We start from the raw sequence: 72089 nt of genomic DNA, 5'->3' as shown, positions 1-72089 counted from the left end.
CTGATGTAGCCCCTGCCAGCTATGTCACCTTTGCTTCCTTCTTCCTGAAAGGACCCGCAGCTCAATGGTGGGATAGCCACAGGCGTACTCTGCCAGCTGGAACAATCATCACCTGGCCAGACTTCCAAGCTGCCTTCCGTGCTCGCTTCATCCCTCAGGGAGTTATGGACCGGAAGAAGCGTGAGTTCCGCAACCTCACCCAAGGCAACAAAACTGTGGAAGCTTATCAGCGGGAGTTTCTGGACTTGTCCCGCTATGCTGAAGAGGACATTGCAACTGATACACGCAGACAGGAGAAGTTCCGGGATGGCCTTCAAGCTGACATCAAACTCGCACTTCTAGTGCATGACTTTGCTGATTTCGCCACTCTGGTGAACAAAGCCATCAATGTCGAAACTGGTCTGCAGGAATACCAGAGCTCTCACAAGCGCAGCCGTGACACGGGCTCATCTTCGGGCCCGTCCTCGCAGAAGCGCAAGATATGGATTCCCAACAGCATGTACCAGCCGAATGCACCTGCCCCAAGGCAGTCCTATGCTGCACCTCGTCTGCCTACGGCTCCAACTAGGCAGCCAAGGCTTCCAGCTCCACCACCCCAAGCTCCTGTTCCTACTCCCAAGAATGGTTTGTGCTTCAGGTGTGGACAACCAGGGCACCGTGCTAGGGAATGCAACCAGAAATAGAATCAACTAGCCCTTCCAGCAACTGGCCGTGGAAACAACCAGCCCCGCAACAACAATGCCAAGACTTATGGTCACATTCATGCCAACCATGTTGATCTGAACGAAGCCCAAGACCAGCCTGCTACCGTGATGGGCACACTCCTCGTAAACTCAGTACCTGCATCTGTTTTATTTGATTCAGGGGCATCGCATTCATTCATGTCAGAAGATTTTGCATACAAGCATGACGTTAAATGTGAGGAGATGAACACTTCGGTATTGGTAAAAAACCCCGTGGGACAATGTCAAACCTCACTGGTTGGCATCGATGTCCCCGTGGAAATCGAAGGGCTGGAATTCTATGCCTCTCCCATTATCCTGAAGTCGTCTAACATCGACCTCATTCTGGGAATGGATTGGTTGAAAGCGCATACTGCTTCTATAGTTTGCGCCACTAAGGTCGTCCATCTGCTACACCCTTCTGACCTATGGGTCCATAGTTAGTAGCTAGATGGCTTCTTCTCTCTTTTTGGATCTCAATAAAATGTTCTCCCCCTCTTTTGTGGAGATTTATTCGATGTAATCTTCTTTTTGCTGTGTGTTTGTTGAGACCGATAAATTGTGGATTTATGATCAAGTCTATCCATGAATAATATTTGAATCTTCTCTGAATTCTTTTATGCATGATTGGTTATCTTTGCAAGTCTCTTCGAAATATCAGTTTGGTTTGGCCTACTAGATTGATATTTCTTGCAATGGGAGAAGTGCTTAGCTTTGGGTTCAATCTTGCGGTGTCCTTTCCCAGTGACAGTAGGGGCAGCAAGGCACGTATTGTATTGTTGACATCGAGGATAACAAGATGGGGTTTTCATCATACTGCATGAGTTTATCCCTCTACATCATGTCATCTTGCTTAAGGCGTTACTCTGTTTCCATGAACTTAATACTCTAGATGCATGCTGGACAGTGGTCGATGAGTGGAGTAATAGTAGTAGATGCAGCCAGGAGTCGGTCTACTTGTCTCGGACGTGATGCATATATACATGATCATACCTAGATATTCTCATAACTATGCTCAATTCTGTCAATTGCTCAGCAGTAATTCGTTCACCCATTGTAGAATACTTATGCTCTCGAGAGAAGCCACTAGTGAAACCTATGGCCCCCGGGTCTATCTTCATCATATTAATCTTCCAATACTTAGTTATTTCCTTTGCTTTTTTACTTTGCTTTTATTTTACTTTGCATCTTTATCATAAAAATACCAAAAATATTATCTTATCATATCTATCAGATCTCACTCTCGTAAGTGGCCGTGTAGGGATTGACAACCCCTTATCGCGTTGGTTGCGAAGATTTATTTGTTTTGTGCAGGTGCGAGGGACTCGCGCGTAGCCTCCTACTGGATTGATACACTGGTTCTCAAAAACTGAGGGAAATACTTACGCTACTTTGCTGCATCATCCCTTCCTCTTCGGGGAAAACCAACGCGGTGCTTAAGAGGTAGCAAGAAGGATTTCTGGCACCGTTGCAGGGGAGGCCAACGCAAAAGTCAATATACCAAGTACCCATCACATACCCTTATCTCCCGCATTACATTATTTGTCATTTGCCTCTCGTTTTTCTCTCCCCCACTTCATCCTTGCTGTTTTATTCGCCCTCTCTCTCTATCCCCCTCTCTTTCCTGTTTGCCTCTTTTGCTCGTTTCTTGCTTGCTCGTATGGTTGGAATAGTTGTTTATTTATTACTAAACAGAGAACCTAAGACCTATGGATCCTCATCCGCTTGCTAATCTTTTTAAGAGATCCAATTATGATGAACCAATTGCTAGTGAGTTTTGTGCACTAGATTATCTTTATGAGGTTTTGCTTGAAATTTGTGAATCTGAAAAGTGTGAAGAATTACTTTATGAAGCGATTCATGATAGATCTTTGAATAAAAAGCATGATTGCAATGATTTTACTATAAACTCTCTTGATTTCAATTGTGCTAATAATATGCAAAACCCTAAGCTTGGGGATGCTAGTTTTGCTATGTCCTCTACTTGTTGCAATGATCATGATTGGGGTGATTATTCTTATGATATTGAAAAATTATTTAAGCCCCATGATGAATATGCGATTGATAATAGTGTTTGCAATATTATTGAAAGTGGGTTTGGAAGAGTGTCAACTTTAGATCCCACATATTTGGAGAATGTTCAATCTTATGAAATTTTTGATAAAAGTGGGTCTGGAAAGGTCATGACTTTAGTTAATGTTAATCCCACTATTTTGGAAGAGTGTCAACTTTGCATGCATGTGGATCGTGTTGAAAATATTTTATGTGATAGATATTTTGTTGAATTTGCTTATGATCCTACATATAACTGTTATGAGAGAGGAAAATATGGTGGTAGAAATTTTCATGTTACTAAATTACCTCTCGTTATGTTGAGATTGCCATTGTTTCTTTTCGCTTCCTCGCATATGCTAGTTTTTTCTTGCCTTGATAATTTGTTTGCCTATAAGATGCCTATGCATAGGAAGTATGTTAGACTTAGATGTGTTTGTCACGTGTTTTATGATGCTCTCTTTGTGTTTCAATTCTTGTCTTTCATGTGAGCATCATTGAAATATTATGCCTAGCTATAAGGCCTTAAAGAAAAGCGCCTGTTGGGAGACAACCCAATATTTATCCTTGCTGTTATTCAATAAATAATTTATCTAGCCTCTATTTTGGTTGTGTTTTTTGTGTTTAATTAGTGTTTGTGCCAAGTAGAACCGTTGGGAAGACTTGGGGAAAGTCTTGTTGAACTTGCTGTAAAAAACAGAAACTTTAGCGCTCACGATAACTGCTGCCATTTTTATTTGGAAAGTGCTATTTAGTTAATTATTTTTGAAGATGATTAATAGATAAATTCCTCACGTCCAGCAATTTATTTTATAATTTTTGGGGTTCCAGATCTTGCGCTAGCTACAGATTACTACAGACTGTTCTGTTTTTGACAGATTCTGTTTTCCGTGTGTTGTTTGCTTATTTTGATAAATCTATGGCTAGTAAAATAGTTTATAAACCATAGAGAAGTTGGAATACAGTAGGTTTAACACCAATATAAATAAAGAATGAGTTCATTACAGTACCTTGAAGTGGTCTTTTGTTTTCTTTCGCTAACGGAGCTCACGAGTTTTTCTACTTTGAGTTTTGTGTTGTGAAGTTTTCAAGTTTTGGGTAAAGATTTGATGGATTATGGAACAAGGAGTGGCAAGAGCATAAGCTTGGGGATTCCCATGGCACCCCCAAGATAATCTAAGGACACCTAAAAGCCAAAGCTTGGGGATGCCCCGGAAGGCATCCCTTCTTTCATCTGCTTCTATCGGTAACTTTACTTGGAGCTATATTTTTATTCACCACATGATATGTGTTTTGCTTGGAGCGTCTTGTATGATTTGAGTCTTTGATTTTTATTTTACCACAATCATCCTTGCTGTACACACCTTTTGAGAGAGCCATACATGATTTAGAATTTGTTAGAATACTCTATGTGCTTCGCTTATATCTTTTGAGTTATATAGCTTTGCTCTAGTACTTCATTTATATCTTTTAGAGCACGGTGGTGGATTTGTTTTATAGAAATTATTGATCTCTCATGCTTCACTTAGATTATTTTGAGAGTCTTAAATAGCATGGTAATTTTCTTAAAATCCTAATACGCTAGGTATTCAAGATCAGTAAAATTTTCTTATGAGTGTTTTGAATACTAAGAGAAGTTTGATGCTTGATGATTGTTTTGAGATATGGAGGTAATAATATCAAAGTCGTACTAGTTGAGTAGTTGTGAAATTGAGAAATGCTTGTGTTGAAGTTTGCAAGTCCCGTAGCATGCACGTATGGTAAACATTATGTAAATTTTTTGAAACATGAGGTGTTATTTGATTGTCCTCCTTATGAGTGGCGGTCGGGGACGAGCGATGGTTTTTTCCTACCAATCTATCCCCCTAGGAGCATGCGCGTAGTGTCGAGGTTTTTGACGACTTGTAGATTTTTGCAATAAGTATGTGAGTTATTTATGACTAATGTTGAGTCCATGGATTATATGCACTCTCACCCTTCCATCCTTGCTAGCCTCTTCGGTACCATGCATTGCCCTTTCTCACATTGAGAGTTGGCGCAAACTTTGCCGGTGCATCCAAACCCCGTGATATGATACACTCTTTCACACATAAACCTCCTTATATCTTCCTCAAAACAGCCATCATACCTACCTATTATGGCATTTCCATAGTCATTCCGAAATATATTGCCATGCAACTTTCCACCATTCCATTTATCATGACACATTCATCATTTTCATATTGCTTAGCATGATCATGTAGTTGACATAGTATTTGTGGCAAAGCCACCGTTCATAATTCTTTCATACATGTCACTCTTGGTCCATTGCATATCCGGTACACCGCCGGAGGCATTCATATAGAGTCATCTTTTATTCTAGCATCGAGTTGTAATCATTGAGTTGTAAATAACTAGAAGTGTGATGATCATCATTTTCTAGAGCATTGTCCCAAGTGAGGAATTATAAAGAGAGAGAGAGAGAGAGAAAGGACATATATAAAAAAAGAGAGAAAGGCCAAATAAGAAGAAAAAAATATGAGAGAAAAAGAGAGAAGGGACAATGTTACTATACTTTGCCACACTTGTGCTTCAAAGTAGCACCGTAATCTTCATGATAGAGAGTCTCTTGTTTTGTCACTTTCATATACTAGTGGGAATTTTTCATTATAGAACTTGGCTTGTATATTCCAACAATGGGTCTCCTCAAGTGCCCTAGGTCTTCGTGAGCAAGCAAGTTGGATGCACACCCACTTAGTTTGTTTTGTTAAGCTTTCATACATTTTTAGCACTAGTGCATCCGTTGCATGGCAATCCCTACTCCTTGCATTAACATCAATCGGTGGGCATCTCCATAGCCCATTGATTAGCCTCGTTGATGTGAGACTTTCTCCCTTTTGTCTTCTCCACATAACCCCCTCATTATATTCTATTCCACCCATAGTGCTATGTCCATGGCTTGCGCTCATATATTGCGTGAAAGTTTATAGGTTTGAGATTACTAAAGTATGAAACAATTGCTTGGCTTGTCATCGGGGTTGTGCATGATGAGAGCATTCTTGTGTGACGAAAATGGAGCATGACTAAACTATATGATTTTGTAGGGATGAACTTTCTTTGGCCATGTTATTTTGAGAAGACATAATTGCTTAGTTAGTATGCTTGAAGTATTATTATTTTTATGTCAATATGAACTTTTGTCTTGAATCTTTCGGATCTGAATATTCATACCACAATTAAGAAGAATTACATTAAAATTATGCCAAGTAGCACTCCGCATCAAAAATTCTATTTTTATCATTTACGTACTCGAGGACGAGCAGGAATTCAGCTTGGGGATGCTTGATACGTCTCCAATGTATCTATAATTTTTGATTGCTCCATGCTATATTATCTACTGTTTTGGACATTATTGGGCTTTATTATCCACTTTTATATTATTTTTGGGACTAACCTATTAACCGGATGCCCAGCCCAGAATTGCTGTTTTTTTTGCCTATTTCAGGGTTTCGAAGAAAAGGAATATCAAACGGAGTCCAAACGGAATGAAACCTTCGGGAACGTGATTTTCTCACCGAACATGATCCAGGGGACTTGGACCCTACGTCAAGAAACAAAAGAGGAGGCCACGAGGTAGGGGGCGCGCCCTCCACCCTCGTGGGCCCCCTGTTGCTCCACCGACGTACTCCTTCGTCCTATATATACCTACGTACCCCCAAACGATCAGATACGGAGGCAAAACCCTAATTCCACCGCCGCAACTTTCTGTATCCACGAGATCCAATCTTGGGGCCTGTTCCGGAGCTCCGCCGGAGGGGGTATCCATCACGGAGGGCTTCTACATGAACACCATAGCCCCTCCGATGAAGTGTGAGTAGTTCACCTCAGACCTACGGGTCCATAGTTAGTAGCTAGATGGCTTCTTCTCTCTTTTTGGATCTCAATACAATGTTCTCCCCCTCTCTTGTGGAGATCTATTCGATGTAATCTTCTTTTTGCGGTGTGTTTGTTGAGACCGATGAATTGTGGGTTTATGATCAAGTCTATCTATGAATAATATTTGAATCTTCTCTGAATTCTTTTATGTATGATTGGTTATCTTTGCAAGTCTCTTCGAATTATCAGTTTGGTTTGGCCTACTAGATTGATCTTTCTTGCAATGGCAGAAGTGCTTAGCTTTGGGTTCAATCTTGCGGTGTCCTTTCCCAGTGACAGTAGGGGCAGCAAGGCACGTATTGTATTGTTGCCATCGAGGATAACAAGATGGGGTTTTCATCATATTGCATGAGTTTATCCCTCTACATCATGTCATCTTGCTTAAGGCGTTACTCTATTTCCATGAACTTAATACTCTAGATGCATGCTGGACAACAGTCGATGAGTGGAGTAATAGTAGTAGATGCAGGCAGGAGTCGGTCTACTTGTCTCGGACGTGATGCCTATATACATGATCATACCTAGATATTCTCATAACTATGCTCAATTCTGTCAATTGCTCAACAGTAATTCGTTCACCCACCATAGAATACTTATGCTCTCGAGAGAAGCCACTAGTGAAACCTATGGCCCCCGGGTCTATCTTCATCATATTAATCTTCCAATACTTAGTTATTTCCTTTGTTTTTTTACTTTGCTTTTATTTTACTTTGCATCTTCATCATAAAAATACCAAAAATATTATCTTATCACATCTATCAGATCTCACTCTCGTAAGTGGCCGTGTAGGGATTGACAACCCCTTATCGCGTTGGTTGCGAGGATTTATTTGTCTTGTGCAGGTGCGAGGGACTCGCGCGTAGCCTCCTACTGGATTGATACCTTGGTTCTCAAAAACTGAGGGAAATACTTACGCTACTTTGCTGCATCATCCCTTCCTCTTCGGGGAAAACCAACGCAGTGCTCAAGAGGTAGCATAGGTCTCCGGCGGAGCAATTCCGCAGGGGACACTTCCCTCTGGGAGGGAGAAATCGAAGCCATCAACATCACCAACAACCCTCTCATCGCGGGAGGATCGATCTTCATCAACATCTTCACGAGCACCATCTCATCTCAAACTCTATTTCCTTTACATTAAGAGCTTGCACATCCTAAAATAAAAAGCGCATGATAACCTTTGCTTCCCTTTGCGAAGGGCCTATTTTTACTTTTTGTATTTATTTTCTATGCAAAAGTCAATAGTGTTCTTCTCTATTACTTTTTTCATTTTTCTCTTTGCAAGAATCATGTGGTTGGGAAAGATCCAGGCACATATATCCAGTTGGATATTAGTAATCATGAGTTATTATTGTTGACATTACGCTTGAGGTAAATAAGTTGGGAGGTGAAACTATAAGCCCTTATCTTTAGTTGTGTCTGATTGAAACTCTTCCTCCATATATATGTCATGAGTGTCAGCAATCATAGAAGACTAAATGATAGTTGAGTATGTGGACTTGCTAAACAAAAAGCTCTCACATGAGACCCTTCCTGAGAATATGATGAATTGTAATTGTTTCATTGACTAAAAACATAGTTTGTTGGTTTTCACAAAAGTTTATGCTTTATACTTCGTTATTGTGATGAATTGTTACTTAATCATGAGAAGTTTTATGAATATATTGAAGGAAATGTGCCCTAGAGGCAATAATAAAGTTGTTATTTTATATTTCCTTATTCATGATAAATGTTTATTATTCATGCTAGAATTGTATTGATCGGAAACCTAAATACATGTGTGAATACATAGACAAACATTGTGTCCCTAGTGAGCCTCTACTTGACTAGCTCATTGGTCAAAGATGCTTAAGGTTTCGTGACCATGGACATGAGTTGTCATTTCATAACAAGATCACATCATTAGGAGAATGATGTGATGGACAAGACCCATCCGTTAGCTTAGCATATTGATCGTCCAGTTTTATTGTTATTGCTTTCTTCATGTCAAATATATATTCCTTTGACTATGAGATTATGCAACTCCAGAATACTGTAGGAATGCCTTGTGTGCTATCAAACGTCACAACGTAACTGGGTGATTATAAAGGTGTTCTACAGGTATCTCTGAAGGTGTTTGTTGAGTTGGCATAGATCGAGATTAGGATTTGTCACTCTAAGTATCATAGAGGTATCTTTGGGCCCTCTCGGTAATACACATCATAAGCTTGCAAGCAAACGAATAAGTAGTTGGTCACGAGGTGATGTATTACAGAACGAGTAAAGAGACTTGCCGGTAACGAGATTGAACTAGGTATGAAGATACCGACGATCGAATCTCGGGCAAGTAACATACCGATAGACAAAGGGAATAACATATGTTGTCATAATGGTTCGACCGATAAAGATCTTCGTAGAATATGTAGGAGCCAATATGAGCATCCAGGTTCCGCTATTGGTTATTGACCGGAGAGGTGTCTCAGTCATGTCTACATAGTTCTCGAACCCGTAGGGCCCGCACGCTTAACATTCGATGACGATATTGTATTATATGAGTTATGTGATTTGGTGACCGAATGTTGTTCTGAGTCCCGGATGAGATCACAGACATGACGAGGAGTCTCGAAATGGCCGAGAGGTAAACATTGATATATAGGACTATAGTATTCGGACACCGGAAGTGTTCCGGAATGTATCGAGTATTTATCGGAGTACCGGGGGGTTACCAGAACCCCCGGGGGAAATACATGGGCCATATGGGCCATGAGAGGGGAGCACACCAGCCCACAAGGGGTGGTCCCCCCCTATGGCAGGTGGCTGAATAGGAGAAGGAGAAGAGGGGGTTCGCCCCCCTTCCTTCTCTTCTTCTCCCTTCATTTCTTCTTCGATGGAAAAATGAAAGGGGGCGACACTTGGGGAAACCCCAAGTAGGATTCGGATCCTACTTGGGGCGCCCCCTGGCTGCCTTTCCTTCCCTCCCACCTATATATATGTGGGGAGGGGGCGCCTAGAACATACAACATCTATTGTTAGCCGTGTGCGGCGCGCCCCTCCACAGTTTACACCCCCGGTCATTTTTTCGCGGTGCTTAGGCGAAGCCGTGCGAAGATCACTTCACCATCACCGTCACCATGCCGTCGTGCTGACGGAACTCATCTACTACCTCGACAACTTGCTGGATCAAGAAGGCGAGGGACGTCACCAAGCTGAACGTGTGCAGAACTCGGAGGTGTCGTACGTTCGGTACTTGATTGGTCGGATCTAGAAGTAGTTCGTCTACATCAATCGCGTTGTCAAACGCTTCCGCTTACAGTCTACGAGGGTACATAGACAAACTCTCCCCCTCATTGCTATGCATCTCCATGGATAGATCATTACGTGTGCGTAGATTTTTTTTGTTTTCCATGCAACGTTTCCCAACATATATATTACTTCTATGATAATGTTCATGATGCTACTATGTTTGTATTTGGTTTTTATCGACACCTCTCTCTCTCTCTAAACAAGTGGTCATGATTATCGATTTTGGCTTTCGCTTGAGGACAAGCGAGGCCTAAGCTTGGGGTCCATTTTGCATCATGTTTTCCTACTAATATTTATAATTTATTGATCAATATAACACTTTGTGATGCAATTCTAATGCCTTTTCTCTCTTAATTCGCAAGATCTACATGAAGAGGGAGATTGCCGGCAGCTGGAATTCTCGACCTGAAAAAGCTGCATCAAAGATACCTATTCTGCAGAACTCCAAATGACCTGAAATTTTTACAGAGAATTTGTATGGAATATATAAAAAATACTGGAGCAAAGAAGTACCAAGGGGGCCCACCAGTTGCCCGTAAGGCAACAGGGTGCAACCACCCCCTGGGCACGCCCTGATGCCTTGTGGGGCCCCTGGCAGGCCTCCGACTCCCATCTTCTGCTATATGAAGGGTTTTGACCTAGAAAAAATCAAGAGAAGACTTTCGGGATGAAGCTCCGCCGTCTCAAGGTGGAACCCGAGCAGGAGCACTTTAGCTCTCTGGCAGAGCGATTCCGCCGGGTAAACTTCCCTCCAGGAGGGGGAAATCTGTTGGGGAACACAGTATTTAAAAAAATTCCCTACAATCACGCAAGATCTAACTATGCATAGCAATGAGAGGGGAGTGTGTGTCCACGTACCCTTGTAGACCGAAAGCGGAAGCGTTTAGTAATGCGGTTGATGTAGTCGAACGTCTTCGCGATCCAACCGATCCTAGCACCGAACGTACGGCACCCCCCTGTTCAGCACACGTTCAGCACGATGACGTCCCTCGAGCTCTTGATCCAGTTGAGGACGAGGGAGAGTTCCGTCAGCACGACGGCGTGGCGACAGTGATGATGAAGTTACCGGCGCAGGGCTTTGCCTAAGCACTACGACGATATGACCGAGGTGTGTAACTGTGGAGGGGGGCACAGCACACGGCTAAGACAATTGATCTTGTGTGTCTTTGGGGTGCCCCCTCCCACGTATATAAAGGATGGGGGAAGAGGTGGCCGGCCCAAGGGGGGCGCGCCAAGGGGGGAGTACTACTTGGACTCCCGATCCAAGTAGGATTCGCCCCCCCCCCCCCGCCCTTTCCTATTCCAACTAGGAGAAGGAGGGAAGGAGGAAGACGAGAGAAGGAAAGAGGGGGGCGCCGCCCCCTCCTAGTCCAATTCGGACCAGCCCATTGGGGGGGGGCACCCCTTGAGGCCCTTCTCTCCTTTCCACTAAAGCCCATTAAGTCCCATTACTTCCCCGGGGGTTCCGGTAACCTCCCGGTACTCCAGAAAATACCCGAAACACTTCGGAACCATTCCAGTCTCCGAATATAACCTTCCAATATATCGATCTTTACCTCTCAACCATTTCGAGACTCCTCGGTATGTCCATGATCACATACGGGACTCCAAACAAACTTCGATCATCAAATCACATAACTCATAATACAAATCGTCATCGAACGCTAAGCGTGCGGACCCTACGGGTTCGAGAACTATGTAGACATGACCGAGACACATCTCCAGTCAATAACCAATAGCAGAACCTGGATGCTCATATTGGCTCCTACATATTCTACGAAGATCTTTATCGGTCAATCCGCATAACAACATACGTTGTTCCCTTTGTCATCGGTATGTTACTTGCCCGAGATTCGATAGTCGGTATCATCATACCTAGTTTAATCTCGTTACTGGCAAGTATCTTTACTCGTGCCGTAATGCATCATCCCGTAACTAACTCATTAGTCAAATTGCTTGCAAGGCTTATAGTGATGTGCATTACCGAGAGGGCCTAGAGATACATCTCTGATTCATGGAGTGACAAATCCTAATCTCGATCTATGCCAACTCAACAAACACCACCGGAGACACCTGTAGAGCATCTTTATAATCACCCAGTTACGTTGTGACATTTGATAGCACACAAGGTGTTCCTCCGGTATTCGGGAGTTGCATAATCTCATATCAGAGGAATATGTATAAGTCATGAAGAAAGCAATAGCAATAAAACTAAACGATCATTATGCTAAGCTAACGGATGGGTCTTATCCATCACCTCATTCTCTAATGATGTGATCCCATTCATCAAATAACAACACATGTCTATAGCTAGGAAACTTAACCATCTTTGATTAACGAGCTAGTCAAGTAGAGGCATACTAGGGACACTTTGTTTTGTCTATGTATTCACACATGTACTAAGTTTTCGGTTAATACAATTCTAGCATGAATAATAAACATTTATCATGATATAAGGAAATATAAATAACAACTTTATTATTGCCTCTAGGGCATATTTCCTTCAGTATCCTACTTGCACTAGAGTCAATAATCTAGTTCACATCGTCATGTGATTTAACACCAATAATTCACATATTTATGTGATTAGTTCACATCTCCATGTGACTAACACCCCAAGGGTTTACTAGAGTCAATAATATAGTTCGCATCGCTATGTGATTAACACCCAAAGAGTACTAAGGTGTGATCATGTTTTGCTTGTAAGAGAAGTTTAGTCAACATGTCCGCCATATTCAGAGACGTATGTATTTTGCAAAAAAAATATGTCTACAAAGCTCTGCACGGAGCTACTCTATCTAATTGCTCCCACTTTTAATATGTATCCAGATTGAGACTTAGAGTCATCTAAATCAGTGTCAAAGCTTGCATCATCGTAACCCTTTACGACGAACTTTTTGTCACCCCCATAACCGAGAAATATCTCCCTAGTCTTCTAAGGATATTTTTGACCGCTGTCTAGTGATCCACTCCTGGATCAATATCGTACCCCTTTGCCAAACTCATGGCAAGGTACATGATACGTCTCCGGCGTATCTATAATTTTTGATTGTTCCATGCTATTATATTATCCACCTTGGATGTTTTATATGCACTAGTAAAATGCCCGTGCGTTGCCACGGGAAACAACAATGAAACATTGGTTTCTAAAATTCTTGCTCATCCATTATTGCGAAAAAAGAGTCTTTTCTTGTAAAGCCAATATTTGAGGTCAACAAGACTTCATTAGGATTTTCACTTCCAAACTGGCCCTAATTTTTACCGGTAGAAGCTTTGGTGTTAACTTTATCCAAAAATATAATATATGATCGGATATGAGCTTATTTTCACCAGCAATTGTTATGAAGCTACGCTGCTCGCTGAAGCTGGTCTTTGGCAATCGATGGGCGGTGTCCGTCGCTCTGGTGACTCTTTAGGCTGAAGTGCAACCTTTTAAGGCGATGGGTCTGTCTGCGCGCCTCTTTCTTCCTTCTAGGGCTATGCTAACAAGGAGGCAGTGTTTCTTCTATGTGGGGGCTATGTATGGCCTCGAGCCATACTGCCATAGCAACCTCGTTGCCCCAAGTGGCTCATCGCTCGTCCCTGACGGCGGCGAGATGCAACCTACACCGACGCAAGGACCTGATCATGTTTTTGTCTCTCAGTTTGAGGTCCTTTTTTGTAAAAGTCCATCGACTTGTTATCTATTTTCTTGTTTCTTTAGGGCTTGGATGTCATATTGTTGTATCATGTTATTACGATGATAATAAAGCTTCGGGATCCCTCCCTGTTAAAAAAACTCTGGTAATAACGCCTGTAAATAAATAATGTTTTTCACTTGTATACTCTGCATGTATTCTTACGTCAAGCTCCCACATAGATATAAAATTACAGCCATGTGATATTCAATCACCAATTCTATTATTTGTCTAATGAAATTTTTTATTCTATTTTTCTTCTGGCTCTACGGACAATAGGAAGGTCACAGCAACCAGATTGTTATACTCCGTACAAATATCATCCTTACTAAAAGAAAAATGTGGTACATTACCACTACATCTACAATCCATATGACAAACAATAGTGGCCCGTAGCTCGTACAAGTGCAGTGTCCATGTTAGAAGGTTTAGCACACTTTCCTGCTCCATCCATGCTACAGTTGAGTACTGCAATATGAGTGGCAAAGTACAACCCTACAACTGTATTTCAAATAGGCATAAGAGGGAGAATATATTGCATTACTTCTGACCCTCCAGGAGTGTCTCTTCCTTGATGGTTCCAATAAATTGATATCCTTGTTTGACTACTTCTATAAGAAATATAATGTTCCAATAAATTGGTGTCCAGGTTTGACTACTTCTATAAGAAACTTAATTACTTCATGTAGTGTGTAGACACTTGAAGAAACATGTGCTATCTCATTCCAAGAAATACTGGAGGACTAATAGACATAGCCCTAGGCTAGTTGAAGTGGTTTCTGAAAAAGAAAATCATGACATTACAAATTGAAGTTGTCCACAAGAGAAATACCAGTTTAATTTGACACAGAGTTACAATACTGGAGAAACTGGGATTTACAAAGTAACTTCGAACTAAATAATATAGCAAAATCAGGTTAAAAGGATTCACTTATTTCTGTTCTGAAAAATCTACGCATCATGTAAAATGCTAAATAAGTGCAGAATTTGTACAGTTAGAAATAGCAGACTTGCGACACACTAACCAGATTATCGTGATGGAGCTCAGACTTGTAAGGCATTATAGATGGCAACACTGTCCATGTGAGTGACACAACTTAATGTACCTTTGTTCAAACTTATAGTTTTGCGGGACATTATAAATGGCTTTAAAATCCAATTATGCTCTACCCTGCAAGCAGCCCACACTTGTGTTTGAAAACAAATATCTCCTGGATGAACCAAGTCGCAGGATACACAAGCATCCAGATTATGGACGGATAATATAAAACATCTAGCTTGACAATGCACTTGTTCCTGGAGTAACCCGCAACAAAAACAACCATTCCTTTCCATCTACTATTAAATTTGAGACAGCGGTTTGCTCTGCTTCAGGTACTGCTACAGTGTAAGGATCGAGATTCTCTATGGTTCTTCCTTGTCTACAAATAGAAAGGAATAAGAAGAAAGATATCCTGATCAATGCTATTGACAAAATTATGTGAAGTCCTTCTATCTCAGGCAAACTAACGGCGATGTTTCCCTACCACCATGATAGAGGAAGATAAATTAGGAACGTAAATAATCATCTTGCGTAAGCTGTGACTATAATCAAATATATTACCACAGAACACGAAAAGCCCTGGATATGTCGTGTAAATTAAAGTGATCAAGAAATAAGCTACAAACTAATTAGGACCATCAACTTTTTATACTGGAAGAGTTCATCTCTTATTACCTCTTTTTCATCGAGCCCACCTGATTTGGTTTCATATATAGATTGGAGTAGCATCTTGATCTCAACTGCTAAAGTAGACCCTTTCTTACATTCTATCTTTTATGGCAGATTACTACAAGGGTAAGTTGACCAAGTCAGAAAAAACGCTGATAATTCCTTGACCATGGTAATGAATAAACTATAACGGAAATACGAAAATCAGTTAGTAGAAAATTAGTTTTATGAGGAGCAAGACATTTGTGAGCAAAACTGAGTTGCAGTTTATAAAGTTGCAGAATTAGAGAAAGAAAATGCTTTGAAACCGATAGTTGTAATGAAGAAGTACTGAATATAAGCTGCAACTGTGAGATTGTTCACTTTGCATAGGTTTTACTTGTGCGTGCGGAGAATAATTTCAATTCCAGTTTATGGTTCATGTATATGGAACACCTTTAGCCCAGCACCCCACAGGACTTGAGCGACCCACACATCAATCACCTAGTGTACTATCTTTAGAATCACAAGCATATCTGCATGTAAGTGCTGCTAGTATCCTAATAAAATAGCCAGGAATGACAACATCAAGTTCCCGACTGTCTTAACTAACAGACAACAATAGTTCCACTTCCACATGGTAGTTGAAGTTGACTGACCTAGTAATAGAATCAAACGATGTGCTTATAAGAATGATTTCTGTCAAGTCATGAGCAATTCTCTAAACTGGATTTCAAAGTTCACCAGAGCTTTGCTGAAAGACTCCAGTGCAGCGATGAGGACAGAGGAAGCTTCTTCTGTGTCCATGGGATCATCATCTTCAGTTTCTGATTCATCCTGTGACAAAGAGGGATTTCAGTGTAAGAAAGAAATTGAAGTGTATGTACAGACAAAAAAAAATTGTGCAAGGCTACAGATTCTGATGATACAACATCAATTTACTTAAGCTCTTACACAAGAGTAGTGAAGGTCAAGGTGAACCTAAGGAAATATCATACTCAGCAAAAAAAAGTTGAAAGAAGACGATCAAATTAAAATCATGTAACTAAATACATAGAAGAATCTTCTTATAAATAAATCAGGCAACCAATATTTTGTCCGATATTCAAAGAGCTATGTTTGAATGAATCTTCTATATTATACGATGCTCTATGCCAACAGATAAATGAGAGAAAAAAGAGTGTTATTAAAATTGTATGCATGCCTTATATATACCAAGGGTCGTTCTTGAGAAAAATTGTGGCTCATGCCTCATGACATTTAGAAAAAATGGATAATATGTAGGTGCTAGCACTTTCCAGAAGGTACAAACCTTACAGGTTCACTCAAGCAAATACCACAAATCATATAATCGCACAACAATGGTTCACAGAATTACAGAAAAATTGAGAGAGAGAGAGAGAAGCAACAACAGGTTGGAGTTCAGAGAAGAACTGCATCAACGGGTTTGAGAAGAGCTTCAGAAGAAGTGCAGCAACAACAGTGCTAGGAGAGATGGGACAGCCACAGGCAGCAAGGAGCAGAGAGGAGAGGTAGCAGCGGACAGAGAATCGACAGCAGAGAGATGGAGTTAGAAGAGTAGCAGTAGGGACGTGGGGGAAGAGAGATGCAGCGGCAGAGCGGCGCCACCGCCGGCGACTGCCTCCCTCACCCTGCGCCCCTTCTCCTTCTCATTTCTTCCTCTCTTTCCTCTCCCCCTCACGCCATGTCTCTCTCTCTTTCTCTGGATGAGCAGGACACCGTCTCCATCGGAGCAAGCTGCCACACCAGCCGCCTGAACCCTCGACGCCGCGCCCGGATTCTCCATCTTCCTCGTGCCGCCCGCCGCCCGCCTACCCATTCCGGTGAACTCTAGCGTCGCCTGCCCATTTCGATGGAGTCTCCCAGATGATGAAGAGCGGTGACGGCGAAGGAGGAGGAGAGAGAGGAGTTGGGGGAAGGTGCGGCGCCGGCGTCGAGTGTCGCCGGTGGTGGAAAGCCGCTGGGGCGGTGGCGGCATGCGGCGGAGGGGCGAGGGCCGACTGCGGCGGCGCGCTGGAGGTGGAGACGGGGGAGGTAAGCTTTTTTTTCTTTTCCATCGCCCGTACCAGTTCGTTTTGACATATTAGGAGGACTGCGGGTTAATTTCTAAAAAATGAAGGGACTTTTATGCAAAAGTGCCGACGACGTAAGCTATTTTATATGCTATTTTATTAGTAGGGAGAGATTTATATGCTATTTTATACTCCCTCCGTTCGGAATTACTTCTCGCAGAAATAGATGTATCTAGATGTATTTTAGTTCTAAATACATCCATTTCTGAGACAAGTAATTCCAAACAGAGGAAGTATGATTTTTGGGACTAACCTATTAACCTAGAGCCTAGTGCCAGTTTCTGTTTTTTCCTTGTTTTTGAGTATTGCAGAAAAAGAAAATCAGAGTCCAATTGACCTGAAATTTCATGGAGATCATTTTTGGACCAGAAGAAGCGCACGGAGTACCGGAGATGGGCCAGAAGAGTCCCGAGGCCACCATGAGGGTGGGGGCGCGCCCTACCCCCCTTGGCGAGCCCCCCTACCTCGTGGCCACCTCGGGGACCCCCCTGACTTGTTCCCGACTCCAACACCTCTTATATAACCCCAAACTTCCAGAAAGAAACCTAGATCGGGAGTTCCGCCACCGCAAGCCTCTATAGCCACCGAAAACCAATCTAGACCCGTTCCGGCACCCTGCCGGAGGGGGGAATCCCTCTCCGGTGGCCATCTTCATCATCCCGGCGCTCTCCATGACGAGGAGGGAGTAGTTCTCCCTCGGGGCTGAGGGTATGTACCAGTAGCTATGTGTTTGATCTCTCTCTCTCTCTCTCGTGTTCTTGATTCGGCACGATCTTGATGTATCGTGAGATTTGCTATTATAGTTGGATCTTATGATGTTTCTCCCCCTCTACTCTCTTGTAATGGATTGAGTTTTCCCTTTGAAGTTATCTTATCGGATTGAGTCTTTAAGGATTTGAGAACACTTGATGTATGTCTTGCATGTGCTTATCTGTGGTGACAATGGGATATCACGTGATCCACTTGATGTATGTTTTGGTGATCAACTTGCGAGTTCCGTGACCCCGTGAACTTATGCATAGGGGCTGGCACACGTTTTCGTCTTGACTCTCCGGTAGAAACTTTGGGGCACTCTTTGAAGTTCTTTGTGTTGGTTGAATAGATGAATTTGAGATTGTGTGATGCATATCATATAATCATACCCACGGATACTTGAGGTGACATTGGAGTATCTAGGTGACATTAGGGTTTTGGTTGATTTGCGTCTTAAGGTGTTATTCTAGTACGAACTCTAGGATAGATTGAACGGAAAGAATAGTTTCGTGTTATTTTACTACGGACTCTTGAATAGATCGATCAGAAAGGATAACTTTGAGGTAGTTTCATACCCCTACAATAATCTCTTCATTTGTTCTCCGCTATTAGTGACTTTGGAGTGACTCTTTGTTGCATGTTGAGGGATTGTTATATGATCTAGTTATGTTATTATTGTTGAGAGAATTTGCACTAGTGAAAGTATGAACCCTAGGCCTTGTTTCAATGCATTGCAATACCGTTCGTGCTCACTTTTATCATTAGTTACCTTGTTGTTTTTATATTTTCAGATTACAAAAACCTTTATCTACCATCCATATTGCACTTGTATCACCATCTCTTCGCCGAACTAGTGCACCTATACAATTTACCATTGCATTGGGTGTGTTGGGGACACAAGAGACTCTTTGTTATTTGGTTGCAGGGTTGTTTGAGAGAGACCATCTTCATCCTCCGCCTCCCACAGATTGATAAACCTTAGGTCATCCACTTGAGGGAAATTTGCTACTGTCCTACAAACCTCTGCACTTGGAGGCCCGATAATGTCTACAAGAAGATGGTTGTGTAGTAGACATCAAGTACTTTTCTGGCGCCGTTGCCGGGGAGGTTAGTGCTTGAAGGTATATCTTTAGATCTTGCAATCGAATCTTTTTGTTTCTTGTTTTATCACTAGTTTAGTCTATAAAAGAAAATTACAAAAAATGGAATTGAGGGTACCTCATATGCTTCATCTTTTTAATATCTTCCATGAAAATAAGGATTCCGATAATTGTGCCAGAATGCTAGAAGAAGAATGCATTAAAATGTTTGGCACTAAATCTTTGAATGATGAGCATGATTGCAATGTTGTTAGTACGAACTCTTTGAATATCCATAGTACCAATGATGATTGTACTAGTCATGATGAAAATGTCTCTTATAAGCATGTCAATTTTTGTGGAGTGCATAGGGTTTGCAAGTACACACCAAATAGGGAAGATATATTTTGCAAGCGGCATAAGTATTTAGAAACTAAATGGTTGCAAGAAAGGCTAGATGTTTGTGCTGAAAATTTAATTTTTTTAGCCATCCTTGTGAACTTTGCAATGAACGTGGTCATTTAAATATCCAATACAAATTGTTTCATGATCGAATCGTGTCCAAAAATTGTGATGACTTGATTTCCCTTGCACATCATAATGAACTTAGTTTGCTTCTGGGTTATGAAGAAATGAAACGTATAACTAAGGATATTCCAGAATATGCCCTTGACAAAGTTCTTGATTTTGATCTAGAGGAAATTTATATGTATTGTGCGGTGAATTGCATTGAAAATCCTTATATTGCCAATTATATAAAGACAAGAAAACAAATAGAAGATGAAGAGAATACTAATGAAAGGGAAGAGACTTCTTAATATCCTCCTATTATTTCTTATGATGAATCAGGTAATGAGGAGGAGCCTTCTATTCAACCAATCTCATTAATAAGGAGTTCCAAAAAGAGGATTAAACCCACACATGATGCGGAGAAGAAAAAGAAAAGACGGAGGAGCAAAGGTAAAAAGGCATCCCTCTCAAGTGATGTTGCTCCTACTACTCATTGTGATGATAATAGTTGCTATAATATTGGTGCTATCCATACTATTAATGATGAGAGTGATTATGCTTATGATATGAAAAGGCCCAAGCTTGGGGATGCTATGTTTGATGAAAATGACATGTTTGATAATTTATTTGCTGCAATTAATGTTTGTCCCAAGCTTGGGGATGCTATGTGTTTTTTTAAGATGATATTAACAACCTCCCAAGTTTTGATATGCAAATTTATTATGATGATAGCATGCCTCCTATTTATGATGATTATATTGATGAAAGTGGGTTTGAAAGAGTGTCAACTTTAGGAAGTAATGATCCCACTAGTTTGGAGGGTGTTGAATCTTATTGTGACAATTATGAAAGTGGATTTGGAGAGGTCATGACTTTATTTAGTAATGATTCCACTATCTTGGAAGAGGTTTCAATTGATTATGATGAGAACAAAGTTTCTACTTATGATGATTATTGTGATGACACTTCTGCTATAAAAAGTAGTGATGATTATATTTATAAAACTTGTCATGATTATGATTACCCTTTTTCTGAACATTACTCTTTTAATGTAGAAACAATTTATAGTATTCGAGTTTCTTATGATACTCCCATTATTCCGAATGAGAAGAACTTTGCTTATGTGGCGAATAGTAAATTTTCTATGCTTGTATATCATGAAAAGAATGCTTTATGTGATAGTTATATTGTTGAATTCATTCATGATTCTACTGAAAATTATTATGAGGGAGGAATATATGCTTGTGGGAGTTGCAATAATATCAAGTTTCCTCTCTATGTGCTTAAAATCCGGAAGTTATGCTTGTTTTACCTTCCTATGCAAGTTGATTCTTGTTCCCATAAGTTGTTTGCTCACAAAATCCCTATGAATAGGAAGTGGGTTAGACTTAAATGTGTTAGTTATATTCTTCATTATGCTCTCTTTATGTTTCAATTCTTATCTTCTATGTGAGCATCATTGAAATCATCATGCCTAGCTAGGGGCGTTAAACGATAGCGCTTGTTGGGAGGCAACCCAATTTTATTTTTGTTCTTTGCTTTTTGATCCTGTTTAGTAATAAATAATTCATCTACCCTCTGTTTAGATGTGGCTTTATGTTTTAATTAGTGTTTTTGCCAAGTAGAACCTTTGGGAAGACCTGGGTGAAGTTTTTGCGATCTTGCTGTGAAAAACAGAAACTTTTGCGCTCATGAGATCAGCTGCCATTTTTTACTGGAGAGTGAGATTAGGTTGATTATTTTTGCAGATGATTAATAGACAAATTCCTCAGGTCCACCAATTTATTTCAAAATTTTTGGAGTGACATAAGTATTCTAATGATACAGATTACTGCAGACTGTTCTGTTTTTGACAGATTCTATTTTCATTGTGTTGTTTGCTTATTTTGATGAATCTATGAGTAGTATCGGAGGGTACGAACCATACAGAAGTTGGAATAAAGTATATATTGCACCAATATGAATTTATAATGAGTTCACAACAGTACCTAAGTGGTGCTTTATTTTCTTATACTAACGGAGCTTATGAGTTTTCTGTTGAGTTTTGTGTTGTGAAGTTTTCAAGTTTTGGGTAAAGATTCGATGGACTATGGAATAAGGAGTGGCAAGAGCCTAATCTTGGGGATGCCCAAGGCACCCCAAGGTAACATTCAAGAACAACCAAGAGCCTAAGCTTGGGGATGCCCCGGATGGCATCCCCTCTTTCGTCTTCATTCATCGGTAACTTTACTTGGAGCTATATTTTTATTCACCACATGATATGTGTTTTGCTTGGAGTGTTATTTTATTTTATTTTGTTTTGCTTCCTGTTTGAATAAAATACCAAGATCTGAAATTATTAAATGTTAGATAGTCTTCACATAGTTGCATAATTATTCGACTACTCATTGATCTTCACTTATATCTTTCGGAGTAGTTTGTCATTTGCTCTAGTGCTTCACTTATATCCTTTTAGAGCACGGCGGTGGTTTTATTTTGAAGAAATTGTTGAACTCTCATGCTTCACTTATATTATTTTGAGAGTCCTAAACAGCATGGTAATTTTCTATGGTTACGAAACTAGTCCTAATATGATGGGGATCCAAGAGGGGTATAATAAAAACTTTCATATAAAGTGCATTGAATACTATGAGAAGTTTGATGCTTGATGATTGTTTTGAGACATGAGGATGGTGATATTAGATTAATTCTAGTTAAGTAGTTGTGAATTTGAGAAATACTCGTGTTGAGGTTTGCAAGTCCCGTAGCATGCACATATGGTAACCGTTGTGTGACAAATTTGAAGCATGAGGTGTTTCTTTGATTGTCTTCCTTATGAGTGGCGGTCGGGGACGAGCGATGGTGTTTTCCTACCAATCTATCCCCCTAGGAGGATGCACATAATGCTTGGTTTTTGATGACTTGTAGATTTTTGCAATAAGTATGTGAGTTCTTTATGACTAATGTTGAGTCCATGGATTATACGCACTCTCACCCTTCCATCATTGCTAGCCTCTTCGGTACCGTGCATTGCCCTTTCTCACCTTGAGAGTCGGTGCAACTTCGCCGGTGCATCCAAACCGCGTGATATGATACGCTCTATCACACATAAGACTCCTTATATCTTCCTGAAAACAGCCACCATACCTATCTATTATGGCATTTCCATAGCCATTCCGAGATATATTGCCATGCAACTTTCCACCGCTACGTTTATTATGACACGCTTCATCATTGTCACATTGCCATGCATGATCATGTAGTTGACATCGTATTTGTGGCAAAGCCACCATGCATAATTTCATACATGTCACTCTTGATTCATTGCCCATCCCGGTAAACCGCTGGAGGCATTCATATAGAGTCACACTTTGTTCTAGTATCGAGTTGTAATCTTTGAGTTGTAAATAAATAGAAGTGTGATGATCATCATTAATAGAGCATTGTCCCAAAAAAAGAAAGGCTAAAAAAAGAAAAGAAGGGCCAAATAAAAAAATAAGAAGAAAATAAATAAAAGGGACAATGCTACTATCCTTTTACCACACTTGTGCTTCAAAGTAGCACCATGATCTTCATGATAGAGAGTCTCTTATGTTTTCACTTTCACATACTAAGTGAGAATTTTTCATTATAGAACTTGGCTTGTATATTCCAACAATGGGCTTCCTCGAATGCCCTAGGTCTTCGTGAGCAAGCAAGTTGGATGCACACCCACTTAGTTTCTTTTTGTTGAGCTTTCATACATTTATATCTCTAGTGCATCCGTTGCATGGCAATCCCTACTCCTTGCATTGACATCAATTGATGGGCATCTCCATAGCCCCTTGATTAGCCGCATTAATGTGAGACTTTCTCCTTTTTTGTCTTCTCCACACAACCCCCATCATTATATTCTATTCCACCCATAGTGCTATGTCCATGGCTCACGCTCATGTATTGCATGAAAGTTGAAAAAAAGTTTGAGATTACTAAAGTATGAAACAATTGCTTGGCTTGTCATCAGGGTTGTGCATGATGGGAGCATTTTTGTGTGACAAAAATGAAGCATAGCCAAACTATATGATTTTGTAGGGATAAGCTTTCTTTGGCCATGTTATTTTGAGAAGACATGACTGCTTAGTTAGTATGCTTGAAGTATTATTATTTTTATGTCAATATTAAACTTTTGTCTTGAATCTTATGGATCTGAATATTCTTTCCACAATAAAGAGAATTACATGGATAAATATGTTAGGTAGCATTCCACATCAAAAATTCTATTTTTATCATTTACCTACTCGAGGACGAGCAGGAATTAAGCTTGGGGATGCTTGATACGTCTCCAACGTATCTATAATTTTGATTGTTCCATGCTATTATATTATCAACCTTGTATGTTTTATATGCATTTATATGCTATTTTATATGATTTTTGGGACTAACCTATTAACCTAGAGCCCAGTGCCAGTTTTTCTTTTCCTTTTTTTGGGTATCGCAGAAAAGGAAAATCAAACGGAGTCCAATTGACATGAAATTTCACGGAGATCATTTTTGGACTAGAAGAAGCCCACGGAGTACCGGAGATGGGCCAGAAGAGTCCCAAGGCCACCACGAGGGTGGGGGGCACGCCCTACCCCCTGGGCGCGCCCCCTACCTCGTGGCCGCCTCGGGGACCCCTTGACTTGTTCCCGACTCCAACACCTCTTATATAACCCCAACCTTACAGAAAGAAACCTAGATCAGGAGTTCCGCCACCGCAAGCCTCTATAGCCACCAAAAACCAATCTAGACCCGTTCCGGCACCCTGCGGAGGGGGGAATCCCTCTCCGGTGGCCATCTTCATCATCCCGGCGCTCTCCATGACGAGGAGGGAGTAGTTCTCCCTCGGGGCTGAGGGTATGTACCAGTAGCTATGTGTTTGATCTCTCTCTCTCTCTCTCATGTTCTTGATTCGACACGATCTTGATGTATCGCGAGCTTTGCTATTATAATTGGATCTTATGATGTTTCTCCCCCTCTACTCTCTTGTAATGGATTGAGTTTTCTGTTTGAAGTTATCTTATCGGATTGAGTCTTTAAGGATTTGAGAACACTTGATGTATGTCTTGCATGTGCTTATCTGTGGTGACAATGGGATATCACGTGATCCACTTGATGTATGTTTTGGTGATCAACTTGCGAGTTCTGTGGCCTCTGAACTTATGCATAGGGGTTGGCACACGTTTTCATCTTGACTCTCCGGTAGAAACTTTGGGGCACTCTTTGAAGTTCTTTGTGTTGGTTGAATAGATGAATCTGAGATTGTGTGATGCATATCGTATAATCATACCCACGGATACTTGAGGTTACATTGGAGTATCTAGGTGACATTAGCGTTTTGGTTGATTTGCGTCTTAAGGTGTTATTCTAGTACGAACTCTAGGATAGATTGAACGGAAAGAATAGCTTCGTGTTATTTTACTATGGACTCTTGAATAGATCGATCAGAAAGGATAACTTTGAGGTAGTTTCATACCCTACAATAATCTCTTCGTTTGTTCTCCACTATTAGTGACTTTGGAGTGACTCTTTGTTTCATGTTGAGGGATTGTTATATGATCTAGTTATGTTATTATTGTTGAGAGAACTTGCACTAGTGAAAGTATGAACCCTAGGCCTTGTTTCAATGCACTGCAATACCGTTCGTGCTCACTTTTATCATTAGTTACCTTGCTGTTTTTATATTTTCAGATTACAAAAACCTTTATCTACCATCCATATTGCACTTGTATCACCATCTCTTCTCCGAACTAGTGCACATATACAATTTACCATTGTATTGGGTGTGTTGGGGACACAAATGACTCTTTGTTATTTGGTTGCAGGGTTGTTTGAGAGAGACCATCTTCATCCTACGCCTCCCACGGGTTGATAAACCTTAGGTCATCCACTTGAGGGAAATTTGCTACTGTCCTAGAAACCTCTGCACTTGGAGGCCCAACAACGTCTACAAGAAGAAGGTTGTGTAGTAGACATCAGTACACAATAGGTTTGGTACACAACGTAGCATACTTTATAGAACCTATGGCTGAGGCATAGGGAATGACTTTCATTCTCTTTCTATTTTCTGTGGTGGTCATATTTTCAGTCTTACTTAACTTTACACCTTGCAATGCAGGCAAGAACTCCTTCTTTGACTGTTCCATTTTGAACTACTTCAAAATCTTGTCAAGGCATGTACTCATTGAAAAATCTTATCAAGCATCTTGATCTATCTCTATAGATCTTGATGCCCAATATGTAAGTAGCTTCATCGAGGTCTTTCTTTGAAAAACTCCTTTCAAACACTCCTTTATGCTTTCCAGAAAATTCAACATCATTTCTGATCAACAATATGTTATTCACATATACTTATCAGAAAGGCTGTAGTGCTCCCACTCACTTTCTTGTAAATACAGGCTTCACCAAAAGTCTGTATAAAACCATATGCTTTGATCACCTTATCAAAGCGTATATTCCAACTCCGAGATGCTTGCACCAGTCCATAGATGGATCGCTGGAGCTTGCACACTTTGTCAGCACCTTTAGGATTGACAAAAACCTTCATGTTGCATCGTATACAACTCTTCTTTAAGAAATCCATTAAGGAATGTAGTTTTGACATCCATTTGCCAGATTTCATAAAATGTGGCAGTTGCTAACATGATTCGGATAGACTTAAGCATCGCTACGAGTGAGAAAATCTTATCGTAGTCAACACCTTGAACTTGTCGAAAACTTTTTGCGAGAATTCAAGCTTCAGCGTCCGTTGCTTCCTCTTGAGCATGCGTCGGTTTTCCCTTGAAGAGGAAAGGGTGATGCAGCAAAGCAGCGTAAGTATTTCCCTCAGTTTTTGAGAACCAAGGTAGTAGGAGACCATGCGCGAGTCACCTCGTACCTACATAAACAAATAAGAACCTCGCAGCCAACATGATAAAGGGGTTGTCAATCCCTTCACGGCCACTTGCAAGAGTGAGATCTGATAGAGATAATAATAATAAGATAAATATTTTTGGTATTTTTATGATATAAATTGAAAGTAAAGATTGCAAAATAAAATAGATTGGAAACTTGTATGATGGAAAATAGACCCGGGGGCCATAGGTTTCATTAGTGGCTTCTCTCAAGATAGCATAAGTATTACGGTGGGTGAACAAATTACTGTCGAGCAATTGATAGAATTGAGCATAATTATGAGAATATCTAGGTATGATCATGTATATAGGCATCACGTCCGTGACAAGTAGACCGACTCCTGCCTGGATCTACTACTATTACTCCACACATCGACCGCTATCCAGCATGCATCTAGAGTATTAAGTTCATAAGAACGGAGTAATGCTTTAAGAAAGATGACATGATGTAGAGGGATAAACACATGCAATATGATATAAACCCCATCTTTTCATCCTCGATGGCAACAATACAATACATGTCGTTTCCCCTACTGTCACTGGGATCGAGCACCGCAAGATTGAACCCAAAGCTAAGCACTTCTCCCATTACAAGAAAGATCAATCTAGTAGGCCAAACCAAACTGATAATTCGAAGAGACTTGCAAAGATAACCAATCATACATAAAAGAATTCAGAGAAGATTTAAATATTGTTCATAGATAATCTTGATCATAAACCCACAATTCACCGGATCTCGACAAACACACCGCAAAAGAAGATTACATCGAATAGATCTCCAAGAGATTCGAGGAGAACTTTGTATTGAGATCCAAAGAGAGAGAAGAAGCCATCTAGCTAATAACCATGGACCCAAAGGTCTGAAGTAAACTACTCACACATCATCGGAGGGGCCATGGAGTTGATGTAGAGGCCCTCCGTGATCAATTCCCCCTCGGACGAAGCTCTGGAAAAGGCCCCAAGATGGTATCTCTTGGGTGCAGAAGGTTGCGGCAGTGGAAATAGGGTTTCGTGGTGCTCCTGGATGTTTTCAGGGTACGTAGGTATATATAGGAGGAAGAAGTAGGTCGATGGAGCCACGAGGGGCCCACGAGGGGGAGGACGTGCCTAGGGGGGTAGGCGTGCCCCCCTACCTCGTGGCCACCTTGTTGGTTGCTTGACGTCCACTCCAAGTCCTATGGACCACGTTTGTTCCAAAAATCACGCTCCCGAAGGTTTCATTCTGTTTGGACTCCGTTTGATATTCCTTTTCTGCGAAACACTGAAATAGGCAAAAAAAACAGCAATTTGCACTGGGCCTTGGGTTAATAGGTTAGTCCCAAAAATAATATAAAAGTGTAAAATAAAGCCCATTAACATCCAAAACAAATAATATAATAGCATGGAACAATAAAAAATTATAGATACATTGGAGACGTATCATCCGTCTTCCTCTTGAAGATCCATTTATTCTCAATGGCTCACCGATCATTGGGCAAGTCAATCAAAGTCCATACTTTGTTCTCATACATGGATCCAATCTCAGATTTCATGGCCTCAAGCCATTTCGCGGAACCTGGGCTCATCATCGCTTCCTCATAGTTTGTAGGTTCGTCATGGTCTAGTAACATGACTTCCAGAACAGGATTATCGCACCACTCTGGTGTGGACCGTACTCTGGTTGACCTACGAGGTTCGGTAGTAACTTGATCTGAAGTTTCATGATCATCATCATTAGCTTCGTCACTAATTGGTGTAGGAATCACTGAAACTGATTTCTGTGATGAACTACTTTCCAATTCGGGAGAAGGTACAATTACCTTATCATTTTCTACATTCCTCCCACCCACTTCTTTCGAGAGAAAACTCCTTCTCTAGAAAGGATCCATTCTTAGCAACAAAGATCTTGCCGCCGGATCTGTGATAGAAGGTGTACCCAACAGTTTCTTTTGGGGATTCTATGAAGACGCATTTCTCCGATTTGGGCTTGAGCTTTATCAGGTTGAAGCTTTTTCACATAAGCATCGCAACCCCAAACTTTTAGAAATAGCAGCTTAGGTTTCTTGCTAAACCACAGTTCATATGGTGTCGTTTCAACGGATTTAGATGGTGCCCTATTTAACGTGAATGCAATTGTCTCTAATGCATAACCCCAAAACTATAGTGGTAAATCGGTAAGAGACATCATAGATCGCACCATATCTAATAAAGTACGGTTACGACGTTTGGACACACCATTACACTGTGGTGTTCCAGGTGGCGTGAGTTGCGAAACTATTCCACATTGTTTCAAATGAAAACCAAACTCGTAACTCAAATATTCACCTCCGCGATCAGATCGTAGAAACTTTATTTTCTTGTTATGATGATTTTCCACTTCACTATGAAATTCTTTGAACTTTTCAAATGTTTCAGACTTATGTTTATTAAGTAGATATACCCATATCTGCTCAAATCATCTGTGAAGGTCAGAAAATAATGATACCCGCTGCGAGCCTCAACACTCATCGGACCGCATACATCGGTATGTATTATTTCCAATAAGTCAATGGCTCACTCCATTGTTCCGGAGAACGAAGTCTTAGTCATCTTGCCCATGAGGCATGGTTCGCAAGCATCAAATGATTCATAATCAAGTGATTCCAAAAGTCCATCCGCATGGAGTTTCTTCATGCGTTTTACACCAATATGACCTAAACGGCAGTGCCACTAGTATGCTGCACTATCATTATCAACTTTGCATCTTTTGGCATCAATATTATGAATATGTGTATCACTATGATCGTGATTCAATAAACCATTCACCTTGGGTGTATGACCATAGAAGGTTTTATTCATGTCAACAGAATAACAATTATTCTTTGACTTAAATGAATAACTGTATTGCAATAAACATGATCCAATAATATTCATGCTCAACACAAACACCAAATAACATTTATTTAGGTCCAACACTAATCCCGAAGATAGAGGGAGTGTGCTATGGTGATCTTATAAACCTTGGAATCACTTCCAACACACATCGTCACCTCGCCCTTAACTAGTCTCTGTTCATTTTGCAACTCCTGTTTCAAGTTAATAATCTTAGCAACTAAACTGGTATCAAATACCCTGGGGTTACTATGAACACTAGTAAAGTACACATCAATAACATGTATATCAAATATATCTTTCACTTTTCCATCCTTCTTATCCGCCAAGTATTTGGGGTAGTTCCGCTTCCAGTGACCATTCTTTCTGGAAGTTCCCTTTCTTTTCCTTTGCCCCTTTTCAGTAGAAGCACTCAATGACCATCCTTTGCAGTAGAAGCACTCCGTTTTAGGCTTAGGTCTAGCTTTGGGTTTCTTCACGTGAGTGGCAACTTGCTTGCCATTCTTTCTTGAAGTTCCCTTTCTTTCCCTTTTCCCCTTTTCTTGAAACTAGTGGTCTTGTTAACCATCAACACTTGATGCTCTTTCTTGATTTCTACCTTCGCCGATTTTAGCATCGCGAAGAGCTCAGGAATCATTTTCGTCATCCCTTGCATATTATAGTTCATCATGAAGTTCCAGTAACTTGGTGATAGTGACTAGAGAAATCTATCAATCACAATCTTATATGGAAGATTAACTCCCACTTGATTCAAGCGATTGTAGTACTCAGACATTCTAAGCACATGCTCACTGGTTGAGCTATTCTCCTCCATCTTGTAGGCAAAGTACTTGTCAGAGGTCTCATACCTCTCGACTCAGGCATGAGTCTGAAATACCAATTTCAACTCTTGGATATGCTCCGTGGCGTTCAAAACGTTTTTTAAGTCCTGGTTCTAAGCCATAAATCATGGCACACTAAACTATCAAGTACTCATCATACCGATCTTGCCAAACGTTCATGACGTCTGCATCTGCTCCTGCAATAGGTCCATCACCTAGCAGTGCATCAAGGACATAATTCTTCTGTGCAGCAATGAGGATAACCCTCAGATCACGGATCCAGTCCGCATCATTGCTACTATCATCTTTCAACTTATTTTTCTCTAGGGACATACAAAAAATTAACGGGGAGCTATAACGTGAGCTATTGATCTACAACATAACTTGCAAATACTATCAGGACTAAGTTCATGGTAAATTAAAGTTCAGTTAATCATATTACTTCATAACTCCCACTTAGATAGACATCCCTCTAGTCATCTAAATGATCACGTGATCCATATCAACTAAACCATGTCCGATCATCACGTGAGATGGAGTAGTTTTCAATGGTGAACATCTCTATGTTGATCATATCTACTATATGATTCACATTCGACCTTTCGATCTCGGTGTTCCGAGGCCATATCTGCATATGCTAGGCTTGTCAAGTTTAACCCAAGTATTCCGCATGTGCAAAACTGGCTTGCACCCGTTGTATGTGAACGTAGAGCTTATCACACCCGATCATCACGTGGTGTCTCGACATGACGAACTGTAGCAACGGTGCATACTCAGGGAGAACACTTATACCTTGAAATTTAGTGAGGGATCATCTTATAATGCTACCGCCGTACTAAGCGAAATAAGAAGCATAAAGGATAAACATCACATGCAATCAAAATATGTGACATGATATGGCCATCATCATCTTGTGCCTTTGATCACCATCTCCAAAGTACCATCATGATCTCCATCGTCACCGGCATGACACCATGATCTCCATCATCTTGATCTTTATCAATGTGTCGTCACATGGTCGTCTCGCCAACTATTGCTTTTGCAACTATTGCTATCGCATAGCGATAAAGTAAAGCAATTATATGGCGCTTGCATCTTATGCAATAAAGAGACAACCATAAGGCTCCTACCAGTTGCCGATAATTTTAGCAAAACATGATCATCTCATACAACAATTTATATATCATCACGTCTTGACCATATCACATCACAACATGCCTTGCAAAAACAAGTTAGACGGCCTCTACTTTGTTGTTGCAAGTTTTACATGGCTGCTACAGGCTTCTAGCAAGAACCGTTCTTACCTACGCATCAAAACCACAACGAATTTTTGTCAAGTCTGCTTTTTTAACCTTCAATAAGGACCGGCAATAGTCAAAAACGATTCAACTAAAGTTGGAGAAATAGACACCCGCCAGCCACCTGTGTGCAAAGCACGTCGGTGGAACTAGTCTCAGGAACGCTGTCATGTAATGTCGGTCCGGGCCGCTTCATCCAGCAATACCACCGAATCAAAGTAAGACGTTGTTGGTAAGCAGTATGACTATTATCGTCCACAACTCTTTGTGTTCTACTCATGCAAATAACATCTACGTATAGACCTGGCTCGGATGCCACTGTTGGGGAACGCAGTATTTCAAAAAAATTCCTACGATCACACAAGATCTAAATAGGAGATGCATAGCAACGAGAGGGGAGAGTGTGTCCACGTACCCTCATAGACTGAAAGTGGAAGCGTTTAGTAACGCGGTTGATGTATTTGAACGTCTTCATGATCCAACCGATCTTAGCACTGAACATACGACACCTCCGTGTTCAGCACACCTTCAGCACAATGACGTCCCTCAAGCTCTTGATCCAGTTGAGGACGAGGGAGAGTTTCTTCAGCACGACGGCGTGGCGACGGTGATGATGAAGTTACCGGCGCAGGGCTTCGCCTAAGCACTACGACGATACGACCGAGGTGTGTAGCTGTTGAGGGGGGCACCTGATACATCTCCATCATATCTACTTTTCCAAACACTTTTGCCCTTGTTTTGGACTCTAACTTGCATGATTTCAATGGAACTAACCCAGACCGACGCTTAGTAGAATTGCCATGGTGTTATTTTTGTGCAGAAATAAAAGTTCTCGGAATGACCTGAAAATCAACGGAGAATATTTTTGGAATATATAAAAAATACTGCCGAAAGAATCAACGTCAGGGGGCCCACACCCTGTCCACGAGGGTGGGAGGCGCGCCCCCTGCCTCATGGGCCCCCTGACGCTCCACCGACCTCAACTCCAACTCCATATATTCATGTTCGGGGAGAAAAAAATCAGGAAGAAGGATTCATCGCGTTTTACGATACGGAGCCGCCGCCAAGTCCTAATCTCTCTTGGGAGGGTTTATCCGGAGTTCGTTCGGGGCTCTCGAGAGGGGAATCCGTCACCATCATCATCATCAACCTTCCTCCGTCACCAATTTCATGATGCTCACCGCCGTGTGTGAGTAATTCCATCGTAGGCTTGCTGGACGGTGATGGGTTGGATGAGATTTATCATGTAATCGAGTTAGTTTTGTTAAGGTTTGATCCCTAGTATCCATTATGTTCTAAGATTGATGTTGCTATGACTTTGCTATGCTTAATGCTTGTCACTAGGGCCCGAGTGCCATGATTTCAGATCTGAACCTATTATGTTTTCATGAATATATGTGAGTTCTTGATCCTATATTGCAAGTCTATAGTCACCTATTATGTGTTATGATCCGTTAACCCCGAAGTGACAATAATCGGGATACTTACCGGTGATGACCGTAGTTTGAGCAGTTCATGTATTCACTAAGTGTTAATGCTTTGGTCCGGTACTCTATTAAAAGGAGGCCTTAATATCCCTTAGTTTCCAATAGGACCCCGCTGCCACGGGAGGGTAGGACAAAAGATGTCATGCAAGTTCTTTTCCATAAGCACGTATGACTACATTCGGAATACATGCCTACATTACATTGATGAACTGGAGCTAGTTCTGTGTCACCCTATGTTATAACTATTGCATGAGGAATCGCATCCGACATAATTATCCATCACTGATCCAATGCCTATGAGCTTTTCACATATTGATCTTCGCTTATTTACTTTTCCGTTGCTATAGTTACAATCACAACAAAACTGCTATCGTTACTTTTGCCACTGTTACCGCTACTATCATATTACTTTGCTACTAAATACCTTCCTGCAGATATTAAGTTTCCAGGTGTGGTTGAATTGACAACTTAGCTTCTAATACTTGAGAATATTCTTTGGCTCCCCTTGTGTCGAATCAATAAATTTGGGTTGAATACTCTACCCTTGAAAACGGTTGTGATCCCCTATACTTGTGGGTTATCAAGACTATTTTCTGGCGCCGTTGCCGGGGAGCATAGCTCTATTCTTTGAGTCACTTGGGATTTATATTTGCTGATCACTATGAAGAACTTGAAAGATAAAAGAACCAAGATTTTTCCCTCAACTACGAGGGAAGGTAAGGAACTGCCATCTAGCTCTGCACTTGATTCACCTTCTGATTTGAGTAAACTTGCGACACCTACTCCTGCTATTCATTATGATATGTCGCATGTTATTGATGATGCCACTTCTGCTTTGCATGATGCTTATGATGAAACTACTTCTATGCTTGATAATACTGTGCCACTAGGTGAATTTCTTGATGAACAACTTGCTAGGGTTAGAGAGAATGAAATTATTGAAACTGATAATATTGATGAAAGTGATGATGAAGATTCTCCCCTAGATATGAATTGCCTATTGTGCCTGAGGGTTATGTTATGGATGAAGAAACTGCTAGAGACTTTTTATCTTGCAATGATAGATATGATCTTAAGAAACTGTTAGTTAAGCTGAAAGAAAAATCCTTGAATGCTAGAATGAAACATGACCCTGCTTTTGCTACTTCACCTATCTTTATTTCCGATAAAGATTATGATTTCTCTGTTGACCCTAAGTTAATTACTTTGGTTGAATCTGATCCTTTTTATGGCTATGAATCTGAAACTGTTGTGGCACATCTTACTAAATTAAATGATAGCCACCCTGTTCACTAATGATGAGAAAACTCGCTATTACTTTATCCTTAAGTTGTTTCCATTCTCACTAAAGGGTGAAGCTAAAACATGGTTTAATTCTCTTGATCCTGGTTGTGTGCGTAGTCCCCAGGATATGATTTATTACTTCTCTGCTAAATATTTCCCCGCTTAGAAGAAACAAGCTGCCTTAAGGGAAATATATAATTTTGTGCAAACTGAAGAAGAGAGTCTCCCACAAGCTTGGGGGAGGCTTCTCCAATTACTTAATGCTTTGCCTGATCATCCTCTCAAGAAAAATGAAATACTTGATATCTTTTATAATGGACTAACCGATGCTTCTAGAGACCATCTGGATAGTTGTGTTGGTTGTGTTTTTAGGGAAAGAACTATTGATCAAGATGAATTGCTATTGAATAATATGTTGAGCAATGAAAATGATTGGACACTTCCTGAACCAACTCCTAAGCCAACTCCGAAGAAAAGGGGTATTCTATTTCTCAGTCCTGAAGATATGCAAGAGGCAAAAAAATCTATGAAAGAAAAAGGTGTTAAAGCTAAATGTTAAGAATTTACCACCTATTGAAGAAATACATGGTCTTGATAACCCGACACAGGTAGTAAAGGTAAATTCTCTCTATAGATTTGATAAATGTGAAATCCCATCTACTAAGTTTGCTAGCCAATGCTTGGATGAGTTCGATAATTTTATGGTTAAGCAAGAGGACTTGAATGCTTATTTTGGTAGACAATTGAAACGTAATGCTTATATGATTGAACACCTGAGTGATTATATGTCTAGAGTTAAAGGTGAACTTAAACTCATTAGTAAACATGCTCATATGGTTACCACTCAAGTAGAACAAGTACTTAAATCTTAGAATGATTTGCTCAATGAATTAAATAATAAGAAAAATGATAATGCTGTTAGAGTTATGACTAGAGGTGGTAAAATGACTCAGGAACCTTTGTATCCTGAGGGCCATCCTAAGAGAATTGAGCACGATTCTTAGAGATTTAATGTTGATGCACCTAGTTCTTCTAAGAAGAAGAAAAAGAAAAATGATAGGACTTTGCATGCTTCTAGTGAACCTGCTGTTGACACACCTGAGAATCCCAATGATATTTCTATTTCTGATGCTGAAACACAATCTGGTAATGAACATGAACCTAGTGATAATATTAATGATGATGTTCATGTTGATGCTCAACCTAGTAATGATAATGATGTAGAGATTGAACCTGCTGTTGATCTTGATAACCCACAATCAAAGAATCAACGTTATGATAAGAGAGACTTTGTTGCTAGGAAGCACGGTAAAGAAAGAGAACCATGGGTTCAGAAACCCATGCCCTTTCCTCCTAAACCATCCAAGAAAAAGGATGATGAGGATTTTGAGCGCTTTGCTGAAATGATTAGACCTATCTTTTTTGCATATGTGTTTGACTGATATGCTTAAAATGGATCCTTATGCTAAGTATATGAAAGATATTGTCACTAATAAGAGAAAGATATCAGAAGCTAAAATTTCCACCATGCTTGCTAATTATACTTTTAAAGGTGGAATACCAAAGAAACTTGGAGATCCAGGAGTACCAACTATACCATGCTCCATTAAAAGAAACTATGTTAAAACTGCTTTATGTGATCTTGGAGCCGGTGTTAGTGTTATGCCTTTCTCTTTATATCGTAGACTTGATTTGAATAAGTTGACACCTACCGAAATATCTTTGCAAATGGCTGATAAATCAACTGCTATAGTGTCGGTATTTGTGAGGATGTGCCTGTTGTGGTTGCAAACGTTACTATTTTAACGGACTTTGTTATTCTTGATATTCCCGAGGACGATAGTATGTCCATTATTCTTGGAAGACCCTTTTTGAATACTGCAGGGGCTGTTATTGATTGCAACAAAGGCAATGTCACTTTTCATGTTAATGGTAATGAGCATACGGTACACTTTCCGAGGAAACAACCTCAAGTCCACAGTATCAATTCTATTAGAAAAATTTCAACGATTACTATTAGAGGTTTTGAATTTCCTCTTCCTACTGTCAAGAAGAAATATGATATTCTTATTATTGGGGACGTGCATATCCTCTTTGAGGTAACCTAGTCGTTATTCGAAATTTCTCTGGTTTCATGTTATTCGAAATGAGTTTGTTAACAAGATTTGATCAACCGTGTTAGTGGATTCCTTTTGATGAGCATGAGATGGATGAAGTTAGAAAGCACAACTCTGTGTACCCTCCTTTTACTTTTTGTTATTTAGTTTAAATAAAGCAAAAATAACATTTTCTGTCTGTTTTCTGGATTATCCTTGCAATAAAAAATACCCTGAAAATAAAAGTTCTCCAAATGCCCTAAAAATTTAATATGATTTTTCTGGAATATTTAAGAATTATTGGCACTGAGAACACACCAGGGGGACCCACCATGTGCCCAGGAGGGTGGAGGGCGCGCCCTACGTCCCTGGGCGCGCCCCCTGCCTCGTGGACCCCACGTGGGTCCCCTCTGATACGTCCATTTTGCATCATGCTTTTATATCGATATTTATTGCATTATGGACTGTTATTTCACTTTATGTCACAATACTTATGGCTATTCTCTCTTATTTTACAAGGTTTATATAAGGAGGGAGAATGCCGGCGGCTGGAATTCTGGGCTGGAAAAGGAGCAAATATTAGAGACCTATTATGCGCAACTCCAAAAGTCCTGAAACTCCACGGAACATCTTAAAGTAAATAAATAAAAATCCTCACCAAAGATGAAGGCCAGGGGGCCCACACCCTGTTCACGAGGGTGGGGGGCGCCCCCCTAGGGCGCGCCCCCTACCTCGTGGGCCCCCTGGTGGCTCTCCGATGTCCATCTTCTCCTATATGAGGTCTTTTGATGAGAAAAAATAGAAAGGAACTTTTCGGGAGGAGACTCCGCCGCCACGAGGCGGAACCTTGGCGGAACCAATCTAGAGCTTCGACAGAGCTGTTCTGCCGGGGATACTTCCCCCCGGGAGGGGGAAATCATCACCATCGTCATCACAAACGCTCCTCTCATCGGGAGAGGGCAATCTCCATCAACATCTTCACCAGCACCATCTCATCTCCAAACCCTAGTTCATCTCTTGTATCCAATTCTTATCTCAAAGTCCGGGATTGGTGCTAGTAGGTTGCTAGTAGTGTTGATTACTCATTGTAGTTGATGCTAATTGGTTTACTTGGTGGAAGATCATATGTTCAGATCCTATATGCATATTATTACCCCTTTGATTATGAACATGAATATGCTTTGTGAGTAGTTACGTTTTTCCTGAGGATAAGGGAGAAGTCTTGCTATTAGTAGTCATGTGAATTTGGTATTCGTTTGATATTTTGATAAGATGTATGTTGTCTAGCCTCTAGTGGTGTTATGTGAACGTCGACTACATAACACTTCACCATTATTTGGGCCTAGAGGAAGGCATTGGGAAGTAATAAGTAGATGATGGGTTGCTAGAGTGACAGAAGCTTAAACCCTAGTTTATGCGTTGCTTCGTAAGGGGCTGATTTGGATCCATATGTTTCATGCTATGGTTAGGTTTACCTTAATACTTTTGTTGTAGTTGTGGATGCTTGCAATAGAGGTTAATCATAAGTGGGATGCTTGTTCAAGTAATAATAGCACCCAAGCACCGGTCCACCCACATATCAAATTATCAAAGTATCGAACGCGAATCATATGAACGTGACGAAAACTAGCTTGACGATATTCCCATGTGTCCTCGGGAGCGCTTTTCCTATTATAAGAGTTTGTTCCGGCTTGTCCTTTGCTACGAAAAGGATTGGGCCATCTTGCTGCGCTTTATTTACTTTTGTTACTTGTTGCTCGTTACAATTTATCCTATCACAAAACTATCTATTACCACTTATTTCAGTACTTGCAGAGAATACCTTGCTGAAAACCGCTTATCATTTCCTTCTGCTCCTCGTTAGGTTCGACACTCTTACTTATCGAAATGACTACGATAGATCCCCTATACTTGTGGGTCATCAAGACTCTTTTATGGCGCCGTTGCCGGGGAGTGTAGCGCCTTTGGTAGGTGGAATTTGGTAAGGAAAAATTTATATAGTGTGCTGAAATTTACTATCACTTGTTACTATGGAAAGTAATTCTATGAGGGGCTTGTTCGAGGTATCTTCACCCCATCCAGTAGAGCAAAGAGTTGCTCCTCAACCTACTGAACCTATTGGAAATGAAACTCCTTTTGAATTTCCTTCGGGTATGATGGAAAAACTGCTAGCTAACCCTTTTACAGGAGATGGAACAAAGCATCCTGATGAGCACTTAATATATGTGGATGAAGTTTGTGGATTATTTAAGCTTGCAGGTATACCCGATGATGTTGCTAAGAAGAAGGTCTTCCCTTTATCTTTGAAGGGAGATGCATTGATATGGTATAGGCTATGTGATGATATGAGATCATGGGACTATAAAAGATTGAAGTTGGAATTTCATCAGAAGTATTACCCTACGCATCTTGTTCATCGTGATCGTAATTATATATATAATTTCTGGCCTCGCGAAGGAGAAAGCATCGCTCAAGCTTGGGGGAGGCTTAAATCAATGTTATATTCATGCCCCAATCATGAGCTCTCAAGAGAAATGATTATTCAAAATTTATATGCTCGGCTTTCTGATAACAATCGCACCATGCTCGATACTTCTTGTGCTGGCTCTTTTATGATGAAGACTACTGAATTCAGATGGAATTTATTGGATAGAATTAAACGCGACTCTGAAGATTGGGACCTCGACGAAGGTAAAGAGTCAGGTATGACACCTAAGTTTGATTGTGTTAAATCTTTTATGGATACCGATATTTTCCGTAAGTCTAGCACTAAATATGGACTTGACTCTGAGATAGTAGCTTCTTTCTGTGAATCTTTTGCTACTTATGTTGATCTCCCTAAGGAGAAGTGGTTTAAATATCATCCTCCCATAGAAGTAAAAGTACCTGCACCTATTAAAGTTGAAGAAAAGACTGTCACTTATAATGATCCTATTGTTCCTACTTCTTATGTTGAGAAACCACCTTTCCCTGTTAGAATAAAGGATCATGCTAAAGCTTCAACTGTTGTTCGTAAAAGCAATATTAGAACTTATACACCTCCTGAGCAAGTTAAAGTAGAACCTAATATTGCTATTGTTAAAGATCTCTTGTCTGATAATATTGATGGGCATGTTATCTAGTTCGAAGGTGAAACTGCTAGAATTGCTAAACCTTGTGATAAAGATAAACATAGACCTGTGGTAGGCGTGCTTGTTATTTCTGTTAAAATAGGAGATCATTGTTATCATGGCTTATGTGATATGGGTGCTAGTGCTAGTGCAATACCTATTGACTTATACAAAGAAATTATGCATGACATTGCACCTGTTGAGTTAGAAGAAATTGATGTTACTATTAAACTTGCTAATAGAGATACTATTTCACCAATGGGAATTGTTAGAGATGTTGAAGTCTTGTGTGGGAAAACTAAATATCCTGCTGATTTTCTTGTTCTTGGTTCCCCACAAGATAGCTTTTGTCCCATTATATTTGGTAGACCCTTCTTAAATACTGTCAATGCTACCATAGATTGCACAAAGGATGTTGTTACTGTTGGCTTGGATGATATGGTTCATGAGTTTAATTTCTCTAAATTTAGTAAACAACATCGTGAGGAAGAATTACCTAGTAAGGATGAAATTATTGGTCTTGTTTCTATTGCCGTACCTCCTAGTGATCCTTTAGAACACTATTTGCTAGACCATGAGAATGATATGTTCATGAATGAAAGAAGGGAAATAGATGAAGTATTCTTTAAACAGGAACCTATTCTGCAACATAATTTGCCTATTGAAATTTTAGGGGATTCTCCTCCACCCAAGGGAGATCCCCTGTTTGAGCTTAAACCCTTGCCTGATAATCTTAAATATGCTTATCTTGATGAAAAGAAGATATATCATGTTATTATTAGTGCTAACCTTTCAGAGCATGAAGAAGAAAGATTATTGAAAACTCTAAAGAAGCACCGTGCTGCTATTGGATATACTCTTGATGATCTTAAGGGCATTATTCCCACTCTATGTCAACATAAAATAAATTTGGAAGCAGATGCCAAACCAGTTCGTGATCCTCAATGACGTCTGAATCCTGAAATGAAAGAAGTGGTAAGAAAAGAAATACTAAAGCTTCTGGAGGCAGGTATAATCTATCCCGTTGCTGATAGTGAGTGGGTAAGTCCTGTCCATTGTGTCCCTAAGAAGGGAGGTATTACTGCTGTTCCTAATGATAAAGATGAATTGATTCCACAAAGAATTATCACAGGTTATAGGATGGTAATTGATTTCCGCAAATTAAATAAAACTACTAAGAAAGATCATTACCCCTTACCTTTTATTGATCAAATGCTAGAAAGATTATGCAAACATACACACTATTTCTTTCTAGATGGTTATTCTGGTTTCTCTCAAATACCTGTGTCGGCTAGAGATCAATCAAAGACTACTTTTACATGCCCTTTTGGTACTTTTGCTTATAGACGTATGCCTTTTGGTTTATGTAATGCACCTGCTACCTTTCAAAGATGCATGATGGCTATGTTCTCTGACTTTTGTGAAAAGATTTGTGAGGTTTTCATGGACGACTGCTCCATCTATGGTTCCTCTTTTGATGATTGCTTGAGCAATCTTGATTGAGTTTTGCAGAGATGTGAAGAAACTAATCTTGTCTTGAATTGGGAAAAGTGCCACTTTATGGTTAATGAAGGTATTGTCTTGGGGCATAAGGTTTCTGAAAGAGGTATTGAAGTTGATAAAGCCAAGGTTGATGCTATTGAAAAGATGCCATGTCCCAAGGACATCAAAGGTATAAGAAGTTTCCTTGGTCACGTCGGACTTTACAGGAGGTTCATTAAGGACTTCTCAAAAATTCCCCGGCCTCTGACTAATTTATTGCAAAAAGATATACCATTTGTCTTTGATGATGATTGTGTAGAAGCATTTGAAATACTTAAGAAAGCATTAGTCTCTGCACCTGTTGTTCAGCCACCTGATTGGAATTTACCCTTTGAAATTATGTGTGATGCTAGTGATTATGCTGTAGGTGCTGTTCTAGGGCAAAGAGTTGATAAGAAATTAAATGTTATCTATGCTAGTAAGACTCTAGACAATGCTCAAAGAAATTATGCTACTACTAAAAAAGAGCTTTTAGCAGTTGTATTTGCTTGTGATAAGTTCAGATCTTATATTGTTGATTCTAAAGTAACTATTCAAACTGATCATGCTGCTATTAAATACCTTATGGAAAAGAAAGATGCTAAACCTAGACTTATTAGATGGGTTCTCTTGCTACAAGAATTTGATTTGCATATTGTTGATAGAAAGGGAGCTGAGAACCCCGTTGCAGACAACTTGTCTAGGCTAGAAAATATTCTTGATGACCCACTACCTATCAATGATAGCTTTCCTGATGAACAATTAAATGTTATAAGTACTTCTCGTAGTACTCCATGGTATGCTGATTATGCTAATTATATTGTTGCTAAGTTTATACCACCTAGCTTCACATACCAGCAAAAGAAAAGTTTTTTCTATGATTTAAGACATTACTTTTGGGATGACCCACATCTTTATAAAGGAGTAGACGGTGTTATTAGACGTTGTGTACCTGAGCATGAACAGGAATAGATCCTACGCAAGTGTCATTCCGAGGCTTATGGAGGACACCACGCTGGAGATAGAACTGCACATAAGGTATTGCAATCTGGTTTTTATTGGCCTACTCTCTTCAAGGATGCCCGTAAGTTTGTCTTGTCTTGTGATGAATGTCAAAGAATTGGTAATATTAGTTGACGTCAAGAAATGCCTATGAATTATTCTCTTGTTATTGAACCGTTTGATGTTTGGGGCTTTGATTATATGGGACCTTTTCCTGCCTCTAATGGATACACACATATTTTAGTTGCTGTTGATTACGTTACTAAGTGGGTAGAAGCTATTCCAACTAGTAGTGCTGATCATAATACTTATATTAAAATGCTTAAGGAAGTTATTTTTCCGAGGTTTGGAGTCCCTAGATATTTAATGACTGATGGTGGTTCACACTTTATTCATGGTGCTTTCTATAAAATGCTTGCTAAATATGATTTTAATCATAGAATTGCATCTCATTATCGCCCTCAGTCTAGTGGTCAAGTAGAGTTGAGCAATAGAGAGCTCAAATTAATTTTGCAAAAGACTGTTAATAGGTCTAGAAAGAATTGGTCCAAGAAACTTGATGATGGATTATGGGCTTATAGAACTGCATACAAAAATCCTATGGGTATGTCTCCGTATAAAATGGTTTATGGAAAAGCATGTCATTACCTCTCGAACTAGAACATAAGGCATATTGGGCCATTAAAGAGCTTAACTATGATTTTAAACTTACCGGTGAGAAGAGGTTATTTGATATTAGCTCACTTGATGAATGGAGAACCCAAGCTTATGAAAATGCCAAGTTGTTTAAAGAAAAAGTTAAAAGATGGCATGACAAAAGGATACAAAAGCGTGAGTTTAATGTAGGTGATTATGTATTGCTATACAACTCTCATTTAAGATTTTTTGCAGGAAAACTTCTCTCTAAATGGGAAGGCCCCTATGTTATCGAAGAGGTCTATCGTTCCGGTGCCATAAAAATCAACAACTTCGAGGGCACAAACCCGAAGGTGGTAAATGGTCAAAGAATCAAACATTATATCTCAGGTAATCCCATAAATGTTGAAACCAATATTATTGAAACCGTAACCCCGGAGGAATACATAAGAGACACTTTCTGGAACGTTTCAGACTCCGAAAAGGAATAGGTATGTGGTACGGTAAGTAAACCGACTCCAAAACAATTTTAAGGCAATATTTCTCCGTTTTGGAATATTTAGAAAAATAGAAAAATAAGTAGCAGTCCGGGAAGGACACGAGGGCCCCACGAGGGTGGTGGGCGCGCCCCCTACCTCATGAGCACCTCGTGTGCCTTCCGGACTCCGTTTTCTTGCACGATACATATCTTGGTCAGTAAAATATATTCTCCCAGAGGTTTTGACTCCCGTATCACGCAATTATTCTCTGTTCTTGTTTCGAGCTATTTTTCTGACAGATCTAGATTATCATGACGTCCCCAAGTGCTTCCAAGGACAAGTTCTTCGAGAAGGTCATCAACCCTTACCTCGCGGAGGTGCTGCGACACCCTCAAACCATTGAGATGCGTGATGGGTTGTTGCACATCCGCGATGTTGAGGGACCAAAGCGAACCGGAAGCATGGAGACGAGGCTCGAAGCAATGGAGCAACAAGTTTTCAAGTGCCAGGGGAGGTGGAGCGTGGAATCAACGCTAGCGACACAATGCTCGTGGAGTTCACTAACAACTACAAGCCGGATGCCAAGAACACCGAGGAGGCCATCTTCAAGCTATATGAGAAGATCGAGCACCTCCAAGCCCAAATCTATGACCTGCAAAACCAAAACTGTGAGTATGAATATAGATTCAAAAGAATGAGTTTGGCTGCAGATTCGAGGATTCCGGAGACTCGATCATCCTTCTATGATGGTGAACCTATGCCTTGGAAGATGGATGACAAGCCTGCATCATCAACAACACCTCCACCTTCTTCACCAACGAAGGAGATATAATCACATGGGTATGGGCACTCCCCTTGGCAACTGCCAAGCTTGGGGGAGGTGCCCCGGTATCGTATCACAATCACAACTCCTATCTTTACCGTTTTCTTAGTTCAATCCTATTAGTAGTATCTTGATTTAGTAGAATAAAGTTTATGGCATGATCTAGTTTTGAGTTTTGCTTTATGACCTCTCTTTGTAATCGAGTCCGTGAGCTATATATAATAAAGATTAGTGTTGAGTCAAGGGCTTGATTATTTTGCCATGATCTTGGGTGAATAAAAGAAAAGAGAAAAAGAATAAAAAGAAAAAAAGAGTTCATATTGATCTTATTGAGAGTAATGACTTCACATAGAAAGAGTATGATGATTAAAAGTTGTTGGGAGTTGGCAGACATAGCTTTGGTCATTGTTGCAATTAATAGGAAGTAATAAGGAAAGAGAGGTTTTCACATATAGATATATTATCATTGACATCTTTTATGATTGGGAGCACTCATTAAAATATGACATGCTAAAGAGTTGATGTTGGACAAGGAAGACAACGTAATGAGTTATGTCTTTCTTATATCTGAGATAAAGTATGTTGTCATGGATCCTCTAACTTGTTGAGCTTGCCTTTCCCCCTCATGCTAGCCAAATTCTCAGCACCAAGTAGAAATACTACTTGTGCTTCCAAATACCCTTAAACCAGTTTTGCCATGAGAGTCCACCATATCTACCTATGGATTGAGTAAGATCATTCAAGTAAGTTGTCATCGGTGCAAAGCAATAAAAATTGCTCTAAATATGTATGATTGATTGGTGTGGGAGAAATAAACTTTATACGATCTTGTGATGTGGAAGTAATAAAAGCGACGGACTGCATAATAAAGGTTCATATCACAAGGGGCAATATAAAGTGACGATCTTGAGATTTTATGCATCCAACCATAAAAGTGCATGGCAACCTCTGCTTCCCTCTGCGAAGGTCCTATACTTTATTATTATCTTCTACCTTATGCAAGAGTCATTGTGATCTTCACCTTTTCTTTTTCATTTTATACTTTGGCAAGCTCAGCATGTTGGAAAGAACATGATATATATATATATATCTAATTGGATGTAGGGGAGCATGAACCATTATTGTTGACATTACCCTTGAGGTAAAAGGTTGTGGGGCAAAACTATAAGCCCCTATCTTTCTCTGTGTCCGATTAAAACTCCGTAACCACAAGTATTGCGTGAGTGTTAGCAATTATGGAGGACTAAATGATAGTTGAGTATGTGGACTTGCTTTTTAGCTCTGACATAGACTCTTTCCGATGTTATGATAAATTGCAATTGCTTCAATGACTGAGATTATAGTTTGTCGGAGCCCAATGAGGTTTATGATTTATACTCTTGCATTGTGAATAGATCATCACTTGAACATAAGTAATCATATGACAAAAGCTATATATGTTGCTGTTATGAGAATAATCATGATGCCTTCATGTCCGTATTTTATTTTTATTGATGCCTCTACCTCTAAACATGAGGACATATTTATTGCTATCGGCTTTTCGCTTGAGGACAAGCGAGGTCTAAGCTTGGGTGAGTTGATACGTCCATTTTGCATCATGCTTTTATATCGATATTTATTGCATTATGGACTGTTATTTCACTTTATGTCATAGTACTTATGGCTATTCTCTCTTATTTTACAAGGTTTATATAAGGAGGGAGAATGCCGACAGCTGGAATTCTGGGCTGGAAAAGGAGCAAATATTAGAGACCTATTCTGCGCAACTCCAAAAGTCCCGAAACTCCACAGAACATCTTAAAATAAATAAAGAAAAATCCTCGCCAAAGATGAAGGCCAGGGGGCCCACACCCTGCTCACGAGGGTGGGGGATGCCCCCCCTAGGGCGCGCCCCCTACCTCGTGGGCCCCCTGGTGGCTCTCCGACGTCCATCTTCTCCTATATGAGGTCTTTCGATGAGAAAAAAATAGAAAGGAGCTTTTCGGGACGAGACTCCGCCGCCACGAGGCGGAACCTTGGCGGAACCAATCTAGAGCTCCGGCAGAGTTGTTCTGCCGGGGATACTTCCCTCCGGGAGGGGGAAATCATCACCATCATCATCACAAACGCTCCTCTCATCGAGAGAGGGCAATCTCCATCAACATCTTCACCAGCACCATCTCATCTCCAAACCCTAGTTCATCTCTTGTATCCAATTCTTGTCTCAAAGTTCGGGATTGGTGCTAGTAGGTTGCTAGTAGTGTTGATTACTCCTTGTAGTTGATGCTAATTGGTTTACTTGGTGGAAGATCATATGTTCAGATCCTATATGCATATTATTACCCCTCTGATTATGAACATGAATATGCTTTGTGAGTAGTTACGTTTGTTCCTGAGGACAAGGGAGAAGTCTTGCTATTAGTAGTCATGTGAATTTGGTATTCGTTTGATATTTTGATAAGATGTATGTTGTCTAGCCTCTAGTGGTGTTATGTGAACGTCGACTACATAACACTTTAGCATTATTTGGGCCTAGAGGAAGGCATTGGGAAGTAATAAGTAGATGATGGGTTGCTAGAGTGACAGAAGCTTAAACCCTAGTTTATGCGTTGCTTCGTAAGGGGCTGATTTGGATCCATATGTTTCATGCTATGGTTAGGTTTACCTTAATACTTTTGTTGTAGTTGCCGATGCTTGCAATAGAGGTTAATCATAAGTGGGATGCTTGTTCGAGTAAGAACAACACCCAAGCACCGGTCCACCCACATATCAAATTATCAAAGTATCGAACGCGAATCATATGAACGTGATGAAAACTAGCTTGACGATATTCCCATGTGTCCTCGGGAGCGTTTTTCCTATTATAAGAGTTTGTTCCGGCTTGTCCTTTGCTACGAAAATGATTGGGCCATCTTGCTGCACTTTATTTACTTTTGTTACTTGTTGCTCGTTACAATTTATCCTATCACAAAACTATCTGTTACCACTTATTTCAGTACTTGCAGAGAATACCTTGCTGAAAACTGCTTATCATTTCCTTTTGCTCCTCGTTGGGTTCGACACTCTTACTTATAGAAAGGATTACGATAGATCCCCTATACTTGTGGGTCATCACCCTCCACTTATTCTTGCACCCAGACACTTCGTCTTCCTCGAGAAAAAAATCATCCACTAGCTCAAACCCGAGTTCTAGCTCATCTTGTTGCCATTTTCGATCTCCTTGCTCAAATCTCCATTCACAAAACTTCTTTGTGGGATTGTTCTTCAGTATGTGACTCCTCCAATGGTCCAATTAGTTTTTGTTCTAGTGCTTATTTATTGCAATTTTTTGCTGCTTAGGTGACCCTGTTCTTGAGCTTGCATGTCAAATTTATGTGGTCAAAAGTAGTTTTAATGCATGATATGGCCTCTAAGCACTTGTAGGAGTAGTTGCTATCAATCTTGTTGAGTTTGGTTCACCTTTATTTTTGAGTTACTAAAAATTTCAGAATAAGATGAAGAGATTTTTGAGGGGCTCTTCGAGCCAAAGCCCGAAGGACAAGCAAAGTGAAGAAAATAAGAAGCCCAAATATAATCTCCCTCGCATCGCGGAGGTTCGGCCGTGTGAATGGACTTGTGATGAGTTCTTGAGAGAAGCTGGGATTTATGAAGATTTTTATTATTTGGCTAAGAATGCAGGCCTCACTGACTTCCTCCACGACCAACATGAACAGTATCTCCTACTCACCAATATTTTTGTGCAAAATTTTCATTTCCATGCTAGGAGATCGCCACCTTCGGTGGAATTTTATTTATATGATGAGCATAAGGAGATGTCACTTTATGATTTTTGCTGGGTTTGTAGGATACCCATTGAGGGCAGCATAGAGGAACCACATTGTAATGATGTGGAGGGATTTATTGATATGATTGCTGTAGGGGAAATGAGGAAAGTTTCTGATGCAAGGATCACTAGCATACATTTTCCTGTTCTATGTTACTTCGCAATATTTGCTAGTAGATGCTTAATTGGTCGCGGGAACTATGGAAATCTTAGTGCCCCTGATATTGTTATTTTGCGCCATGCTTTGTTTCGTGATACCACTTTTAGTTTAGGCGCTACTGTTGCTATACGGTTAAATCTGAACCGTACAAAGGGTCCCGTCTTAGGAGGCATCTACACCTCGCGCCTTGCTGCACACTTTAACATACCTATTAGGCATTATGAGAAAGAGGAAAAGTTGCTGCATCATATTTTTCTAGATTATAAGAGTATGGTAGCACATGATTTTATTGTTAAGAGAAGAAGTTGTTTAACTATAGACTTATATTTGATAAAGACTACTTTGAGACTATTACCTTGCCTGCTCCTTCTTTGTTCAACATATTTTCAGGCATGTACCTTGTTCTGCTGGAGGCCATTCATGCCAACCGGAGCCTGACATCAGCTCCAGAGCCCGAGCCGGAGCCACCACTTGATCCTCATCGTTAGTCTGTTTATCAGTGGGATCTGGAGGAGATCGCCAACCAGTGGCATCCTGAGGACCCTCCTCAGTACACTGGAGAGGGCAGCTTCGATCCATGGGCATAGATCAACTTAGGCCAAAAGCCTAAGCTTGGGGGAGTACGTATTTCTCACTGACATTACATTCATGTTCACACACTCATTCTAGTTGTCGGTGCTCATACTTTTTCATTGTAATATCCATGCTGGTTTATTTTTTTAGCTTTCTTCTTGTGTGTTTGAAAAACCCTTAAGAAAAACCAAAAAATTAGTTGTAGCTTTTAGCTAGTTTACTTTCCATGCTTGTAGTAGTAATTAAAAAAGAAAACCCAAAAAGATTTCTCATCCTTCTTTTGCTTGTTGGGAGCATTCCCGTGTAAATAGTTTTGTTTCTTTTCTTTTCTGTGGGGGTTGAGAGGAGAAGACCATGATGAAAATGTTGAGTGGCTCTCATATGCATTATTGTTGATCTAACAAAGAGCCCATACTACCTTGTCTTCTCCCTTGAATTGAATGCTTGCAGATTCCAGCTTAGTCCAATGCACGTGCACTATTATTATTATTATTATTATTATTATTATTATTATTATTATTATTATTATCCACACCGTTCGATCGTGCAAGTGAAAGGCAATAATGACGATATATGATGGACTGATTGAGATGAGAGAAGCTGGTATGAACTCGACCTCTCTTGTTTTTGTAAATATGATTAGTTCATCATTCCTGATTCAGCCTATTATGAATGAAACATGTTTGCAATGACAATTAGAGATTATAGTTGCTCATGCCATGCTTAATTTGCTAGGAGTTTATAATGGTTTACCTTGCATGCCAACATGCTATTAAAATGGTTGTGATGTGGTATGATAGGGTGGTATCCTCCTTTGAACGATTCGAGTGGATTGTCTCGGCACATGTTCACGCATGTAGTTGAAACAAAATCAACATAGCCTCCATGATATTTATGTTCATGGTGAATTATATCCTACTCATGCTTGCATTCAGTGTTGACTAATTTTAATGCATGTTCATGACTGTTGTCGCTCTCTAGCTGGTCACTTCCCAGTCTCTTTCTAGCCTTCACTTGTACTAAGTGGGAATACTGCTTGTGCATCCAACTCCATAAACCCCAAAAGTTATTCCATATGAGTCCACAATACCTTCCTATATGCGGTATCTACCTGCCGTTCCAAGTAAATTTGTATGTGTCTGTCGGTGTACTAAAGTAGGGGTACCCTTAGTACCCCGAACTTGTGCACGGGCAGTCGCAGCGTCCCGCGGCAAGGCCTGCCAGGTCACCGCCAAGATTCCCCGTGGTCCCTCTGAAGACCATTCAAGAACAAAGTACTCAAGACAAGACCCCGGCAAGAGGAGCTTGCCGGGAAGAAGGCAAGACCCTGGCAAGAGGAGCTTGCCGAGAAGGCCATCAGAAGCGTCCCAAGGCCTCGGCAAGAGGCGCTTGCCGGGAAGGCCGTCCAAGGCATTCCAAGGAACTTGCCGCGGCGCGCTACGCGCCCCGACAAGGCCTGGTGAGCGACAAGCTCCCGGAAGCGACAAGTCGACGGCCGCGGCAAGCCCCCACTCCACGCCCGCGCTCCAGCACATCCACCCACGTGTCGCTCCGGGGCCCCTCCCGAGCGCACGTGGCAGGAGGCTGTGCAGCTAGGGGCGTGCGGTGGCACGCAGGCGCTGACAAGACAACCATCGTGGCAAGACGGTGGCGTCCCTAGCGGTCCCTTTCGGTGCTGTCTAGGCGACACAGACGGGCATTTAATGCCCTTGTCCCCTGCCGTCAGGGTTAGGTATGATAACACTGTAGCAGCTAGCTGTGCCTACTACAGCACCTAGCTGTGCCTACCCACGGCACCCTTTTCCACTTTTGCCCTCCGTTGCCCTATGTCGGTAACCCCTTGAGCATATAAAAGGAGGCCCGGGGCAACGTAGAGGGGGGTTCAGCAATTCCACACACCCACGCTCGGTCTCGCTCCCGAGCTAGAAATCAATACCAAACCACAAAGCAGGAGTAGGGTTTTACGCATCCGTGCGGCCCGAACCTGGGTAAATCGCTCGCGTACTTCGCCTCGATTTACTCCTCGCACGACCAACCGCCCGCGTGCTTCGCCTCGATCTGCTCTTTGCGCAACCTCCGCCCCCCGCCGAACCAAAAGGGACTCGGTCCTCCGGTCCCATAGGTGCCCGTGGATCAGAAACCCCGGCATCTCTGGCGCGCCAGGTAGGGGGCGTCGAAGTGGTGTGAATCAGATCCGGCGTTCTCGCGGGCTAGATCTTCATCTTCTTCATCGATCTTCGCCATCTTCATCAACATGCCGCCGAAGAAGAAGGTTTCGGAGGCAGCTGCTCCGTCCGCGCCGAGCCACCCACCGCCGGAGCAAACGGATGGTGGGGCAGGCGCCGGCGGAAGGGCACGCATCGACGAGGGAACTCTCGGTGCCGCCAGGTCCCAGGGCAAGGCTGCGCTGCCCATCGGCGGCGTGGCCGGCTCCCACAACGACCGGGCGCACTCCAAGACCTCGGCGTCCGTGCATGCACCGCGCCCATCTCAGGAGGCGCGGGACCGGCAGCGTCATGGTACTCACGGTACCATGCGCTCGCTGGATCAAGATCGAGCTGGTGGATCCCGGAGCGCCCAGGACCACCATGCGCGTCAACAAGCCGGCGCGAGCGAGACGCGGTCGCCTGGACGGGATACTACTCCTTCTAACGTGGTTAGGAGTCCGAGCGTATCCCGCTCCTCGCACCGTTCGCTACCGCCGCCCGCCACCGCAGCGGAAGCTCTGGCGCGAGCTCAGCTGCTCCTAGACTACCCTCCAGCGGCGGACAAGATCGACGACTGGAGGGCCACTATCCAGAGTCTCATCGGCTTCGCCAACGGCGACACTCCTCGGCAGCCGAGCACATTGCAGCCGCAGCGAGTCAGCCAGGCGCGAACCGGTGGAGACAAGGCTGGTGGGGGTGCAACTACTGTGCACTCCCCACCCCGAAGGCCAATATCACCGACTCGCCGGATCCACCTCGACAGCGAATCCACCGCGTCATCTGATCCCCGAGCTCGTCGCGATCAGCGCCAAATTCTTCAAGAACGGCAGCGGGAAGACGCTCGTACTCGCATCGAGCGCCGGAGAGAAGCGCGACGTCAGTCAGACCAGCGCGCTGGGCCCTCTGTTGACATGCATGCGCCAGGGGAACCAGGCGACTTGCCGTACCCGGTAGGTTGCCCTGCATTCACTCATGAACTGCGGCAAATCCAGTGGCCCAGTACGAAGAACTTCAAGCCAGATGTACCAGAGAAGTACGACGGCAAGTTGCATCCGTCGGAGTTCCTCAGCATCTACACCATCGCGGTGCAGGCTGCTGGGGGACGAGATGACAAGATCCTTGCCAACTACTTCCCGCTGGTGCTTAAGCCCAACGTCAGGTCCTGGCTCATGCACTTGCCGGACGACTCCATATCCTCCTGGGCCGAGCTATGCCATCAGTTTGTTGGCGCCTTCACAGGCGGCCACAAACCTCATGGCCAAGAGAGCGATCTTCATCTGCTCGTCCAGAAGGAAGGAGAGCCCCTGCGCCAGTACATCCAGAGGTTCAGCCGTGTTCACCACAACATCCCAAATATCCACCCTGCCGCGGTAATCAGCGCGTTCCATCAGAACGTGCGTAACCGCAGGATGCGGGAGGAGTTGGCGATGTGCAAGGTTCGGGACGTCAGCGAGCTTTATGCCCTGGCCGACAGTGTGCACGCGCTGAGGAGGGGAGGAAATTCCCCGGAGAAAGCACTAGAGCAGGAGGATCTGACAGTGAGGATGCCGCCCCGGCAAAGAGAAGCCAGCGGCGCAACAACAGGAAGAAGCAGAACAATGAGGTGCTGGTCGTTGAGCAGTCCGGCAATGAAGGTGACGCCACGAAGGTTATAGTTGGTAGCTCCGGCAAGGAAGTTGCCGCATGCACCAACTGTCAGGCTATGGCGGTCGCCGACAAGCGGGACGGCTCCGGCAAGCAATACTGTAAGATTCACCGCACCAAGGGCCATGACCTCCAGAGCTGCAAGAAGGTCGAGCAGCTCGTCCAGCAACAGAGGGCTGAGTACGAGCGGCGCGACAGGGAGAGAGCCCAAGGGGGTGCCGAGAAACCTGGCCAGAAGCGCACCGGCCAGGAAGGACGCCGCGGCAAGGCCAAGCAGCGGCAAGGAGACAGACCTCCCCGCGGTCGCGACAACGATGAAGACGACGGGGAGGATGAAGACATGGATGACGTTGAGACCAGTGAGCAGGAGTTTCAGAAAGCCACAGAGGTCTTGTGCGTTGACGGGGGTGCTTCCCTGCATACCTCGCACCGCCAACTCAAACAGTGGGTGCGGGAAGTCAATGCAGCGGAACCTCCCATCGAATCGCGCAAGCTTCTGAAGTGGTCCAGCACGCCTATCATCTTTGACATTGAGGACCACCCTGATCGCACAACCGCGGTCGGGTGCCTGCCGATGTTGGTTTCACCAACTATCCGCAATCTCAAGGTCACCAAGATGCTAGTTGATGGCGGGGCTGGCTTAAACCTGATCTCCTCCGCTGTGCTCCGAAAACTCCAGATCCCTGACGGCGAGCTCAAAGAGACCGGCACATTCCAAGGAGTCAATCCGGGAAGGAGCAAGCCGAAGGGGAAGGTCACGCTGCCGGTAACATTCGGCAGCAAGTTAAACTTCAGGACTAAGAAGGTCACGTTCGACGTTGCCGATATCCCGTTGCCTTACAATGGGATACTTGGCCGTCCAGCACTCGCCAAGTTCATGGCGGCCTCTCACTACGCGTATAACGTGCTGAAGATGCCAGGCCCGATAAGCGTCATTTCTGTCCCTGGCGACAAGAAGGACGCTCTTATCTGTGCCGACAAGATCTACCGGGAAGCGGCAGCCACGACAGACCGCGATCCACTTGCCGCTGAAGCTCCCGGGACCAAGAAGACCAAGTCCGGCAAGAGTTCTGGTGCCTACTCCGGCACGCGCACCTCTTCGGAGTGCTGCGCTGCCGTCGAGGACGCACCATCGAGCTCCACCGGCAAGAAGACCAAGTCCGGCAAAAGCTCTGGCGCGCACTCCGGCAAGCGCACCTCTTCGGAGTGCTGCGCTGCCGTCGAGGACGCACCATCGAGCTCCACCGGCAAGAAGACCCAGTCCGGCAGAAGCTCTGATGCCCACTCCGGCAAGCGCGCCTCTTCGGAGTGCTGCGCTACCGTCGAGGACGCACCATCGAGCCCCACCAGCAAGCACAAGAAGACGATGGCAGCTCCGCCAGAGACGAAGAAGGTGTCCGCCAAGGAGGATGGCGCTGGTGGTACCTTCACCATCAGTGCCACGCTTGACCCTAAATAGGAAAGCGCGCTCGTTGCTTTCCTGCGGGCGAACGTCGACGTGTTTGCATGGCAACCGTCTGACATCCCCAGTGTTCCCAGGAAAGTGATTGAGCACCACCTTGCCGTCTGTCCTCATGCGCGGCCCGTCAAGCAGAAAGTCCGGAAGTAGGCGGTGGAGCACCAAGAATTCATTGCGGAGGAAATCAAGAAACTGGAAGCAGCAGGCCTCGTCAGAGGAGTGCTCCATCCCACGTGGTTGGCCAATCCTGTAGTCGTGCGCAAGGCAAACGGGAAATGGAGGCTTTGCATCGATTTCACCGATGCTAACAAAGTTTGTCCCAAAGACCCATTTCCTTTGCCGCGCATTGACCAGATTGTTGACTCCACAGCTGGATGTGATTTGCTTTCGTTTCTTGATGCGTACTCCGGGTATCATCAGATCTTCATGGCAGAGGAGGATGAAGAGAAGACCGCATTTATTACTCCATGTGGCACGTATTGCTTCGTATGGATGCCTTTTGGATTAAAGAATGCTGGTTCGACATTTGCAAGAGTAGTCCATATTGCTCTTGAGCCACAAATACACAGAAATGTGGAAGCCTACATGGATGATATAGTGGTCAAGAGCAAGGACAGAGCAACCCTGATCCAAGACTTGGACGAGACTTTTGCAAATCTACACTAGATCAGCCTCAAGCTCAACCCAGAGAAGTGTGTGTTTGGAGTTCCCTCCGGCAAGCTTCTTGGGTTCTTCGTGTATCAGTGGGGGATTGAAGCCAATCCCGACAAGATCAAGGCCATTGAGCAGATTGAAGCACCGAAGCGCGTCAAGGATGTACAGAAACTTGCCGGTTGCGTGGCTGCTCTCAGCAGGTTCATCTCTCGGTCTGCTGAGCGCGCCCTGCCATTTTTCAAATTATTGAAAAAGGCAGGTCCGATGAAATGGACTCCGGAAGCGGAGGCTGCGCTGCAAGACCTGAAGAGATACCTGTCCTCCCCTCCAATACTTGTCGCGCCTAAGCCACAAGAGAAGTTGCTGCTGTACATAGCGGCAACCAATCAAGTGGTTAGTGCTGCGTTAGTGGCAGAGAGGGAGGCGGATGATGAGCCAGCAACCGCGGCAAGCGCATCCAGCGACAAGCAGGGGGCTTCCCCGATAAGCTCTGGTCCCGACAAAGATGAACCCGCGCTGATACACGAGGAGATACGGAAGAAAACGGTGCAGCACCCAGTTTACTTTGTCAGTTCCCTCTTGCAGGGGGCTAGGTCAAGGTACTCTGGTGTGCAGAAACTGCTTTTCGGCCTTCTCATGGCCTCGAGAAAGCTGCACCATTACTTCCAAGCACATGAGATCACAGTGGTCACTCGCTTTCCGCTGAAGAGGATACTGCAGAATCCTGAAGCGACAGGTAGGATTGTTGAGTGGGCACTAGAACTGTCAAGCTTTGGTCTCAAGTTTGAAAGCACTTCAACTATCCAGAGCAGAGCATTGGCAGAATTCATAGCGGAATGGACGCCAACTCCGGACGAAGAAATTCCGGAGACGAGCATCCCCGACAAGGAGGCAAGCAAAGAGTGGCTGATGTACTTTGATGGTGCCTTCTCGCTGCAAGGCGCCGGCGCTGGTGTGCTGCTTATCGCACCCACCGGAGAGCACCTCAAGTACATAGTCCAGATGCACTTTCCCAAGGAGCAAGCAACAAATAACACCGCAGAATACGAAGGCTTGCTTGCCGGTCTCCGGATCGCGGCAGACCTTGGGATCAAGAAGCTCATTGTCAGGGGTGACTCACAGCTTGTCGTCCGCCAAGTAAACAAGAATTATCAGAGTCCGTTGATGGAAGCTTACGTCGACGAAGTGAGAAAGCTAGAAGAGCGCTTTGACAGCCTGCAAATGGAGCATGTTCCGAGATCTCAGAACACCCTTGCTGATGGCCTGTCAAAGTGCGCCGCACTTAAGCTACCTGTGGAACCAGGGACCTTTGTGCTCAAGCTGACTCAACCGTTCGTAACACCATCAACTGGACAAAGCAAGAAGAGGAAGTTGATTCCTGGTGACTACCTGCCGGCAGAGCTTCCCGAAGCCGCCGCCAAGAAGGTCCCCAAGATCAACACCGAAGGTGCTGAGGAGCAAGATGCTCCGGCAAACCCCAGGGTTTGTTCCGTTGAAGCAGAAGCTCCCGGCAAGTTTGTCGCGGAATGTCACGCTCCGGCAGAGACACAGCTTCTCGCCGTAGAAGCGGATATTCCCGCAGCAATCTCCAAGATCAACGCCAAGAACGTCGGGGAGCCAGATGCTCCGGCAAGCCCTAGGGTTTGTTCCATTGAAGCTGAAGCTCCCGGCAAGCTTGTCGTGGAACGTCAAGCTCCGGCAGAGACACAACTTCTCGCTGTAGAAGCGGATGTTCCCGCGGCAGCAGAGTCGCCTTTAGTCCTTGTTGTCGAGCCACAGGCTCCAACATGGGCGCAGCAGATTGTCCGTTTCCTTCAGACAGGAGAACTTCCCGAAGAGCAAGAAGAAGCCGAAAGAGTAGCCCGACAGTCAAGTATGTACCAGTTCGTCGACAAGACGCTGTACAGAAGAAGACTCAACGGTGTGAAATTGAGGTGCATTCCCCGGGAAGACGGACAGAAGCTGTTGGCAGAGATACACGGAGGCATATGTGGTCACCACATTGGCGCAAGAGCACTCGTCGGCAAAGCATTCCGGCAAGGTTTCTTCTGGCCAACAGCCCTCCAGGATGCAACTGCACAAGTAACCAAGTGTGAAGCGTGCCAGTTCCATTCCAAGCAGATACACCAGCCAGCTCAAGCTCTCCAGACGATCCCTTTATCCTGGCCATTTTCGGTCTGGGGGCTCGACATCCTCGGCCCCTTCCCTCGAGCTGTCGGGGGCTTTGAGTACTTGTATGTCGCAGTCGACAAGTTCACAAAGTGGCCGGAAGTGGAACCAGTGAGGAAGGTGACCGCACTGTCAGCCGTCAAGTTCTTCAGGTCGATTGTTTGCCGCTTCGGGATCCCTGACCGGATAATCACCGACAACGGCACACAGTTCACGAGCCACGCCTTCATGCAGTACACCCAAAATCTCGGCGCCAAAGTCTGCTTCGCTTCTGTTGCTCACCCAAGGAGCAACGGTCAAGCGGAGAGGGCAAATGCTGAGGTGCTGCGCGGGCTCAAGACCAGAACTTTTGACAGGCTGCGCAAGTGCGGAAGAAACTGGATCGAGGAGCTACCGGTGGTTCTTTGGTCGATCAGAACGACGCCAAATCGAGCCACTGGACAGACGCCCTTTGCTCTAGTCTATGGAGCAGAGGCAGTTACCCCCACGAAACTCGTATACGGGTCACCTCGAGTGCTCGCTTACGATGAGCTTGAGCAAGAGCGGCTGCGGCAAGATGACGCGCTGCTCCTTGAGGAAGATCGTCTCCAGGCTGCTGTGCGAGCTGCTCGCTACCAGCAAGCTCTGCGCCGCTACCACAGCCGCAGAGTCAATGCCAGGAGTCTCGAGGAGGGCGACCTTGTTCTTCGGCGCATTCAGTCGGCCAAGAATTCCAACAAGTTGACACTGAAGTGGGAAGGCCCTTACCGGGTGAAACGAGTCACAAGGCCTGGCGCTATCCGCCTTGAGACCGAAGATGGCATCCCAGTGAGCAACTCCTGGAACATCGAGCATCTTCGTAAGTTTTACCCGTAAGGCGCGGTTGTCGGGCCCTGCCCGGCAACCACCTTTCTGTATGAGTCTTGCCGCTGTTGCATGTAATCCTCTGTACAGAGCCAGGCGCAGACCCTGAGCACCAGAAAATGAAGCGCTGCATACCCCGGGGGCTATAGCATGCATGCTAGGTTGAGTCTGAGTCTCGTCCTTGGTTAGGGTCGATAGTCCCTAACAGCGGCTAACCCCTAGCTTAGAGGTCGAGTGTCCGTCCCTTTGCTTTTCCTTCGTTTGCAGGGCTTGCACGTCCTGGCCAGACCACCTGGAGACGAAAAGGAGAAGAAAGGCGCGCCGGCACCTGGGCCCCGGCAAGAACGCCGGGGGCTGCGAATGCCAAGATGTCACCCCCGGCAAGCCAGAGTTGCCGGGGGCTGCGATATCAGATAAGTTTTCCATCCCTCTTCATGCATCCTCTTATGGGCTGGGGAATGTGAAACCGCGTTTCTTCCCGTAAGCTGCCGTGCTCCCCCGACTCTAGGCCCTGGAGCGCGTTCCCGGGGCCAAGTTTGGTCATAGCCGCGACAGCGAAGGGATGAAACGAGGAGGCCGCACCCACCTCGTTCCCGCCTCCGTCAAAGGCGTGAGAGCGGTCGAAGCGACGTGGGAAGGCGGCAGGGCCCGTTGCCGGGAATGTCTGTCCGAGGGATACTAAGGAGTTGTTCCTTGGCGTGGGTTCAACCCGCGAGGCAAATAACCCGGCAAACATCCCCTTTTCATTAAAAAACATCCCATACAGGTACAGTCCATAGAGGATGAAAAACATGAAAGAGAGGATTACAAGTTTTAGATACAACTAAGGCCCGAAGGCTTACAATTAAAAAGATAAGGTGCCCGTAATCCCTTTCCTGTCCCTCTCTTCAGGAGGTAGGTCAAGGAGGCGAAAAGGGGAAAGGGGCGCCAAGGCGAGCTACAGGTGCCAGAAGACACCAAGAGAACATCCCGGGGGCCGGACGGTGATGGCGACGCCGGGAGAAGGGTGCGAAGGAGGGGCGGCAGGACGTCAGCACGCTGTCGAGGGCACCACACCCTCGTACTCCGACCTGACGGCCTTGACGCCAGCCCTCTTCCCCTTCCGCGGCCTCCCTACGCCAGCCGCCCAAGGAGACGCCCCCGGGGAGTTCAAGAAGCCGGCGCCGCGGATGATAGGGTCGCCGGTGCCGCACGAGATGGCGCCCGACACCTAGTCGGAGCAAGAAGAGGGCGTGGGACGTTCCCCTTCATCATGGCTTGACGCATGCTCATGGGGCTTAGCCCCACGCGCGCCGCCCGCGTCACCCACGATGCCGCGTTTGACGCGTGCCGTTTCGGGCGTGCGCGATGGAAGCGGAGGGACGTGCGGCGTGACCTAGGCCGCGCGTGCCCGTGCACTGTTTTGGGCCTGGCCCAACAACGCTCGGCACCGTGTCCGGCCCAGGCCCGGGGGATCCTGTCGGTGTACTAAAGTAGGGGTACCCTTAGTACCCCGAACTTGTGCACGGGCAGTCGCAGCGTCCCGCGGCAAGGCCGGCCAGGTCACCGCCAAGATTCCCCGTGGTCCCTCTGAAGACCATTCAAGAACAAAGTACTCAAGACAAGACCCCGGCAAGAGGAGCTTGCCGGGAAGAAGGCAAGACCCCGGCAAGAGGAGCTTGCCGGGAAGGCCATCAGAAGCGTCCCAAGGCCCCGGCAAGAGGCGCTTGCCGGGAAGGCCGGCCGTCCGAGGCATTCCAAGGAACTTGCCGCGGCGCGCTACGCGCCCCGACAAGGCCCGGTGAGCGACAAGCTCCCGGAAGCGACAAGTCGACGGCCGCGGCAAGGCGCTTGCCGCGGCAAGCCCCCACTCCACGCCCGCGCTCCAGCACATCCACCCACGTGTCGCTCCGGGGCCCCTCCCGAGCGCACGTGGCAGGAGGCTGTGCAGCTAGGGGCGTGCGGTGGCACGCAGGCGCTGACAAGACAACCATCGTGGCAAGACGGTGGCGTCCCTAGCGGTCCCTTTCGGTGCTGTCTAGGCGACACAGACGGGCATTTAATGCCCTTGTCCCCTGCCGTCAGGGTTAGGTATGATAACACTGTAGCAGCTAGCTGTGCCTACCCACGGCACCCTTTTCCACTTTTGCCCTCCGTTGCCCTATGTCGGTAACCCCTTGAGCATATAAAAGGAGGCCCGGGGCAACGTAGAGGGGGGTTCAGCAATTCCACACACCCACGCTCGGTCTCGCTCCCGAGCTAGAAATCAATACCAAACCACAAAGCAGGAGTAGGGTTTTACGCATCCGTGCGGCCCGAACCTGGGTAAATCGCTCGCGTACTTCGCCTCGATTTACTCCTCGCACGACCAACCGCCCGCGTGCTTCACCTCGATCTGCTCTTTGCGCAACCTCCGCCCCCCGCCGAACCAAAAGGGACTCGGTCCGCCGGTCCCATAGGTGCCCGTGGATCAGAAACCCCGGCAGTGCCAAACTCTAAACCTTCAAATAAAAATTCTAGTTTGTATGCTCGAATAGCTCATGTATCAACTAGGGCTGTCTGTATCTTCCATGCTAGGCGGGTTATTCTCAAGAGGAGTGGACTCCGCTCCTCACTCATGAGAAAATGGCTGGTCACTGGGATGCCCAGTCCCATGCTCAAACCAAATCAAAATAATTGCAAACAGAACTCCCCCGGGATTGTTGTTAGTTGGAGGCACCCGTTGTTTCGGACAAGCCATGGATTGATGCTTGTTGGTGGTGGGGGAGTATATACTTTACCATTCTGCTTGGGAACCGCCTATAATGTGTGTAGCATGGAAGATATCGAGATCTCTCGGTTGTTATGTTGACAATGAAAGTATACCGCTCAAAATATTATTCATCTCTATTTCAAAATCGAGCTCTAGCACCTCTACAAATCCCTGCCTCCCTCTGCGAAGGGCTTATCCATTTACTTTTATGTTGAGTCATCACCCTCTTATTAAAAAGCACTAGTTGAGGAGCACCACTATCATTTGCATGTATTATTATTAGTTTACATTGAGTATGATTGTGACTGGATCTCTTTTATCATGAATTACAATTTCCAGTCAGCCCTTGATCTTCAGGGGTGCTCTGCATTTATGTTTTGCGGTCTCAGAAAGGGCTAGCGAGATACCATCTTGTTATATCATATTATGATTGTTTTGAGAAAGTGTTGTCATCCGAGATTTATTATTATTGCTCGCCAGTTGATTATGCCATTGATATGAGTAAACATGAGATCTAAGTGTTATTGTGAATATGGTTAGTTCATAATCTTTGCTGAAAACTTGAATGCTGGCTTTACATATTTACAACAACAAGAGCAAACAGAGTTTGTAAAAGTTTTTCTTTATCACTTTTAGTTTGTCAACTGAATTGCTTGAGGACAAGCAAAGGTTTAAGCTTGGGGGAGTTGATACGTCTCCATCGTATCTACTTTTCCAAACACTTTTGCCCTTGTTTTGGACTCTAACTTGCATAATTTGAATTGAACTAACCCGGACTGATGCTGTTTTCAGCAGAATTGCCATGGTGTTATTTTTGTGCAGAAATAAAAGTTCTCGGAATGACCTGAAAATCAACGGAGAATATTTTTGGAATATATAAAAAATACTAGCGAAAGAATCAACGTCAAGGGGCCCACACCCTGTCCACGAGGGTGGGGGGCGCGCCCCCTGCCTCGTGGTTCCCCTAACGCTCCACCGACCTCAACTCCAACTCCATATATTCACATTTGGGGAGAAAAAAATCAGGAAGAAGGATTCGTCGCGTTTTACGATATGGAGCCGCCGCCAAGCCCTAATCTCTCTCGGGAGGGTTGATCTGGAGTCCGTTCGGGGCTCTGGAGAGGGGAATCCGTCGCCATCGTCATCATCAACCTTCCTCCATCACCAATTTCATGATGCTCACCGCCGTGTGTGAGTAATTCCATCGTAGGATTGCTGGACCGTGATGGGTTGGATGAGATTTATCATGTAATCGAGTTAGTTTTGTTAGGGTTTGATCCCTAGTATCCATTATGTTCTAAGATTGATGTTGCTATGACTTTGCTATGCTTAATGCTTGTCACTAGGGCCCGAGTGCCATGATTTCAGATCTGAACCTATTATGTTTTCATGAATATATGTGAGTTCTTGATCCTATCTTGCAAGTATATGGTCACCTATTATGTGTTATGATCCGTTAACCCCGAAGTGACAATATTACTTACCGGTGATGACCGTAGTTTGAGGAGTTCATGTATTCACTAAGTGTTAATGCTTTGGTCCGATACTCTATTAAAAGGAGGCCTTAATATCCCTTAGTTTCCAATAGGACCCCGCTGCCACGGGAGGGTAGGACAAAAGATGTCATGCAAGTTCTTTTCCATGAGCACGTATGACTACATTCGGAATACACGCCTACATTATATCGATGAACTGGAGCTAGTTCTGTGTCACCCTATGTTATAACTATTGCATGAGGAATCGCATCCGACATAATTATCCATCACTGATCCAATGCCTACGAGCTTTTCACATATTGATCTTCGCTTATTTACTTTTCCATTGCTATTGTTACAATCACTACAAAACTGCTACCGTTACTTTTGCCACTGTTTCGCTACTATCATATTACTTTGCTACTAAATACCTTGCTGCAGATATTAAGTTTCCACGTGTGGTTGAATTGACAACTCAGCTACTAATACTTGAGAAAATTCTTTGGCTCCCCTTGTGTCAAATCAATAAATTTGGGTTGAATAATCTACCCTCGAGAACTGTTGCGATCCCCTATACTTGTGGGTTATCAGCACCGCACACGGCTAAGACAATTGATATTATGTGTCTTTGGGCTGCCCCCTCCCACGTATATAAAGGAGGGGGGGAAGAGGAGGCCGACCCAAGGGGGGGCACGCCAAGGGGGGGAGTCCTACTTGGACTCCCGGTCCAAGTAGGATTCGCCCCCTTTCCTATTCCAACTAGGAGAAGGAGGGAAGGAGGAAGAGGGGAGAAGGAAAGAGGGGAGCACCGCCCCCTCCTAGTACAATTTGGACCAGCCCATGGGGGGCACCCCTTGAGGCCCTTCTCTCCTTTCCACTAAAGCCTATTAAGGCCCATTACCTCCCCAGTGGGTTCCGGTAACCTCTCGGTACTCCGGAAAATACCCGAAACACTTCGGAACCATTCTGGTGTACGAATATAACCTTCCAATATATCGATCTTTACCTCTCGACCATTTCGAGACTCCTCGTTATGCCCGTGATCACATCCTGGACTCCGAACAAACTTCGGATATCAAATCACATAACTCATAATACAAATCGTCATCGAATGTTAAGTGTGCGGACCCTACGGGTTTGAGAACTATGTAGACATGACCGAGACACATCTCCGGTCAATAACCAATAGCGGAACATGGATGCTCATATTGGCTCCTACATATTCTACAAAGATCTTTATCGGTCAAACCGCATAACAACATACGTTGTTCCCTTTGTCATCGATATGTTACTTGCCCGAGATTCGATCATCGGTATCATCATACCTAGTTCAATCTCGTTACCGGCAAGTCTCTTTACTTGTTCCATAATGCATCATCCCATAACTAACTCATTAGTCAAATTGCTTGCAAGGCTTATAGTGATGTGCATTACCGAGAGGGCTAGAGATACCTCTCTGATTCACGGAGTGACAAAGCCTAATCTCGATCTATGCCAACTCAACAAACACCATCGGAGACACCTGTAGAGCATCTTTATAATCACCTAGTTACGTCCATGACCTCATTCTCTAATGATGTGATCCCATTCATCAAATGACAACACATGTCTATTGCTAGGAAACTTAACCATCTTTGATTAACGAGCTAATCAAGTAGAGGCATACTAGGGACACTCTGTTTTGTCTATGTATTCACACATGTACTAAGTTTCCGGTTAATACAATTCTAGCATGAATAATAAACATTTATCATGATATAAGGAAATATAAATAACAACTTTATTATTTCCTCTAGGGCATATTTCCTTCAAAATCGAAGCCATCGACGACACCAACAACCATGTCATCATGGGAGGATCGATCTTCATCAACATATTCACCAGCACCATCTCATGTCAAACCCTAGTTCATCTCTTGTATCCAATCTTTGTCTCAAAACCTCAGATTAGTACCCGTGGGTTACTAGTAGTGTTGATTACATCTCGTAGTTGATGCTAGATGGTTTGTTTGGTGGAAGATTATATGTTCAGAACTTTGATGTTATTCAATACCCCTATGATCTATGGTTTATGAGTAGTTACTTTTGGTCTTGAGGACATGGGAGAAGTCTTGTTGTAAGTAATCATGTGAATTTGGTATTTGTTTGATATTTTGATGATATGTATGTTGTTGCTTCCTTTAGTGGTGTCTTGTGAACGTCGACTACATGACACTTCACCATACTTGGGCCTAAGGGAAGGCATTGTGTAGCGATAAGTAGATGATGGGTTGCTAGAGTGACAGAAGCTTAAACCCTGGCTAGTTTATGCATTATTCTATAAGGGGCTGATTTGGATCCATATGTTTCATGCTATGGTTAGATTTATCTTAATTCTTCTTTCATAGTTGCAAATGTTTGCGAGAGGGGTAATCATAAGTGGGAGGCTTGTTCAAGTAAGAACAGCCCCAAGAACCGGTCCACCCACATATCAAATTATCAAAGTAGTGAACGCGAATCAAATAAACATGATGAAAGTGACTAGATGATAGTTCCCATGTGTCCTCGAGAATGTTTTGCTTATTATAAGAGACTGTTCTAGCTTTTCCTTTGCTATAAAAAGGATTGGGCTACCTTGCCGCACCTTTTGTTACCATTGCTACTTGTTGTTTGTTACAAATTACCTCGCTATCAAACTATCTATTACAGATAATTTCAGTGCTTGCAAAGAATACCATGCTGAAACTGCTTGTCATTTCCTTCTGCTCCTCGCTGGGTTTGACACTCTTACTTATCAAAAGGACTACGATGATCTGTTATACTTGTGAGTCATCAGCGATGCAACTTTGGGACGGTGGCGAGGGCGCATGGTGGCGCCACGGCGGCGGCTGGGCGGGCGTCTGCCGCAAGGTCAGACCGTGCGATGTTTGGCCGGCGCGCCTCCGTCCAAATCCTCCTGGATTTGGTCTCTGGTGGTGGCGGGTGTCGCGGGGTGGCGGTGGAGGCCCATCTGAGATTTGACATGGTGGGGCTTGCAGTGATGTGGTTGCAGTCTCATGGTCGTCTAGGTCGGGGTGGCTCCAGCAGTGACAGTGGGACATGCTCCAGCGGTGGCTCGTCTATGACTGGCTTGGGTGAGGTATTTCCCTCTTCTACATATTCAGCTACGGGCTCGTCAGGTCGGGGTGGCTCCATGGTGCGGTGTGGGTGCGCGCGAGGGCTGCCGGAGGTGGCAGGGGACTTAGGGAAGGGGTCAGGGTGCCCCCTTCATTGCATCTGGCGGCTGCACCGGGTGGCTGCCAGAGTTCCCCTGTCCTAGATCTGGCCGCCAAGGCCACCAATCGTGCCAAGGTGTCGGCTTTGGGGTGGAAGGGAGGTCTTCTGCCCCTTTCCGGTCGGCTGCGTTGGTTTGGTGTATCTATGGATGAGGGTTGGGCTCAGATGCTGTGGCGGCAGCCCGGTTGGTGGAAGCCGGGGTGCTCATGGGCGGAGCACGTGGCTTGGACATTGTCTGGTCACCGTGGGTATGTGGGCGACATGTTGACCAGGGTGTGTCATTCAATGGTGGTGTTTGCGGTTGTCCGTAACCCAATCTGGTGACGATAAGTGTTGGGCAGGGCGAAAACCCACTCTATCTTGCGAGCCAGCGGCAGCGACGGTGTTCTAGAGTCATCCCCTTCTTGAAGGCGCATCACGGCATCTCATTTGTCGCTGTGCTGCTCCGGTGGAAACCCTAATCCTTGGATTGGGCGATGGCGACGCTGTGATGCCCAGGTAATTAAGCTACAATAATCCTCTGCAAACGATGCCACGTCACCACAGTTACTGTTGATAAACTCGCATTCATTCAAACCCTGTTCAAATTCAAATTTAAAATCTAGTCAAACTATAAAAGTTTTCAATTGTCAAAACTAAAATGTTCATCATGTGGCAAATAATACCTAACTAATTTTGGTGGAGGAAACAACCTTTCATAAAGTGATCAAATACCCTAAAGTAAATATAACATTGGCTTAAACAATTAAATAAATGCCTTCTATTATTAATAAAATATTAAACTAATTTTATTTGGGGATGAAACTTTTTATGAGAGAGGGCTAGATTATAACACTAATTTAGAGGGTTGGTTTTACAATTTATAAAACTAAAATAAAAACAAAAAAGAAATAAAATAAATAAAAGAGAAAAGAAAACAAAAAAGAAAACAAAAAAGGAAAAAGGTCCCCCTGGCCCAGCTGGCCACCCGTCCCACCAGCCCACCAGCCCCCTGCTTAACCCCGTCCCCGTGACCTAACCCCACGATGGCCCCACCCTCTCGTTTCCCCCCTCTAGGTGGATCTGGATCAGGAGGGCCCGATCCCGACGCCCATCGCCGGAGCCGCCACGTCGTCGCCGTTGCACCTCGCCGCTGACCCCGCCCGTCCCTCCCCCGACAGACTTCCTCGTGCCTTGCTGGTGAACCCTTGCACCGGGGGTATAAACCCCAACCTCCTCCTCTACCTCCTGCCCCACTTAACCCCGCGAGCTCCCGCACCAAGCCGCCTTGCCCCCGCAGCACGCGCGCTCGTCGCGCGCCACTGTTGCTTCGTGCGGCCTCGCCCGCTGCTCGCCACATCGGTCGCGCCCTCCCGCAAGCACTCTCGCGCGCCTCGTCCGCGCCGTGGCCTCGGGCCCGCAGCTGAAAGTGCAACTAATCCCGGGTGGTTTTGGTAATTCATAACAACATATAGCTCATTGAACTAATATCCATTCAAGTTAAATATTTTAGAAAGTTCATTGATTGGCATGGCATGGACTAGAGATGTGGACCCCTCAAAATGTTGAGGACAAAGATTGGCAAAAGCTCAAGACTCTTCATTTATATTTTAGTGATCTAAGATCAAATTGAGTCCATAGGAAAGCCAATACTATTAAAAGGGGATGAGGTGTTGCTTAATGGTCTACTTGCTCAAAGTACTTAGTGATATTGCTCCAAAACCCTCAACCACTTTCTCATTTCCACATTTGTCCAAAACTCAAAGTCAAACTCGGTCCCACCGAACCATTTTATCCGGTGCCACTGAATTCAGTTGAGACAGCCACTGCCAGAAACCCTAGACAATTCAGTCACACTGATACGTCTCCGACGTATCTATAATTTTTGATTGTTCCAGGCTATTATATTATCTGGTTTGGATGTTTATATGCGTTAATATGCAATTTTATATTATTTTTGGGACTAACTTATTAACCCAGAGCCCAGTTTATGTTTTTTTCCTTGTGTTTGAGTTTCGCAGAAAAGGATCAAACGAAGTCCAAACGGAATAAAACTTTATGATGGTTTTTCTTGGACGAGAAGACACCTACGAGACTTGGAGATGAAGTCAGAAGACCCATGAGGTGACGACAAGCCGTAGGGGTGCGTCCTAGGGGGGCCTAGGGCGCACCTGGCTTGTGGGCCCTCGGGAGTCGTCTAACCCTATCCATCGGCTTATAAATTCCCAAATATGCCCAAACCCTCAGAGGCATCCACAAAAATACTTTTCCGCCGCCGCAACCTTCTGTTCCCGTGAGATCCCATCTTGGGGCCTTTTCCGGCAATCTGCCGGAGGGGGATTCCATCACGGAGGGCATCTACATCAACCTAATTGCCCTTCCGATGAAGCGTGTGTAGTTTACCTCAAACCTACGGGTTCATAGCTAGCATCTAGATGGCTTCTTCTCTCTCTATGATCTTCAATACCATGTTCTCCTCGATGTTCTTGGAGTTCTATCGGATGTAATCTTCTTTTGCGGTGTGTTTGTCGAGATCTGATGAATTGTGGATTTATGATCAGATTCTCTATGAATATTATTTGAACCTTCTCTGAATTCTTATATACATGATTTGATATCTTTGTATTTCTCTTCGAATTTTTGGTTTGGTTTGGCCAACTAGATTGGTATTACTTGCAACGGGAGAGATGCTTAGTTTTGGGTTCAATCTTCCGTGATTTCACCCAGTGACAAAGTAGGGGTAGCGACACACGTATTGTATTGTTGCCATCAAGGATAAAAGGATGGGGTTTTCATCATATTGCCTAAGTTTATCCCTCTACATCATGCCATCTTACTTAAGGTGTTAATCCATTCTTTATGAACTTAATACTCTAGATGCATGCTGGATAGAGGTCGATGTGTGGAGTAATAGTAGTAGATGCAGGCAGGAATCGGTCTACTTGACACGGACGTGATGCCTATATGCATAATCATTGCCTTGGATATCATCACAACTTTGCACTTTTTTATCAACTGCTTGACAGTTATTTGTTCACCCACCGTATTATTTGCCTTCAAGAGATAAGCGTCTAGTGAAACCTATGGCCCCCGGGTCTATTTTCCATCATATATTTTCAGATCTATAAACCAAAAAACCCAAAAAATATCTTGCTGCAATTTATTTACTTTTATTTTGTTTTACATTTTAGTAATCTTTTATTCCTATCTCTATCAGATCTCACCTTTGCAATTGACCGTGAAGGGATTGACAACCCCTTTATCGCGTTGTGCAAGTGTTTGATTGTTTGTGCTGGTGCATAGATTGGAGACTTGGTTGTACCTCCTACTGGATTGATACCTTGGTTCTCTAACTGAGGGAAATACTTATCTCTACTTTGCTGCATCACCATTTCCTCTTCAAGGGAAAAACCAACACAAGCTCGAGAAGTAGAAGGAAGAATTTCTGGCGTCGTTGCCAGGGGGATCTACATCAAGCCTACCAAGTACCCATCATAAACTCTCATCTCTTGCATTACATTATTTGCCACTTGCCTCTCATTTTCCTCTCCCCACTTCTAAAATGATTTCAGAAAAACTAAAAAAATCTGCCTTTTTATTCGCCCTTCTTTCGTTCGTCTTTTCGTTTACCTTTATGTCTTACTTGGTTTGTTTGCTCGTTCGCTTGGTATAATTGTGTGTTTATTTAAAATCAGGAACCAAAAGGTTTATGGATCCTCATCCACTTTCTAATCTTTTTAAAGGATGCCATTATGATGAACCAATTGCTAGTGAGTTGAGTGCACTAGATTATGTTTTTGGAGTTTTGCCTGAGATTCGTGAATCTGAAAATTGTGATGAAATTTATGAAGTGATTCACGATAGCTCCTTGAATTAAAAGTATGATTGCAATGATGTTATTATAAATCATGTTAATGCCAATCATGCTAATAATATGCAAAACCCTAAGCTTGGGGATGCTAATTTTGCTCTGTCCATTACTTATTGTAATGATCATGATTGGGGTGATTCTTCTTATGATCTTGAAAACTTATTTAAGCCTATGAATATGTTTGCAATAATATTGAAAGTGGGTTTGTAAGATTGTCAAATTTAGGAAATAATAATCCCACTACTTTGGAGTAGGATCAATCTTATGAAATTTTTGATAAAATTGGGTTTGGAGAAGTCATGACTTCATTTTATGATAATCCCACTATTTTGGAAGAGTGTCAACTTTGCATGCATGTGGATCATGAAGAGAATATTTTATGTGATAGTTATATTATTGAATTTGATTATGATCCTACATGTAATTATTATGAGAGAGGAAAATATGGTTGTAGAAATCTTCATGTTACTAAATTACCTCTCGTCATTGTAACATTCCAAAATTTCAATTTGGAATGTTATATAATAGATCATCATTGCATATCATATTTCATTGCATTTTTGGTTGATCCTAGAAATTCTACGCAACTCAGGGACCCTCGGAGAGAGTTGGGGATTTCGTTATTTTCATATTTGAGTTTTCTCAAATTTTGAAAATAGGATCGTTTGATTTTATTCATTTCATCTTCAGTTATTTCTATTATGAAATTATGAGAGAGGGAATAAAATGACTTTCCCAAAATAAAGAAATATTGAAGGTTTAATAAAAAATCAAATAAGATTTTATTTTGGTTTTATTTGCTATTTTATTTGAATTTAGGAAAAATTGCACGTTTTCAAAAATTGCATTTAGAGCCAAAAAATGTTCATCCTGTTCTAAATATTTTATTTAGACGGAGAAAATTTGTTTTGGCATTTTTAGAATTTTACTTATTTTTCTAGAATTTTTTTAGTCGCAGGGAAACTGTTAAAAAAAAGAGACCCCGCACCCGACTGGGCCAAGGGACCAGCCAAGCGGGCCGGCCCAGCCAGCCGCCGCCGCCTCTCGCCGGGTCGAGACAGAGTCCCGACCAGCGTCGCCGCCGCCCGAGTCCGGGGAGGACTCCGCCTCTCGAGGCCGCCCCTCCCCCAAGTCGCCTCTCCCTGCCCCCTTTATAACCGCTGCCCCCCCTGCAGCCCACACCGCCGCATGCCGCGCCGCCGCACGCCCCAGCGCCGCGCCGCCGCCGCCGTGCCGCTTGCCGCCTGCCGCCGCCGCCATGCCGCTTGCCGCCGCCGCACACCGCCTGGAGCCGCCGCCCCGCTGCCTCGCGCCACCCGCCGCCGAGGTAGCCGCCAGCCGGTTTTTGAGAAAAAACCATTTTGTTTTTTTTGAAAATCCTAGTTTTCGTTTTTTAAATAGATCGGTTTTCCTCCGGCCTATTTATTTAGTGAGCGTTTGCTCGTCCGTTCGTTTTAACGAACACGTTTTTCGTTTAGTTCCTGTTAACGAACGTTCGTTCGTTAACCTATTTGTCATTTTTCTTTTTTTCTCAGATTAATCCGTGATTTTTCTGATCGCGATTTCTGATCCGATTTTCATTTTAGTTTAACTTTTCGCTCGTTTGTCGGAATCAGGTGATTCAAGCGCTTGGAGTTTCGTCTCGAAACCCTCTTTCCGTTTAACCAACTCAAACAAGTTTTTGCGTCAGTAAAAATTTGCCTTAGTTTCAGATTAGTAAACGAAGCTTATTTCTTTTGCCGTTTGTCTTTCGTTGCTTCGTTCGATTTGGTTCTTTTTGCCAACCGGAGTTCTTAAGTTGAACTTTCTGGTTAGATCTCTTATTCGAGTTTTACCTGTGCATTAGATGAGTACTTATTGTATGCTTGTTTGTTTGCGATAGAGTACCCGGAGTGCGCCGCTTGCTACTTCGAATCGCTAGGTTTCACGGATCATCAACAAGGCAAGTAACACTTTGATCATACTTCCTATTACCCAGTTTTATTGCATTAGATCAACCCTCACACATTGCATTGTTTAGGATCTAACTAAATTGTGGGTATGGGAAGTAGATGAGGTAGTACCTATTACCTGTTATTATCAAACCGTTGGGAGTTATTTCTACGTTGCTTATTATGCCATGCTATGCTAGTAGACGTGGATTGGGTGAGTGTATCCATGACAGATGTGAGATTGTTAAATTAATGGTTTATCTAAGGTGGCAACTTAAATACACATCTGGGTGGATTGAGGCACCTGGGTATTCCGGCGATTGCCTGTTTTCTTTTGGACCGCCACCCAGACTCAAAGGGATCACGAGATTATTCATGCTAGAAACTTCCGTGTGCAGCCACAAGCTACTATGGGCTCTAGCATAGTTGACTAAGTCGTGCGAACTCTTACAGTGGTAGACTAGCAGATGTAGGGGATGTAGGTTGGTACGGTCTACCCGATCGTAAGGTGCTAGCGCTTTTGAAAGACTATGTCTTGGTCATCCGTTTCTCAAACACCATGTAGTGCGAGAATCCCAACGGAGGAGATCGAGTCTTGTGGGTAAAAGTGCGCAAACCTCTGCAGAGTGTATAAACTAATCATGGTTAGCCATGTCCCCGGTTATGGACATCTTGAGTATCTAGTACCTGGATTATCATGTGAATCTCATCATGTTACTCTAAAATTAATTTTGTTGGGTTTTAATGATGATGCTTAATTGGGATTGAGAATGCTGTCAACCATTCTCAATGTTTAACAACTACCATGATAGTTAAACAAAATTTATTCCTTTGCAGTAGGGAAAAATTGGCTTTACGCAAAAACTGTAACCATAGAGCTTTCCACCAGCCAAATATGCATATAGAATAGCCTTATTCTTCCATTACTCTCTATGTGTTACTTTGACAGCATATTCCATGTGCTGACCCATTTCGGGCTGCAACGTTAATGTTGCAGACTTTTCAGACGATGATTAAGGTGCCTTTAGGTCGTGGTTCTATACTCAGTGATGCCGTTGGAGTTGATGGACTCACTTATCTTCCAAGCCTTCCGCTGTTATCGTTATTAGATGGCCTTAAGCCATATTTATTGTAATAAGTTCTCTTTTGAGACACTTGATGTAATAAGTGTGTGATTGCTACTCTGTTATAAATCCTTCTAGTATTGTGTGGTGTCAGCATTACTGATCCAGGGATGACACCTGAGCACAGAGATTGGACCGTTTGAGGT

At 43.4% G+C, this 72089-nt stretch overlaps 1 long non-coding RNA gene and 1 pseudogene across 2 annotated transcripts; one reads left to right on the top strand and one right to left on the bottom strand.

Moving 5' to 3' along the window:
- Nucleotides 1-13755: 13755 nt before the first annotated feature.
- Nucleotides 13756-18157, bottom strand: LOC147975954 (uncharacterized). 2 transcript variants are annotated; one of them, XR_015601227.1, is made up of 3 exons: nucleotides 15995-18128; nucleotides 15363-15474; nucleotides 13756-15167 (listed from the first exon to the last, which is right to left on the bottom strand). It is a non-coding gene; the product is annotated as an uncharacterized LOC147975954 (long non-coding RNA). The 2 variants fall into 2 exon arrangements; XR_015601226.1 differs by having other exon boundaries at nucleotides 13756-15474; nucleotides 15995-18157.
- Nucleotides 18158-38526: 20369 nt separating this feature from the next.
- On the top strand, nucleotides 38527-42610 carry LOC147975953 (uncharacterized; annotated as a pseudogene).
- Nucleotides 42611-72089: the final 29479 nt, after the last annotated feature.

Source organism: Triticum urartu, chromosome 4A (genome assembly GCF_056163025.1).
Source record: "Triticum urartu cultivar PI428250 chromosome 4A, HENAU_Tu73, whole genome shotgun sequence".
NCBI lineage: Eukaryota > Viridiplantae > Streptophyta > Magnoliopsida > Poales > Poaceae > Triticum > Triticum urartu.
This window is presented reverse-complemented; position numbering and strand designations above follow the sequence as displayed.